General features: G+C 55.0%; 2 protein-coding genes across 9 annotated transcripts in view; one reads left to right on the forward strand and one right to left on the reverse strand.

Moving 5' to 3' along the window:
* The window catches only part of TMEM106C (transmembrane protein 106C), a 5,886-nt gene extending 2,504 nt beyond the window's left edge, over window positions 1–3,382 (forward strand). For all 6 annotated transcript variants that reach the window (XM_037061128.1, XM_037061131.1, XM_037061133.1 and 3 more), the window contains exons 4-8: window positions 142–301; window positions 400–540; window positions 1,016–1,065; window positions 1,528–1,581; window positions 2,654–3,382. In XM_037061128.1, the coding sequence (XP_036917023.1) occupies window positions 142–301; window positions 400–540; window positions 1,016–1,065; window positions 1,528–1,581; window positions 2,654–2,750 (502 nt within the window). In that variant the 3' untranslated portion in view covers window positions 2,751–3,382. The remainder of the gene's footprint in view (window positions 1–141; window positions 302–399; window positions 541–1,015; window positions 1,066–1,527; window positions 1,582–2,653) is intronic.
* A 3,579-nt stretch (window positions 3,383–6,961) lies between these two features.
* On the reverse strand, window positions 6,962–37,824 carry COL2A1 (collagen type II alpha 1 chain). Of its 3 annotated transcripts, none has more exons than XM_037061135.1 (54): window positions 37,501–37,824; window positions 33,267–33,473; window positions 31,792–31,808; window positions 31,558–31,590; window positions 31,424–31,456; window positions 31,273–31,326; window positions 31,035–31,136; window positions 30,050–30,127; window positions 29,375–29,419; window positions 29,227–29,280; window positions 28,785–28,838; window positions 27,970–28,023; window positions 27,553–27,606; window positions 27,373–27,426; window positions 27,043–27,087; window positions 26,514–26,567; window positions 23,873–23,917; window positions 23,122–23,175; window positions 21,556–21,654; window positions 21,208–21,252; window positions 21,016–21,114; window positions 20,802–20,855; window positions 20,288–20,395; window positions 19,844–19,897; window positions 19,660–19,758; window positions 19,455–19,508; window positions 18,933–19,031; window positions 18,500–18,553; window positions 18,063–18,116; window positions 17,667–17,720; window positions 17,408–17,461; window positions 17,168–17,212; window positions 16,879–16,977; window positions 16,570–16,677; window positions 16,199–16,252; window positions 15,841–15,894; window positions 15,419–15,472; window positions 14,973–15,026; window positions 14,586–14,693; window positions 14,032–14,085; window positions 13,527–13,580; window positions 12,572–12,733; window positions 12,234–12,341; window positions 11,894–12,001; window positions 11,474–11,527; window positions 11,214–11,321; window positions 11,053–11,106; window positions 10,786–10,893; window positions 10,448–10,501; window positions 9,918–10,025; window positions 9,278–9,566; window positions 8,634–8,821; window positions 8,059–8,301; window positions 6,962–7,540 (listed from the first exon to the last, which is right to left on the reverse strand). In XM_037061135.1, the coding sequence occupies exons 1-54, from the start codon at window positions 37,583–37,585 to the stop codon at window positions 7,394–7,396; spliced, it is 4,464 nt and encodes a 1,487-aa protein (XP_036917030.1). In that variant the 5' UTR covers window positions 37,586–37,824; the 3' UTR covers window positions 6,962–7,393. The 3 variants fall into 3 exon arrangements, with proteins under 3 accessions (XP_036917030.1, XP_036917029.1, XP_036917031.1); XM_037061134.1 differs by having other exon boundaries at window positions 33,264–33,473; XM_037061136.1 differs by lacking the exon at window positions 33,267–33,473.
* Window positions 37,825–56,726: the final 18,902 nt, after the last annotated feature.

Here is a 56,726-nt window from a genome sequence, read left to right on the forward strand (position 1 = left end):
CCACCCATTCCTGCCTGCCTGGCAGCTCCTAGCCCTTTGTACTCCAGCCCCTCCCCCATCTTCCTGGTTTTGCAGTTGACCTTAACTGATTGGATCTTGCAATCTGACTGCCTGAGTTGGTCACGTGCTCTGTTTTTGCAGCAAACAGTATGTCCTCCTGTCTGTCCTGCTCTGTCTCCTGGCATTTGGTTTGGTGGCTTTCTTCCTGTTTCCTCATTCAGTCCTTGTGGATGATGATGGCATCAGGGTGATGAAAGTCACGTTTAATAATCACGACTCCCTTGTAATCCTCGCCATCAAGGTAAGACTTGGGGCCTCCCTTCCTGGGTTGTGCACCTGCCAGTCTCGGGCCTGTGAGGAGACAAACTTACACTTGTTTCCTCACTCGCCCTGTTGCAGGCCACCCTCAAAATCAGGAACTCCAACTTCTACTCTGTGTCAGTGACCAGCCTGTCCAGCCAAGTTCAATACATGAACACAGTCGTTGGGTCCCATGTGACAACTAACACCTCCCTCATTCCACCTCGGAGCGAGCGATTGGTAGGCTGTTTGTCTGGGTTGTTGTTTTTTTTTAGGATTCTTGCCCCATAGGCCTACGAGTAGAGCAGGGCCTGGGGGAATGGCATAGCCTCTTTACTTTCCCTTTCCTCTAGTTTCCACTGGTAAGAGCTGGTCAATGAGAAAGACCTGATGGGCTCTGTAATTATGAGAAATTGGGGGGGGGGGTAGAATTAGCTAGCACTTAAGCATTAGGGGGGAAAAAGAACATGTAAAAAAGCAACTTGGTACAAACCAAGAAGAGGCAGAATGATGGATGGTCTGAGGTCCACTGGCCTCTCAAAAGGGAAGAGGTTAGAAGAATTAGTTACAGGCTCACAATCCATATGAGGAACAATCTAGCGGAAATGTTTTGTATGTGATAGAAGAATGCTCTCAGGTCTTTGGATGCTGGTGACAGTAATGTTCTGTGTCACTCCTGCGTGGCCACTGACTGACTCTGGTGTTTTCTTTTCAGGTCAATTTCACTGTGCAGGCGGAGATGGGAGGCCCGTTTTCCTATGTGTAGTAAGGGCGCTGTTCTCTGTGTGTGTTCTCTGCTGGCGGGGCAGGGAGGAGGGCAGTTGTACTCAGTTGATCGGGGCTGGTCCCGCTGGAAGCTCCAGCCTTGGGCCCATAGGTTCCCAGCTGTGGCTGTCTTGAGCTTTTTTGGGCGCGTGTGGTTTTTCATAATGTGACTGAAGTGCTGGGATCTCTAAAGGAGAACCTTCAGCCACTAGAAACATTTCCAAGCTCCAGCATTTATGTATGATGGGTTTGAGAGAACAAGAAATATCATGGGAGGGTGAAGGGACCCAGGGGGCTGGTGAGCCATGGCACACTGAGGTCGGGGGAGCCGTGTGGGGAGGGGGTTCCCAAACGACTGGCTGTTTGCTCCTCCGCTTGACAGTGTAACTTGGTGCTCTCCTGCTGATCCTCCTTTCTTTTTTTTTAACTAAACTGATTGTTTTCATATTTGCTGTTTGGTAGTTTCTTCTGCAGATTACCTGAAATCCAGGTGCACAACATAGTGATCTTCATGAGGTACGTCACTCTCCTCCCTGTTCCATGGCCCTGGGGTTTGAGCCTGGACTGTCAGGCTGTGTGAGTCCCCGTGGGACCCACAAGTCAGGGCACACGGCCAAAGAGGGGCGCCCGCCGCCTCCAGGCTCAGACGCAGCAAACTCTTGGTGTCTGCTGGATGCAGTGTCCAAATCCCTCCACAAGCCACCAGAGTCACAGCGAACAGTTAGGGGTGTGGTGGAACCTCAGTTCTCAAACTTAATTCGTTCCAGAAAACTGTTTCAGTTTGTTCAAACACTGAATCTCCTTTGTTTATCACCTGAGGGACATGTGACTGATCACACAGGTGTCAGTGTGGAAGGCTGTCAGGTGGCGACTCGAAAACCAAAGTTTTGTTGAACAGCCAAAATGTTTTTTCCATGAACAACTTGGTCAAGAACCAAATTGTTCCAGAACTGAGATGTTTGAGAATGTTGCCCAGGAAACAGGACTAGTGTTGTGACCCTTTAGAACCGAATGAGACTCGTAAGGCACAAAGTACTTTGTCAGGCATTTGGCCAGACTGCCTCTCTAGCCACACAAATCGCCACGTGTCAGGGACCGCTGGGGCGCTCCTGGAGCCACGGCTCTCACACCTGCAGCTGATAGGGGTCTCTGTGGACATGAGCAGTAGGAGGGTGTGGAGCAAGGTTTCCCAGCCCCGCGCCGTCCACACTCCGGCACAGACAGTTGCTTGTTGCGGGTGCTTTCCTGTGCGCTGCAGGGTCCCTAACGGCACCCTGGCCTCTGCACACCCGGTGCCAGTAACACTCACCGCCTCTTCCCCCGTGGTTGTCACAAACCAGAATGTCTCCAGACAGGGCCGGCAGTCCGTGGTGGGGAGAAATGGTCCCCAGCTGAGAACTGAGACTTATGTGGAAAGTCAGTAGGCAGCACAGCGTCTCTGTGGGCGCAGAGAGGTTCTCTTGGGTAACCATGAAGCTGGGATATTGGATGTATACGTGGGTGTTGTTGGACTGAGTGTGCAAGACACTATTTGAGCAGTTTTTCTCATTTCATCTCAAACACAGAATTCTTGGTTTCTTTTCCCTAGAACTTCAGTGAAGATTTCATACATTGGCCACATGACCGAGAGCTCCTTGGAGACACATCACTATGTGGATTGTGGAAAAAATTCCTCAGCTGTTTAAAAACTGCTTTTGGTTCTTCCATGGCAGCACCTGTCAGAAGAGACATAGCCTCTGCTTCCAAGGCCCGTACCTGCCCCGGGCGGTGGAGGTGGAGGAGAAACTGGTTCTCTTAGTCCCCGGCACACACCCTCCTGCCCCTTGGGAGGAAAACTCAACTCTAGCACGACTGATGTTTCTCCTCGACCAGCAGATCCACTGCCCAGCACCTAGTCTGTGCCCAGCAAATAGTAGGCACTCACAGCTTGAAGAATTCGATTCAGATCTTCTCGGCTGGTCCTGGAGCAGTTCCTGGAGCATTATGAATTGGAAGCCTGCCGTGGGACTCAGTTAGAAACCGGGGTGACACAGAGCCGGGACTGTCGGTGCAGCTGCTTTCGGGACCGCAGTTCCCCGGGCGGGACTGGAGCGGGGCGTTGGAATGCACGGAGAGAGCACAGGCCACGCAGTGTGTGAAATCGTTCATCTCCCAAATGCCTAGTAACTTTTTTTTAAGAAGCAGAACTTTTTTTCCTGGTAGAAAGTTCTAATTGTTTTTACTAAGAGTCTATGTGGGGCTTGATTTACCCTTCATCCATTGGCTGGAACATGGATTGGGGATTTGGTAGAAAAATAAACCCTGCTTTTGATTCCTCTTTGTCTCCTCTGCTTGCTGGGACATCTTAGACACCTCTGGGAGAATTGTGGGTGAGTTGCCAGCTAAGTAGGTCAGCCCAGGATGGGAGGGGAAGAGAAGGAACCCTCATTGTACCATGGCTGGAAGCTCCTGTCGAGAGAAACAGCCTCACCTTTCTCCTGCCTCTGGTGGTGACAGGCCGCCCTGGTGCTGTTCCCGCACAGAGCGCTCCGGCCCCCTGGAGGTTGGAAGAGGTAGGGCAGATGCCGGGGGAGTGAAGCTGCTTCCTGGGGAGGAATGACTGTCCCCACCAACTGGCTGCCACTCTGGTTAAGAGGGCCTGGGTAGAGTCTGAAAGTGTATTGAACTGTCTCCAAGCGCTCGGCCATCAAACACTGGACAACGGCAGAGGATCCCGTTGGGAAGCTCGAGTAGGAGGTGGCCTTGGGAAACTGCCAGAGGATCCGTATTAGTCCTCCTTCCTTGAGCTTGATCTTCGATGTTTGCGTAGTGATTTTGACACTCTGCGTCTTTATTTAACTAAGGCTGCATTTTGGGACTGTTTTGCTTCCATCGACTGTGATGGGGTAACCCAAATGCGGAGGGTTGAAAGTTGCGTTGCAGGGTTGCTCAGGATCGCTCAGTGGTCTGTGGACACAACGGTGGCGACTGTTCTGTGTGTCGATGATGGGCTGTGGCCTGTGTGCACGCGAGTGTCCGCCGTTTTTTGAGAACATCGTCCTGAACATCTGCAGGTGCTCTCCTGGCTACAGTGTCTCTTTAATTTTCCCATTTTCCAAACAGCTTCAAGTGTATTTTTCATGTAATTTTGGAAAAGCTACTCATATAAGTACTCATATGTTTTAATAGTTTTTGTGACTGTGCCTCAATCACATTTCTTACTTCTCAATATTACCTTTTAAAAACATACTTTTTTTGTAGAGGGGAAGGAGGGAGAAAGAGAAGGAGAGAAACATCAGTTGGTTGCCTCTCCCACGTGTGCCCTGACCTGGACTCAAACCAACGGCCCTTTGCAGACAGCCCTTTGCCTGCGGGACCACACAAACCAGCTGAGCCACACCAGCCGGGGCTCAGTATTACCTTAGAGGCAGCTATGATATTCAAATGAAAGCACTTAATTGTTTTCAACAGAGCACTAAGTCTGACCTCACAATGCTGTGGCTTCTCAAACCTATTTCTGTTCCTGGCATCCCGAGCTGCCCCCCCCGCCCCCCCAGGATGCTCTGCACAGTTGTCCACACCATCTGTCAATTCCCGAACGCGTGTATACAGTCTGCTCTCAGCAACACCGGAGCAGAAGGAGAGGTGACAGCTCAGGCATCGCCGTCATCATTGGATTTCTGACGGACTGGGATTTGGAAAGGATGTGTTTCCTGGAAATGAAGCTTCATCAGAGATCTCTTTTTCTCTGTAGCTTCTGGCGTGGCCTCTCCTGTAACCCCTCTCTTTGCTCTCCAGCCACTTACCCTGCTTACACTGTGTCACCTGGCTGAAATCCCCATTTGTTCATTTACTCATTCCAAAAAAGTATTTATTGAGCACCTGCTGTATGGTGAGGACTACATTTTCTGATGTGTTTTGTCTAGTCATAGCTAGAAGTTTAAAACGTTATCACCAGCCTTTTATACTCACCAGGCCCCATCTCTTCCTCAACCCTAGTTACCCCAAAGCAGGATCCCCGCCGTCCTTGACTCCACTGTCTATGGATTCTAAACCCAAGTGTGAGACAAATTACTAAAAGAATCTGCCTACTTACAAATGCCCTACATGAAGCCTAAGCAGTCTCAAGTATTTCCTCTGTTCAAAATAATCTATACTCTTTGCCTTTATAAGTAAGAGTCTTCACCTCAAAAGCACTCTGTTAAGGTTCCCTCTGTGCTCCTTTGGTTGTTTCAAAGGGGAAACTGTTTCAGAAGTTGTTCTGTTGTTTACCCAAGATCTAGGGAACTTGAGTTTTAGCTGGAACTCTGATTCCTAGTTAACAGCCCTCAGATATTTTCATAGAGATGAGAGAGCAGGAGAGAGGAAACATAATCGGACTGAGGCCTCAGTTAGTCTGCCAGGTATGTTCGCGCAATCCTGCTGGGGTCAGCATTTTTGTACAGCAGGTTATTCTTATTGCAGAGGTCTTTGGCCTTTCCTGGGGCATCGGGGGTCAAAGGAATTAACACAAACCTGGTCGCTCTCCCCCTCCCCTCTGGTCCAGGCCAGACGGGGGCACCAACAGTAAGTTGACACCACATTTCGATTTGACCACAGGGAGGCACGGTTGGCTTTTCCCCTGCTTCTCTTCCCTTGAGCCCCACCTCTGGTTCGTTCCTTGATTACTGTGTAACAGTAACTGTAATTTTGAGGTTTCACCAGGTGCCCAGGAAGTGAGCGGGCGGCGAGGGATCGCCTTGGTATCCTGGTGCAAACGGGACCTCTTTTACAAGGGTCTGAGCTTCTGGTCACAGTCTACTGAGCTGCTGTAGTAAAAATAAGTAGCCTGATGCCGCTGCGGGGAGCTAAGTGAACCAGGATGCAGGACGGGCTCTTGGAGTGGCGTTGACTGGTGCACACCTAACCGCCCTCTGCAGGTCTGCCGGTTGTCTAGGGAAATGTTTTCACGAGCATCTCTGCCCTTCACTGCCCTCCTCTGTCCCCCATTAGCTCTCTCAATAGATGGAAGAGTTATTTTTAAGGCTGTTTTGGTATTTTTCCCATTACCATTTGTCCCCTTATACCCCGCCTCCCTGCCACAGTCACCACCCTGTTGACCTTGTGTGGAGGGCTTGAGCTGAAAGGAAAGGGGACTCACGGACAGGGTTGTTCATTTTAAACTATGAACTGGCCCCCTCTAGTGAAGAAGGTGACCACTGCCTCGTGTCAGCCACACAATATGAAAGTCATTAGAAATCAGGGACACCTGAGGACAGGGAGAGATGGGAGGCTGCGATTCATAAGCCTGATGTTGGGAGGAAGTCCAAGGAGGCTTTAGGTACAGGAAATGTAGAAAGGGGGCTAGAGGCACAGGGGTGGGAAAGAAGAATAGGGGGTGGATTAAGCACTTAGCACTCCCACCTCTCCTTGACCTAAACGTCTTCGAAAAAGACACAAATAAGTAGGCCACCAAGACTGTCTGACTGTGTGCACTTAGCATGGGCTGCTCCCCTCCTGCCCCCCAACCCATGCCCTGCCCCGGAAGCCTCTCTAACCTCTCCCACCCAGCAGGATGCAGCCCGCAGCGTCCCACCCCCTGAGCTCGGAGCACACCGCTCCTCCTGCACTGATCCACCTGAGTCCTGTTCCAGGTTCACTCTCAAGAACAAGGCCACCCCTCTCTGGTGCCTTCCTTCCCAAATCTCGGTCTCGGGTCCCAGTTCACCCCTGGGCTCCACACAGTGCTGAGGTTTACAAGAAGGGGCAAGTTCGTGTGCGTGAGGCCACTAAACCAGGCAGTGCGGGGGCTTTGGTGCCCTCCCCTGTCGGTTGAGAAGTCAACAGAAGGAGGCCTTCGGGTGGCTTTTGGATCATGCTATAGAATCAAGGACTGACGGAAAATAAAGAACAAAACCCAAGTCAACATGTACTTTCCAACAGATTTTTTGTTTTTAATATCAATTGATGTTTTAAAAAATACAGAGGTGTTTGACACAGAATAGCACCATTGTGTGGGACACACAGTTCCTGTGCCCCGCACCCGAAGGGGTCTTCTTAGCCTGGGCTGGGGGGTAGTCACTCAGGGGGCGTTTGACTCACACCAGTTAGTTTCCTGCCTCTGCTTCGACCCAAAGGTCTTGCAGGAAGACAATAAATAAATAGAACACCGAGATTTTATTTTGCAGTCTGCCCAGTTCAGGTCTCTTAGAACGAGAGGGGAGAAAAGTCCGAACTGTGAACGGTTGGGATGAATGGACGTCAGGTCAGGTCAGCCATTCAGTGCAGAGAGTCCTAGAGTGACTGGGATTGGAAAGTACTTGGGTCCTTTAGGTTTGCAATGGATTGTGTTGTTTCTGGGTTCAGGTTTTTACAAGAAGCAGACAGGCCCTATGTCCACACCAAATTCCTGCTCGGGCCCTCCTATGTCCATGGGTGCAATATCAATGATGGGGAGGCGCGAGGTCTTCTGCGACCGGTACTCGATCATAGTCTTGCCCCACTTACCGGTGTGTTTCTGGGGGGAGAAAGAGAGGAGATGCTATTTAGCAGATGCCTTGCAATCCAATACCAGCTGCCCAGGACCCCCAAACTGAGCGTCGCGGAGCACCAAGTGCAAACACACTTGGTGCTCCTTAGACCTCTTCTTAGCTGGCCAGGACCCTCTCCACCTTTACTCCCATCCTTCTCAGCAGGCCTCCTCTACCCTGCCCTTCTCCTCTGTCCCGCTTGCCACTGTGAGCTCCCCGCCTCAGACCCCCCATCACGCCAGCTCACAGTTGGCCTGTCCACATTATGGCAATCCTCCTACAAGAGTCGCTGGACACACCAGGTGAGGCCTTATTTCCCCTGAGCCAAGGGAGCACACATACGCCTCTCCCTCACCCGTCACTCTGCACATCTTCCCTACATTAACTGCTCACACTCACACCTCTCATGAGCCCATCACTGTGTGACTACACCGCCACCCACTCTAGCCTGAGCCCTGTGCCTGAGGCAGCTCATCTCTCTGGCAGCTCCAGCCAGGCAACTCACCGTGCAGCCATCCTTCAGAACAGTGTACGTGAACCTGCTGTTGCCCTCAGCCCGGATCTCCACGTCGTTGGAACCCTGAATGAGCAGGGCCTTCTTGAGGTTGCCAGCTGCTTCGTCCAGGTAGGCGATGCTGTTCTTGCAGTGGTAGGTGATGTTCTGGGAGCCCTCTGTGGACAGCAGGCGCAGGAAGGTCATCTGGACGTTGGCAGTGTTGGGAGCCAGGTTGTCATCCCCATAGCTGAACTGTTAGGGCAGAAAACAGTGGTGTGAGGCCCGGGAGTGGCATTCAATGGGACCAACAGCTTCCGGGGCTGCCAAGTGTTCAGGGTCCAGAAAAGCTGAGGAGGGTTGGGAGTAGGTCGCTGGGAGGACATGTTTGCTTCCAGGGCGTAGAGCAAGTCCAAGGGCCTCCTCCTCCACCTCTAAATGCAGGAAAACATGATTCTTCCTCTTTAGTTCCTCACAAGCCCCAAAGGAAACTGGTGAGAATGTGGGCAAGGTGCTACAAACTTCCAGGGAGAAAGAAGAGCAAGATCCGAGAAGCCACCTCTGGCCTAGAGCAGCCAGGCACTCACGTGGAAGCCACCGTTGATGGTTTCTCCAAACCAGATATGCTTCTTGTCCTTGCTCTTGCTGCTCCACCAGTTCTTCTTGGGAACGTTCGCTGGGTTGGGGTAGACGCAGGTCTCGCCAGTCTCCATGTTGCAGAAAACCTTCATGGCGTCCAAGGTGCAGCCCTGGTTGGGGTCGATCCAGTAGTCTCCTGCAGGGGGAGGAGGCAGCGCCCCATCAGGGCTCAGACAGACACAGACACCCCCTCTAGAGAGGACCAGAGACAGAAAGGCCTGTGGGACACCAGAGGGAGAAGAGCAGGGTGTGAGGGCTGCACGTGGTTCAAGGGAGGGGAGATGGAGAGGTCAAGGGGCAAGGGGACGGGAAGAGGGAAGTTCAGTGTTAAGCAGGGGTGCAAGCAAAAGGACAGGATCAGTGCCTGCCTGGTGAATGGAACTCTACCCCGAAATCACTCGACATGTAGCCAGTAGCCATGGCAGGGCAGGAGCCAGGGCCACAGTTTACGGGCTGTGAAATGGGGACGCAGCCACCTACCAGAACCTTCCAGGCCTGCCCGTGGCCTGCCCTGGCTGCCTTCCAGAAGGGGTCATGCCCAGTGGGCTGACGTCCTACTCTCTGGGGCGGGGGTCCTGCCCTGCAGGCTCACCACTCTTCCATTCAGGGTGGCAGAGTTTCAGGTCCCGGCAGGTGCGAGCAGGGTTCTTGCGGGAGCCCTCAGGGCTGCGGATGCTCTCGATCTGGTTGTTGAGGGACTTGAGTGTGGCATCCACCTCGGCGTCGTGCTGCCTCAGGTTGCCGGCTGCCTGGTCGGCCCGCATGTACTGCATGGGGTCGGGACCTTTCTCTCTCCCGCCTAAGCCAGCAAAGGCTGACATGTCAATGCCAGGGCCAGGGGGACCTGGAGGGCCAGGGGGGCCAGGATTTCCAGGAGGACCCTGCAACAGGAAACAGAAATCAGCCAGGAATTGTGGGAAGACGTCCTTCCTCTGCCCATCCCCCCCTGCTAAGATGCACTCGAGTGTTTTCTTCCCAGACCCATGGGGGAAGGGGTACGGTAGGCCAGGACCAAAAGAACCATAGCACCTTCCCTATCTCTTCACCAGCTCCTCTCTTCTGTGTCCCAACACCAATCACGGGCCCTCCGAACCTCCAGGGAGACCTCAAAATAATGGATGCTATCACCACTAGCTGTAGGCTGATGTCCCAAGACTGTTAGCACCAGAAAGCTCAAGCCTCCAGGATGCTGAGGACATCCCAGAGAGCAGAGCAGCATCCAGGACACTTACCGCGGGGCCTGTTTCGCCTGAACGTCCACGGGGACCAGGAGGCCCAATGGGGCCAGGGATTCCATTAGCACCGTCTTTGCCGGAGGGACCGACGGGGCCAGGAGGACCCTGCAGGCCGGGAGAGAGAAAGGCGGTGAGAAAGCAGCCATCAGCAAAGGGAAGGTCGGGAGGAGCCAAGGCTGGTTAGGTGCCCATCCTGACGGCGCTAGCCACACTGCTCCCAACTCTTCACCGTTCTGGGTCACGGAACCCCAAACTGGTCTCTATCTGGCCAAGAGCCAGCAGAATGGCATCACACTCCCCTGCCCTCCTAAGGTCCTCTTCTGTAAAACCCTGTCCCTGGGAGCTCCTCTCATCCTCACTCTACCTGTGACCTCAGGGGCTTTTCTGGCCACAGCCACACTGAGACAGCCCTACTGCTGCTGCCAGTGGGGCCCTCTGAGCCCAGGGTTTCCCCAGCGGCAGCCAATCAGACGCCTGGCCAGTGCCCTGGCCCCACCCCTGAGGAAGGGATCACTCATCTCACTTACTCTAGGGCCAGAAGGACCAGCAGGACCAGAAGCACCTTGGTCTCCAGAAGGACCCTGTGCAGAAGGAATAGGCAAAGGTCAGAGGTCAGCACGAACAAGGCCCCATCATCCAGGATGGGGAGCCTACTTGAGAACACGTAGGTATGTAGAGAGAGAGAGAGAGTTGGAGGAGTAGGTACATGTCCCACCCCCATTCCCTTTCCACTTGCTCCTCCCTCCAACCCTGAAGAAGTCCTGGAAACCTCTTAGGATGATCCCAAGCTGTCTAAGCAGAGTGGGAAAGCTCAAGCTGGCCCTGAGCAGCGGGGGGAGAGCCCAGCACAGGCGGCAACACTCACAGGAGGGCCGGGAAGACCCTGCAGACCAGTGAAGCCACGGTGTCCCTTCAGCCCCCTCTCGCCAGCCTCTCCAGTTTCTCCTTTGTCACCTCGGGGGCCTTGAGGGCCCTGGAACAAGAGAGACAGACACAGGCTGGGTCAGCTTAGGCTGGGCAGGAGCCCTCTGCTGGCCTCACCTGAGCCAAGGAGTCCAGGACCCCCTGGGCACCTGCTGCCCTCCCAGCCTGCCCCTGTCAGGAGCCAAGTTCAGGACATGGGAAAACTCACTGGGATTCCGCGGGCTCCAGCTGGTCCTGCCGGTCCCATGGGCCCTTGCGCACCCTGTGAGGAGAGGGGGAGGAGCATCAGAACAAGGTCGGGCAGGGACGGCCCTGCTCTGTGTCTGCCCTTCGGCCAGGCACCAAGACTGCAGCTCCCACGATACTCACAGCTTCTCCTCGGTCTCCCTGCTTGCCAGTGGGGCCGGCGGGGCCAGGAGAGCCAGGGGGCCCAGGGGCTCCAGGTGCACCCAGGGGACCAGTCTCACCACGATCACCCTGTCAGGAGAGAGGTCTCAACTCAGAGAAGAATGTTTCAGAAGAGGCAAGGAAAGAATGTCCTTCCAAAATGACAAAACTCTGACCCCAATCTGCAGACCTACTAGGCCCAATGGAACGTCCTCCGGGCCCAACTGCCCCCAGATATTCACCTTGACTCCAGCTGCACCATCTCTGCCAGGGGGGCCGTCAGCACCAGGGCTTCCCTGGGCAAAGGGAAACAAGATGCCATTAGACCGTCCCCTGCCCATCTCCTGCTTTGCCCCCCTGTTCTCCCCTCGGAAGCCCAAGGGCTTCTCTCTGTCCACCTGAAGCGTTAGAGTCAGAGCTTTCTCACAGTGCTCCCTCTGCCTTCTGCACCCAGGTCTAAGTCCCCGTGACTCCTCTCTCCCGTCACCACCTTCCCTGTGCACCCGGGTGCCAGAGCCTCTCAGCCACGGCCTCTCAGCCACGGCCCGCCCCACCATCCCCTTCTCCGGGGCAGCAGGACTGGGCCTGCCTGGCCCGGCACAGAGATGCCCAGGGCTCCTCTCCCTGGTCAGGACCAGCCCCCAGCGGGTCCCACCACTCACCTCTCGTCCAGGTTCACCGGCAGGACCAGTTAGGCCAGGAGGACCCACGGGGCCAGGGGGACCTCTGTCTCCAGATGCACCAGGAGCTCCCTGCTTGCCAGGCTCACCCTGAAGGGACAATGACAATGATGAGAGTGGACTCTCGGTGTCCCTGCCCAGGACCCCACTGAGCCTTTCTGTGGAAAGGGCTGAACAAGGGAAAGTTCTGAGGGTGCTGTGTGGGTAGAAGCCTTGGGGTGGCATCACTCCTGCAGAGGCCAGGCCACCGCGTCAGGAGCACGGAGTGAAGAGCTCCGGGCCTGAGCCCAGCTCGTCCAGAGGAGGGGCACGCCTCACTCACCGATGGGCCGGGCAGGCCGGGGAATCCTCTCTCACCACGCTGCCCTGGGAGACCAACGATGCCTCTCTGACCAGCCAGACCCTGGGGGCCTGGAGGACCGTCGGGACCCTAGGAGAAAAGGGGAGAGACGAGAACTTAAGCGCTGACACAAAGCGGCGCACCCACCCACACCGGCCTGGCTGCCGGCTCCTCAGGAGGCAGCGCTCCGAGTACACGGCTCTGCTCTGCTCCCCACCCCGCACCCCACAGCCCCTGCTGCCTGCTCCCCCAGCTCCGGGCTCTGTGAGCCCTCTGTGAACCCTCTCACACCTTGGGCTCAGGTCTGATCAGGGACTTACAGAGGGACCATCATCTCCAGGCTCTCCCTTCTCGCCAGGGAGTCCAGCAGGACCTTGGAGGCCAGGGTCACCAGCTCGGCCAGGGGGGCCACTGTCTCCTCGAGCACCTTTAGGACCATCTTTTCCAGAAGGTCCAGGGGGACCAGGGGGTCCAGGGTTACCCTAGGAGGAGCAAATGCAAGAAGTAAGAATTCAACTCACCCTCGCCCATCTGGGTTGCCAAAGCCTCTGTGGTCCCAAGACAGCGGTTTCCCTTTGAGGAAGGGCAGCTTGACCCCCCACCCCCACCCCAGGATCCCTCTTCAATCTTCTCTCCCAAGTGAGAGCTCTGGGCAGCCAGCCCTGGCTTCTCCAACCCCGGCATGGCTTGCTTTTTCTGGTCTACTTGGAGTTCCTCTTGCCTCCTTCCCTTCGGCCTCAATTCCCCGCACCCCACTTTGGCCCATCCTCAAGGACCAGCTCAAACCCAGCTCCTCTGCCCCCTCAGCCTGTGCACCTGCTCCCCCTGTTTTTTGTCGTTGGTGGTGGTGAGCTAGGTGACTTTTCCTGATGGCTCCATCCTCCACTGCAACTTCCTAAGGGCAAGATGCATGACGTGTACAGGCCCAGGTGCAGAGCATGCTCGAGAGATGTGTGTCCATGACAAAGGCAACTACTGGCACCTCTGGCAGCCCCATCCTGCCCACCAAGCCAGAAGTCTGAGGGGTCGAGGCCCAGTCAGCCAGCTGAGAAGGGTGCCCATGGCCAACAAGAAGGTCATCGCCCTGCTCCCAGATGTCTACAAGGGGAGTGGGTCCCCGTGGCCAATTAGCTACTCCTCCCAGAAGAGGAAATGGACACAAAGGAGGTGAGCCCGAGCTCTCTGGGACCCTGGCGGGAGCACTGAGCAAGACTCTGCAGCCCTGCCTGTGCCTCAAGCGCCCAGAGGAAGGAACCAGCCAGGAGTGGCACTTACATTGGAGCCTGGGGGTCCGACACGGCCAGCAGCTCCGGGGAATCCGGTGGCTCCCTGTGTAGAGAGAGGAGAGCCCCAGAATCCCTCAGTCCTTCAGGAAGCCCGAGGACGTATTGTAGGGTCTTAGAAGCCATAGTGCAAAGTGGTAAAGGGGGCCAAGAGAGGGGAAAGGGCCTGCAGGGTGTGGCCATAGGGCCGGGCAGCTTTGGCTTCTCCACCTTGGGGTCCTGCAGGGGACACTCAGCTACGGCACCTGGCACCCAGGATTGGGTCTCCCAGGACCGCTGCGCACCAGCAGAGGGGGGCACACTCCTTCAGGATGCACTCAGGCTGGGGCAAGAGCAGGACTGAGGAAAAAGGAGGTGGGCGAACCCCAGAATGCCACAGGGGAGCCTCTGCATCCCCCTCCTTCTTGGTGAGGTCGGGTGGGGCGTGAGAGAAGGTGCTATGCCCACAGCCCCCTCCCTGCCAACCTGGGTCAGGGTGGAAACAGGGCCTCACTCACCGGGGGGCCTTGAGCACCTCGGGCTCCTTTAGGACCAGTCACACCAGTGGGACCCTGGGAAAGGAGGAGAGAGAGAGACAGTGAGGCCTGGTCACCTGAGGAAGGACCCGAGTCCCAGCGATGGACCCCTGAGGGCTAGGTTTCAAACATGCAGCTTTGTTGGCACTAAACTCCCAACTTAGAGAAGCTGTCACAGCTGGGCCTGCCACCCTGGCCGCCAGGCGTCCACAGGGCCAGCCATGTTCCCCCTGGCCACACCATGCCCCCAGGAGACCCGCCGCCCTGTCCGGGGTTATGCACGCTGGGGAGACACGGCCTGCACTCTGCCCACCCCCCAACACCCTGCCTCAAACCAAAAATAAAAGCCAATTTAGCCTTCATCTCTAAGTACAAACTCTTCTCCCTCCGGTGGCAGCAGCAGGATCCACAGTCTGCTGGGTGGAGGGTCCTGAGCGCAGGCGAGGGGACCCCCAGGCCTCCCAGCCATTCTCTGCCTGTCCACCCCTCCCTCGCCCAGTGCCCAGCAATCCCCTGGGGAGCTCACCGCCACCCACCTGCGGCCCAGGAGCTCCAGAGGGGCCCTGAGGACCTGGGGCACCAGCGTCACCTTTCTGGCCGGCCTCTCCTTGCTCACCCTTGGCACCCGGCTGGCCATCAGCACCCTGTCCCAAGAAGGAGGAAGCGAATGAATGGGGAGGGGGGAAGCCAAATACTTGAGGTTCTTCCAAAAGGGGGGGCCCAAGTCTTTGAGTGAGTGTGAGTGCGTGTGTGTCCACCCTGGGCCTGAACGTTGGGCTGAAGGGTTATTATATCAGTGTGGAGAGAAGGAAAGAGACCATTTCTCTCTTCTTTAAATTCTGTTCGTCCCTCCCCACAGGCTGCAAGGTGTGCCCTCAGGTGGGTGCCGGATGCGGAGCTGGCCTGAGTGGGGGGTTACTCACGGGAGGACCTGCGAATCCAGCGGGTCCGGGAGGCCCAGTCTCTCCACGTTCACCCTGTGAGAGAAGGGGGAGCGAGAGGGGTAAGGTCGCAGTGCCTGCCTGCCCTGTTCCCTCCTGCGAGCCCAGCGCCCCTTCGGTCCAGCTCAGCCTCTTGCATTTCAGCCCCCAGAGAGAGGGTATCCGGAAGTAGCTTCAGAAAGCTCAGCCCTAAATAGAGGGACCCAGGTCAGAAGGCCTCTCTTGGTCAAAGGATCCAGTGACTCCGAGGCCCTCCACCCTGATCACATCATGGGGGCCACGTACCTTCTCCCTTCATTTCTCATCTCTCCTCCCACCCCCTGACCCGAAGCGCAGGGAGGGAGCCAGCGCCAGGGCCTGTAGGGCCAGGCTGAGAGGCAGAGCTGGGAGCCTGGGGACAGAGACAGGCTCTGGGGGCTGATACTCACAGGGGCGCCTCGAGCACCAGCTGTTCCGGCAGGACCAGGAGGGCCAACTTCTCCCTAAGGTTGGGAGGGGGTAGGAGTCAAAGTGGGGCCCTTTGAGAGCAAAGTGCACCCAGGAAGCCAAGATGATGGATAGGGTCTCTGGGTGCCCCCGACCCATAGCCTTTCTCCTTATTGCTTCTGCCCACACGTGCACCCTCCTCAGGGCTGCTACTGAGTGCACTTTTGTCGCCCCACCCATGTTCATTTGCTCCACTCAACAGGACACACAACCAGTGACTTTGCTTCTAAGAACAGCCCCGTCCTTTACCCCTTGCAGCCCCTTGTGGGCAGAAAGATGGCAGTTCGTGAGCAAGAAGAAGAAATAAGGGTCTTGGCCAAGACATGAGGAGGGGGCTCAATGGGGGAAGGGAGCCAGGACTCACCTTCTCGCCATTGGCACCAGCAGGTCCAGGGGGTCCGATAGGGCCTGTCAGACCCTGGGGAGAGAAAAGGCAAAGGTGAGGAAGTCAGGGAAAATCAACCAGGGGCTTGGGGCCCAGCAGAGGCTCTGGGACCCCCCACCCAGTGGACTTCAGCATGCCATCCATGGCCCTCAGAACTCCCTCTCACCCTCTCGGGGGTGACAGGGAAGTCCCTGTGGTTGTCCAGCCCAGACAGCTGAACTAAAACCATAGTCTGCACATATACACAGCCCCTCAGAGTGCAGAGCTGGGAGCCTATAGGGTCCCTGCACCTGTCCCCACCCAGTCCCCAAGAAGTCAGCAACCAGCATTCACTTACTCGTCCACCGTCCTTCCCGGGGGCTCCCTCAGGGCCTTTCTCACCAACATCACCCTGCAGGAGAGAGAAAATGGGCCACCTCAGGGTGGGGTGCTCAAAGAATCCCCTGAATGGGGCTCTGGGCAGAGCTTAGCCCCCAGCCCAGAGGGAACTGGGGCCTCTAAGGGTGAGTGAGAAGGACTAACTGGAGTGAGATGAAGGGAAGGGTGGGGGAAGGAAGTCCCTAAAAGGCAGACAGAGACTTTGGAGGGAGTCTCCAAGTTCCTGAAGACAGGTAGCAGGGGCCTCACCCACAGGTGCCTGGGAGAGGGACTGCGTGTGGGGGCACAGGAAAGGGTGGCTTTGGGGAGGCACATCAGCCTGGCACTTACCCTGTCTCCCTTGGGTCCAGAAATACCAGCTGCTCCCCTCTCACCGGGCATGCCCTGCAGACCTGGAGGGCCCTGAGCCCCAGGGGGGCCGGCAGGGCCAGATGCACCCTGGGGGAGAGTGAAAGAAGAAGTCTGTGGTGGGCAGCACCTCCCCCGGCACCCCAGGGCCCATCGCCCCTTTCCTTCTCCTCCTCCGTCCAGACCACTTTTCTGTTTCATCGTTCACTCCTTCCTCTTTCCCTTCCTCCCCGGCAGCAAGCCTCCCAGACTAGCCCAGAGGACCCCAGCCAGCGGACCGGCCTCACTCACTTTGGGGCCATCAGTGCCAGGAGTGCCGGGGAGACCACGGGCCCCCTGGAGGCCCTGGGCACCAGGAGAGCCACGTTCACCTGGGAAGCCTCGTTCACCCTGTGGCAAAGACACCAAGGAGCAGTTAGGCACAAGAGATGGGGTGGAGGCCCAGGGAGAAGCAGGGAAGTGGGGAGCGGAAGGGAAGCCCCAGACCCAAGGCGGCTGCACTGCTGGGGGCACCGGCAGAGCTGTGCAGGGCAAGGCCAGGCCCAGGGACACGGGCGGGAATGGTCACCAGGACACTCACCCTAGGGCCCACGAGGCCGGGGGCACCAGCTTCACCGGGAACACCCTGGAGAACAAGAAGCACGTGTGAAACACTGAGGGCTTTTCTGTCCGAGCCCTGGCTGAGCATCCTTCTCTCTTGGAGAGCTGGGGTTCAGTGCCAGACACAGGGGGCCTCACGGAACCCCTCCTGCCCTTGCCTGGGCATCAGAAGAGGCTGCCCATTTGAACGGGTTGCAGATTCAAAGAGGCCCATACTCACCTGGTCTCCTGGTTTTCCACCTTCGCCTGGGGGACCGGGAGGGCCAGGAAGTCCCTAGAAGCCAAAGTCACAAGCATTAGGACAGAGGTGAGTTTGCTGCCCCTACCCTCCAAGGAGACCTGGCACAGGGCTGGGACTATGGGTGCAGAGACACCTCAACCCCGTGGCCCCCTTTGAGGGGGTGGGCCCTCCACCCACGGTGCCTGTTGAGCACAGGGCCAGGAAGGGACTGCAGAGAAAGCCTGGTTCAGCTGCCTACCTGGAACCCAGACGGCCCAGGAGCACCCTGCTCGCCTCGCTCACCAGCCGGTCCCTGCAGAGGAAACACAGGTGGGCTGAGCTGGCACTCCAGAGTACCAGAGAGCCTCACCAGAGGCCCTGGGGAGCGGCCACAGGAGGGCCAGACAGACACTGCCCTGCACAGCCCCAGGAAGGTGCGCTTGCCTGTACTCCCCCCAGTCATCACTGGGGCGGGGCCCACATCGCCTCCCCAGGGCGGGAGACTCCCCCCTTGGCTCAGGGCGGGTCTTGTGTCCTGGGCCAGCCCAGGTCCACATCTGTCAGTTCCATTACCCAGCAGGCCTAGGTGCCCCGGCCACCACCTGACCAGGCCCCTGCCCACAGGGCCACCTAGAGAGGCTGGGCAGGTACTTACAGCAGGTCCAGGGGGGCCTGCAGCACCTGTCTCTCCATCTTTGCCGGGAAGACCCTAGAGGGGAGAGGAAAGGGTGATGTCATGACTCACACTCCCCTCCGTTCTGCAGACCCCAGCACCGGGCAGCCACACTCTGTGGCCCAGGGTTTCCAGAGCTCCACCATCCTGCACTCGAACTCCATGTGCACCCCCCTTTCTCTGCCCTCCCTTCCCTGGCCCCTGTTTTCTCAACACAGGGGTTTTCCTTGTCTTCCTGGGCTGCTGACTGACAGCAACCAGAGTCCCCTTGTGTGGGCTCCCAAAGGGCCCAGAGCAGATGGGCTCAGCCCTGGGAAGCTGTGCCGCTAACCAGCGACCCCAGGAGCATGCTGCAGGGGGGCCCGTGCCCAGTGGACATCCAGCCAGCACCAAGGCACGGCACTGGGGCGGGAACTCACTCTTAGGCCGGGAGCACCGGGCAGTCCTTTCTCACCAGCTTTCCCAGGCTCGCCCTGGAGGAGAGGAGAGTGCAGGACCGTGAGGTGGAAAACTTCAGTGGGAGTGGTGGGTAGGGCAGGCTGGGGACACTGGGGCGTGGGGCCTGACGCACAGCAAAGGCTAACTCCGAAAATGAGCACCTCCCTCCCGCTCAGAGGTATGAACTGTGAGCACTGCCCCATGGGACAGTGTCATGGCTGAGGAGTCTCAAGGCTCTAAGGAAGCCTCCCAGACCACAGGCCCTCCTGCAGGACATGAAAGCATGGGCTCCCCGTAAGACCAGGGACCCCACTCACACCGCCCTGTGGTTAACTCGATTCAGGAACCCGCCGTCTCCCCAGGGAGGGAGGCAGTGCCAAGCGGAAGGACATGGAAGGGCAGACTGTCACTTACATTGGCACCTTTGGGGCCAGGGAAACCCATGACGCCAGGCTGCCCGCGAGCCCCCTGAGGGCCTGGAGGCCCAGGGCGACCGTCTTCACCAGGGGCTCCCTGAAAGAGAGGACACCATTCTCAGAACAGGTACTCTGATCGCATCTGTCCATCCAACACCCACTAAGTGCCTACTGTGGGGCTGGCACCAGACCAGGCACCGCCATGCACCCAGCAGCCCGCACACATGGGCCACACACCCAGATCCCGCAGTGACAAGGCACTGTGTAGCTTAATGTTGCTCCTTAAAGTGCATACCGGGCTTTGTCTTCCCCCAAGGAAAGGCCCAAATGCACATTTGTGGAGATATTTTCAGAGCTCACAGACACCACCCAGGCCACACCTGACCCCAGAACTGACCACTGGCCCCCTCCCCAGCTGTCAAAATTCACAGGCTGCGTCCGCCCAAACTCCTGTCTCTCTTCCCACCTGCTTCCCCAGGGTGCTCGCAGCCCCTCCCAACAAACCAGACGATGGACTTACAGAAGGACCAATTTTGCCTTGGGGACCAGCATCACCAGGGCGGCCAGTGAGACCCTTTGTCAGGAGAGAGGAAGATGGGTGTCAGAGCAGGTCCCGGGACCTCCCGATCCTGGCAGCACAGGGTGGAAGGGAAAAATGGGGAAGGGGAGGGCACAGGGGTCTGCTCAGAACCAGAAGCCAAGGGCAACAGCAGATCCATACTTACCCGGGCTCCAGGAAGGCCAGGTTCTCCGGGTCGGCCAGGGTCACCATTGGCTCCCTTGGGGCCAGCCAGGCCACTGGGCCCTCGCTCTCCAGGGGCTCCCTGTACAAGAGGAGGCAGGCAGTCGGCGGGAGGCCACTGGACTAAGGATGCAAGAAGGGACCCCAGCCGCTCTTCCCCAGCTCACCTTGGGACCTGCCAGACCATCCTGACCAGGGAAACCGCGGTTGCCAGGAGCGCCCTAGGAGGAAGTGGGGAGGGAAAGCAGTGCGTTGGAATGGCCCCTGATCCACTGCGGCCACAGAGAGCCTAGCCAGGCTCTAGGGGGTCCATCCCACCAACCACAGTTTCTGTGGAGCAGTAGCTACAGAACTAGCCACTGCAGGATTCTGGGAGATTAACTTCTCGGGCCTGTCTCCACCTGTCTGGGAAGGAGCTCAAACTGTGTCCTGTCGCCCTGGGGGTGGGGGCACAGATCAGGAGAAGGAAGCCCTATTCCTCAGTGGCAGGTGGAGGAAACAGGAGCCTGCTACCCAGAAGGCCACGTCACTTGGCAAGAACAGAGCCACAGGGACTTGATTTACAGCTGGAGGCCACCAGCAGTGAAAGCAGGGACGCCTAGCCCACTTACTCTTTCTCCAGGGGGACCGATGGGCCCAGCACCACCAGGCTCTCCACGGGCACCTCTCTTGCCTTCTTCACCAGCAGGACCAGGGGCTCCTTGGGGGCCTGCAGGGCCCTGAGAACCAACACAGAAACAGAGAGATGAGCCCTCGCCTGGCCCTGTGCAAGCACTGACCAGCACATGGAGGAAATGGCCTTGGCGACTACTTCGGGGCGGGGGGGGGGCCTGTGGAAGGGAGGCCGTAAAGGACCTGCCATGGAAGGGCAGAAACGGCCCAGTGGGGAGAGAGGGCATACAGTTAAAACTGTTCAGATCGGTCGAGCCAAAGGTGAGAGCCAAAGCTGCACCACCTTCTCAAGCCTGTTTTGTCTGCCTTCTCTGGGTGCAACCTGGGAGGTCCCAGATGAGGGGCTAGGGCTACAGAGGCGGTGGGCAGGGGGCGGGGTGGGGGTGGGGGCATGGCCCCTGGCCCAGAGAGCTGGGCAGTGTGGAAAGAGAGGGCTGATGGGCAGATACTCACAGGTTCTCCCTTGGGGCCTTGTTCGCCTTTGAAGCCAGCAATACCAGGCTCGCCCTTGACAAAAGACAGGCAGGTTCTCACACTGAACTCTCCCAGACACCCTGCCCCCAGCCCCAGGAACCCCAAAGGCCCCAAGTGTGAGCTCGGGAAGAAGGGAGGGTGGGGCCTGACTCCAGGACGTCAGTGGAACTTGGGGTTCACTCCAGGCTCTTACCGTCTGACCTTTCGGGCCCAAAGGACCAGTTGCACCTTGAGGGCCGGGAGGACCACGTGGCCCGGGGAAGCCGGGAGCACCCGCGATGCCAGGAGCACCCTGTCATTGTGAGCAGGAGAGAAGGGCATCAGGGGCGGGTGCAAGGGAGGCCCAACCCCACCCGGAGGAGCCGAGTCCAAAGACCACACTCACAGCAGACCCTTTGGCTCCAGGAATTCCATCCGTTCCGGGGTTACCCTGGAAAAGGTGACAAAGTCATTATAAAACAAGCAGCAAAGAATAAATCCCAGCCCTCCCAACTCTCCCAGGCCGCAAGATCCAGCGGCAGGGCCGACAGCTGCCCTCTCCAGGCACCAGCCTGCTGACTGCTCGGAGGGTAGGCTGGGGGCAGAGGGAGGCAGTGTGTAGAGATGGGGGCGGGGAGCAGGCACTGGGGCAGAATGGAAGTGTGATGACTGGGGCTCCGCCTCCCTCAGCGCTAAGCACAGGGTCAAGACTGCCAGGGGCACAGACCCTTCAGGCCAAACAGGCTGCACTTACCGAGGCACCAGCAGGCCCGGGGGACCCAGGAGTGCCAGGTTCACCGCGAGGACCTTGAGCGCCTTCGGGACCACGAGCACCAGTGGGACCAGCTTCACCCTGGAAGAGGCAGGAAGGGATGAAATGAGGAGATGAAGAGACCGAGACCTCCTGAGGACCACCAACAGTTTAGGGCCAGCTGTGTGAACGCACCAAAAAGCTGAGTCACGCGTGTACATCCTCCATGCACGTAAGCATGTGGGGCCACCTGACCAAGCTTGCTGACCCGGTGACTTCCTCCCCCTGCCTCTCTGTCTCCATCTCCCCACGATACTGTGAACCACCACAAGCAAATGAAGTTCCACACCACAGTCACAGGCATCGTATGGTGGTCTCACAGCACCCGTTGGAAAGCCTGTGTGGGGGGTCCTGCCTTCCTGGTGTGGTGGGATGACGGGTGGATGGCTGAGGTGGGCAGGTACTTCTATCTCCCTTTCTCTACCCACTTTTCTCATTTTTTGAGGACATGGAGGCCCTTGGCCACCTCAACTTGGGGCACCACTCCACTAGGACCTGGCCGAGGTGTGAACACTGCCGCCCCAGGCTCTGGGCCAGACCCATTAGGATGGAGCTAGAAAGCAGGGCAAATACAAGCTAGGACTGGTTTCCCTTCCTACTTTTGCCAGCTCTGACTCGTTGAATTCTCCTGGGCTTCTGGCAGCCCACACCCCCCTCCCAGGGGCCTCTGCTTTTCCTTTCATTTTTTCCTAAAAGTTGCAACTGGCTGAGATCTGGGCTCTCTCCATGGCAGAGTCCCTGGGGAGGACTGCTGACCCTGGGGGTAGGCAGAATCTCCTCAGGTTTCTTCTCAGAACATTCTTGCTCACTTTTGTAATTATCATTTTCTAAAAGTCAGGCCCCCTCACCTTCCACTGTCCCTCTTCACAATGGGTCTCCTTCACCGGGCTCCCAGGGCCTCAGACACTGTCTGGTTGCCATGGAAACCCCCGGGAGAGGAAAAGCAACCTGATGCCAGTGACCACACGGAGGCTCCTTATTCATCTCCTGGCGGTGACAGGAGAGAATTTCCAGGGACTTGCGCACTGGAATCCCTCCTGGGCCACGGGGCCACTCTCTGCACTGGCTGGCCTGCCACTGGCCTCTATTAATCCTGGGAAGAACTCAATTAACAGGGCCTGGAAGAGCCAAGCCCCCGGAGGAAGCAGTGGAGAGGGAAGCATGGAACCGCTCCCTGCCCCTGCCCACTTCCCTCCGACTCCTTCTGGGTCCAGAGCTGGCTGAGCTTGGTCCTCTCTCCTTCCTCCCCTGGTCTTCTGCTCCCCCTCATGTCTCCAGTGTCTCCCCATCTTTCTCAGAAGCTGTAACTGAAGTACCCTAGCGCTTTATCTTTCCATCTCCCTTTCCCTTCTTGGTGGTGACTCTGCAAAATGCCTGGCTCCTCTCCCTGGAGAGCAGCAGCAGGTGGGGGTGGGAGACACTCCTCAGAAGGGAGGGGCGTCGTCCAGGGGCTAGTCAGCAAAGGTTATGGGGGAAAGGGGTTCCTGGCTTGCCCACCAGGGCACTCACCTTGGCACCGGGAGCCCCAGGGAAGCCAGGACCGCCTGCAGGACCCACGGGACCCTGGAGGAAGCAAGGGAGCACAGAGGTGAATGCCATTCTGGGAAGAATCTCTGCAGGCCCCAGAGAGAGCCACCCACACACCTCACATTCCTCCCCACTTCTCCCAGATTTTTAATAAAGGTTTTATTCATTAGAGAGAGGGGAAGTGAGGGAGAAAGAGAGGGAGAGAAACATCAATGTGTGGTTGCCTCTCGCACGCCCCCAACTGGGGACCTGGCCTTCAACCCAGGCATGTGCCCTAACCAGGAATCGAACCAGCAACCTTTCGGTCTGCAAGCTACACTCAGTCCACTGAGCCACACCAGCCAGGGCCCTTCCCACCTCTGTACTGATTTGGCTCCACATCCACTGCAGCTAAAGTCCCTGGATGAAGACTGTCCCCACTGCCTGTGTCCTCAGGCCTGGCTCCAGAGGCAAAGCAAGACTCTGGCTACACACACGGGAACAGAAGCAGGTGCTTCTTCCGGGTCCCCCTCTACCCACCCCTCCTCAAAAACACTGCAGAAACGGTGGCCGAGAAAAGCAAACCATTGCTTTAAAGCTTGTTATCGACCAGCTCAGGCTACTGAAAAATGACTCCTCCTCCCTTCCAGTAGGAGCCTGAGTGCACTTCGCTCACACAGAACAAACACTGGCGCTGCACTGGGCTGCGGGCTGGGCCTCAGGACCAAACCTGCCGGGGATGAAACACACTTACCGGAGGCCCTGCGGGGCCTGGTTGACCATCGTTGCCCCGGGCACCCTGTGAGCAAGGAGAAAGAAGCAGTTATTGTGAGAAGTGCCCAGGCGTCCAGCCCCTCCCTACCCACAGTCGGCCTCACAGAACTGTGGGAGGCACTATGCCCAGGGCGTCCCAGGGCTGAGCGTGAGGCTGGTGCGGTGGGAGCTGGGTGGGAGCTGGGGGCAGCTCCGAGGGAGGGAGGGGCCCCAGTGCCCCTCCGTGGTGGCTGCCTACATGGGAACTCAGGGCCTTCAGAGAGCTCCTTCTCAGCTTAAATAAAGCTTGGGTAGTTCCCCAATTATTCCATCGTTCCTTAAACTTCAGTGTAGATCTCAAATATCTCCAACTTCAAGGCCAAGTTATCATTTAAAGACTCAGAGGATTGGGCCAAAGGAAAATCAAATAGCCAAGGAGCAATCATGACCAGGTCCCGCCCGCTCACAGCCGGAAGACTTCCAGGGCTTGGTCAAGGCCTCCCCTTGATAAACTCCAGGCTGCCTCTGCACGCTGCCCCTCCTGGCAACCTGCTCCTGAGAAAACAGAGATGCCACAGGATGCCTGCCACCAGCCCAGGAAGGGGCTCCAGGATGGGGGCGGGGCACCCAACGCAGCCCAAGGACCACATCTGAGCTCGTGCCCCTGAGACTCCCTGACACAGAAAGGCAGAGCTGCCAGCTCTTTCTCTATAGAACTTGCACTTCAAGGTTTTCTGCCCAGATTTGTGGTGAGCACCCCTCAGTTTCTCTCTCAAGAGCCCCAGGAGCTTGTCCCTGAACCCCAGGAACCAGGAGGCTAGGGTGAGCTGGACCTGGCAGCTGGTGCTCGGCAGGGGGCCGGAGGAGGCCAGAAGGCAACCTTTCCCGTCTGCCTGCCTGTGCCTCTCCACGGAAGCTGAGGAGGAAGGATGCTTTAGGGGGAGCTCATGTTTTAAATAACACTCAAATCTTCTTCCTGGCTCTGGTCCATTTCTCCCAACTGAGACTTTCCAGACTGGCATTAAACAGGAAAGCAAGAGGAAACTCAGCAAAAGAATGTCAGGGGGAACATAAAGCCTCAGCATTGGCCGGAACCCCTTCTGGGATGGCCTGGCTGCTTCGGGAAGCTCTGGGGTGCCCTCCCTCCAGGGCTCGGCTGGGGAGAGGCCCAGCTGGGCATGAGCAAAGGGGTGCTGCAGTGCTGCTCCGAGAGGCCAGAGCTGGGGTGGCATCTGAGCCTCTCCCTGCAGCGAGCCTGGGGAGAGGGCACAGTCTGGCCCAAGGGCAGGAGGGGGAGCGTAACACAGCAGGCAGAGGCCAAGCCAGCCTAGTCCCTGGCCCGGCCTTGACACCAGGCCTGCACTTGGAACTATGCAGCATTGCCAACCTTCCATGTTAAATCCCATGCACACCCTGCCAGCCTGACTGCCGTGGGGACTACCGTGGACCAGGAAAAGGGGCCCAGTGTGCCCAGGAAGGAGGGACACCGGGGCAGGGGATGCAGCTCATCTCTGTCCCACACGGGGGCAGCCATCGTGGCTCCGGGCCTGGCCAAAAACCCGCAAGCCAGGTCCTGCTAATCCGAAGACACAGAAGTGTTTCTTGGCAGGCTCAGTGCTCACTCTCTAATCCCCTCACAAAAACTGACCCTGGGACAAGGCACTTCAGCAGCTCTGGGTGACAAACGGGGGTCGAGGCTGCTTGTTACTTCACTGATCTGCTTTTGAGAACAATTTCTGCCAAACAGATACTTTATCTGGGAAGCAGCACAGCTGAGTGAAGCTGATGTACTGTGGCCAGCCCGGCAAGCACCCAGGAGGAGGGGCCCTGCTGCATGGGTGGCTGGGGCCTGAAACCAACAGATGCCATGATCTTCCTTCACCGCGGCTCTCATCGCTTCCCTCGCCCGATGACCGAGTGCCTCCCAGGGCTCTCTGTTGCCAGGGGACCAGAGCCCAGCACCTGCACCTGCCATCGGTTGCAGATCCTGTCGCTTTTTATTTCCCACATTAACGAGAGGCCACCAAAGGCTGAGGCTGCCAAGCATTGTTTGTCTTAAGCTATTCACTTTTCTATGCCTCAGTTTCTTCTTCTCTAAAATGGGAAGAATACAAGAATCTGAGGAAAGATGAACTGAGACAAGGCATATGAGGCATTCCTCCTAGAAAGGGCCTGTGACATGGTGGCTGCTGGTACCGTATCGTCACAACAGCAGCAGCAGGGCCATACACCAAGGCCCGGTCAGATACACTGGGCTGTTACATTTTCTAGGGCTTCAACGGAGTCAACCAAAAGAACAGAGAGTAGCACCCTACTGTAGCCAACTGAAGTCTGCCCATAAATTCAGACTGGATTGACTAGGGAGTGGGTAGGTGCTGCTGAGGGGACTACCTGAATAACCCAGACTGGGTAGGAGACGGTGGTGCCCTCACCACCCACCCGCCCCCAGCCCACCCCTCCTCCAACTGAGCAGACCCAGCCTGGGAATTTGTGGCACATTTGTGGCACAACCCCTGTTGGATGGCTGTGCTCTCTGGCCCTCACGGGGCTGTTTTGTGAGTCAAGTGAAATAACTCTATGTGAAAGTGCCTTGTACGCTCTAAAGAGTAGTGGGCAAATGGTGGGTTTTGGCCATTACTCACCACGGCTCCTGCAGGGCCAGTCCGTCCTCTCTCGCCAGGCAGACCACGGGGACCCTGGAACACACACCATGGCGGCATGAGTGTGAGTGGTCTCAAGGACGCTGCACCATCACTGTCACCTCCCGGCCCTTCCCGGACCCCATGAGGAGAGGCAGTAGTGCAGGTGTCAGAGCACGGGAGGTTTGAAAGAGCTCACAGATGCTCAGTAACTGATCAACATTCTGGTTACAGGCTCATCTTGCCTCTTGCAATAGATGAGCTCCCCGAAGTGTTGAGAATAAACATAATTTTTTAAAATTAAAACACACATAAAGTGTGTTAGGGCTATTTCCAGGAAATGTGGGCGAAGCCCTGACCAAATCATCTGATTGATACATTTTGCCTTGTGCTCCTGCTGGAGATCAGTCTACAACGCTGGAGAGCTACTTTGCACTAAGGAAGCACGGGCCTTGGTGGAGGAGCCTCCTCCCAGGCTGCAGGAGGTGTGCAAAGGCTGTCTGGAGGCCCTGCAGGGGGCGCTCGCACTCACCATCGGGCCCGGAGAGCCATTCTCACCGGGGGAACCGCTCTCTCCCTAGGAAAGAAGTGCCGGTAGTTAGTGACTAGGACCCCACTGCCAGCCCCAGAAAACTCCCACCAAAGAGCTGAAAGCTCTGGTCATCCAAGCCAGTACTGACATCCCTGAGCACCAGTTCTGTGAGGGACAACTCCCCGAGTTCTCTTCACCCATCAGGATATAGGACTGGCTCTTTCCAACCAAAGCTGTTCCGACATCCTGACTCCACCAAGCTCAACAGCATCCTCTTGACTGGGAGAAAAGACTCCCTCCCTCTGTCCCAGAGCGCATCCTGGTCCTCACCTTCACACCTGGAGCACCAGCTTCACCCTTAGCACCATCCAGGCCTGGGTAACCCTAGGGGGCAAGAGAAGAAACATCAATCACGCTTCTGAGGAACCCAGATAGGAAAAAATGCCCGTGTCTCCAACAGCTTTTCTCTCCCTGGAGAGACCTTCTAACACCCTTACCCAAGATACTTACTCTGTGACCTTTGACACCAGGAAGGCCTGGGGTTCCCGGGAAGCCACGAGCACCCTGAAACCCAAAGAGGAGATGTCAGGGCCCAGAGCAGAAGAGCCCAGCAAAGGCTGCCTGAGCTGCTAACAGCCTTTGGAGCCAGCTCCCTAACCACCAGGGAGCAGAAGAGAAGCCCAGCCCTTGGACAGTTCTTTTACTACATCCCAGAACCCCCCTCACCCTGCCTCACCCCACTTTACGCAAACTGGGTGGACGCAAGAGCTGCCCGGCCTCCCCCGGGGACCTGTGTTAGGATTACAACGCGATCATCAGATGCCGTTGTGGTGCATGTGGGTCTGCTGGGGTTTTGTCTTAGAAGTGAGCTAACTGAACTGGAGGAGCGAAAAGGGACATTTGAGGCTGGGAAAGGTGGGGCTTTACCTGAGGGCCTGGGGGGCCTCTCTCACCAGGTTTTCCAGGCTTTCCAGCTTCGCCCTGTGGGAGAGAGCTGGCCTCAGCTTCCTCGGCAGACTCAGCGCATGACTGGCACCCTCCAGACTGCCCTCGGTCCTCCATGCCTTTGCCCACTACTCACTTCTCTCCCTCACCTCCTTCGCACTCCAGACTTCCCTAAATGCCTTTCCTGGGTCACAGAGTATCTTTGAGACAGACACACGTGGGGCGGGCCAGCTCCCCCGTCCCCACCAGCCCCCACTTCTCCTGGTGGCGACCTCTGCTCTCCGGAGCTCTGCTGACAGGGCTCACGCTCCCTCACCCCGGAGACTCGACTGTCCAATGCCTTCCCTAGGAATAGCCTGAGTGCCCCCTCTTGTCCCTTGGCTTCGTTTGCATCCTTTGCAGACACCCTGACTCAGGCCGAGCTTTTCCTAACTCATTTACAATTAAGATAGTGTTTGATTGTTGAATGTTTCTGTCTTTGTTTTTTCTTCTCTGTATCTTTTCCCCTGGTGTTCTCCCTCTCCCTTCTCTCATTTCTCAACCTCCCTTCTTGGAGCTAATGGTGTTTTAATTACTTCCCTCCCCAGTGAGTCTACTGCAGTCCCCAGGGCACGTACAAGCTAAGCTGCAAGGGGGAAGATGGACAGCACAGCAGGTCCACGTCTCAGATCGCGGTCTCGCCCTGTCGGACACCGCCACCCGGGGGGAGGGGGGCCAGCCAATCAGCGCCCCTGCGCGACTCCCCTCAAGCCCGGTCACAGAGGCAGCCACTCCTGTGACTACTTGTGTATACTCACATCGTCACCAGGTTTTCCAGGGGGGCCTGGAGGGCCACGGGGACCCATGGGACCCTACAAAGGAAAACAGTTTAAGAGATGGTTGAAGGGGGAAGACACCAGATCGATAGACAGCTTTAAGACTGTAGTTTCGTTTTGGGGGTTTCTTTGGAAGGTAGTTCCCCTCTAAGGAAGAAAGGTGGAGCAGCCCCATTTTGTGCTAAGAGACAGTCCAGGTCCAGAGCAGAGCACAGTGGGAAGCAGCAGACAGCACACGCTAGGGATGGACCGGAAAAGGGGCCTGGTGGTCCCTGGCACACTTGGTTCTCTGTCAGAGCTCCCCCAAGGCTATGAAACGGCATCTGGATCTCCTTTGGGCCCTCCCCCATGGGGACAGGACCAGGGTCTGGGTGGCATGTCCTGGAGGCTCCCCAGGAGGGGCAGGGCCCACGCTGGTACTCACAGACACACCCGGTTCCCCAGGTTCACCAGGGTTGCCTTGAAATCCTTGAGGGCCCTAAAAAGTAAGAATACAAGGTTGACCCCCACAAACTGACAGACAGCTTGAAAGCAGCTGCACTGCTGCTGAGAAGAAAAGACCTGGTACTTACGGGAGCACCAGCAGGGCCTGGCGGTCCTCGCGGTCCCATGGGGCCCTGCACAGGGACAGAAGATGAGGAAGTTCACTGGGTGTGCTTCCTCAGCGGCCTCCAGAGCGCCACCATCTCCCAGCAGCCACCGAGACAAAGGACAAGGAGCCACTCTGTGGGTAGGGGGCCTGCAGCGGCTGCTCCTTCTCATTTCCCACTCCCCACGCAAAAACCTATTTATATTTATAGGCACCATTGGGACAGAGAAGCTGGCCTTGCTTTCTCCTGGACAGCAGCCATGTTTACTAAAGTCTGAGTTTCATTTAGCCTGTGCCAAGTCGGAGCTGCAGGGCTGAGATTTCCTGCTGGAAGGCTTGTGGATACTGGAGAGCGGTGGCTGCTGTCTGCATTCTTCAGTTCTCACTCCAAAAGCAACAGCAACTGGCCTTCTAACAGATCAGCCTATATGCACCTCTCCATCCTCATTCTTCTTAGTCGCTCCAGCGCATCATTAAAACTGGCATCCATGGCCATTAAGAACCAAATGCTTTGGGCTAGTAAATGGGAAGGTTACATAACTAATGGAGAAGAGCTGCCCTAAGCAATTATCTGTGACGTGAGGTTGTCAGAGTCTCTGCCTCTGTGGAGGGCCCCTCCCTGCCACTCTGGCTGCAAAGAACTGGTGTCTCGTCTTACCATCGGTCCCTGCATGACGCCCATCTGGGCGCCACCAGCCTTCTCATCAAACCCTCCAGCCATCTGGGCAGCGAAGTTCTGCAAAAAAACCCCAACAATATTAGGTGCTTTCTCAAGCCCTAGGTTTTTCCTGCTTGGCTGGGCAAGCTCCATCCATACAGAAAGAATTCTATTAGTTAAACTCTAATTGTTGAAGCTTAACCTCGCATGGATCAGAATTACCAATGATTCCTGAAAATACAGTTTTGGAAATGTGTTATTAGATGACAGTGGCATAATAATTTCCCTAGAAAACTAAGTGTTATTTGGAAGAGTATTGGTTACCTGCATTTCACTTTTAAAGGTGGGGGTTCCCCCCCTCAAAGACTTTAATGCTCAGCAACAGACTAAACTCAACAGTCTTGACATATTTTAGCAAGGGATGTAGTAGGCACCTGAGAGCTTAAAGTTCAAAAATTTAAAAAACATAGCAGCCATCAAAATGGCAAACCTGACAAAACTGGGCAATAATAGAATTTGTTGATTGGATTCCCAAAACGCCTTTAGCTACACACCTTCACTCAGTGGGGCTCTTTCATGAGAATGAATAGTTGCTTGGAATGTACTTGGCAAGGTCCAAGAATAAATGTCTTCCAAGGACAGTGGTCACTCTTCTTCCAGGGAACTACAAGTGCCCAGTCATCCTCTCCCCCAACCCCCACTCCCACTCCCAAGGACTGACCACACAGTACAGATGCCAGGGTGCCAGGTAACTGAAGACTTTCTTTGCAGAAACCCAGTGACTGAAAAAAGTCAACCCTCAGTGCCACAGTCTCATGCCTAATATGTGGTCCCACTAAATGACAGGCCTGGGGGAGAGGCCCACGGACAGGCTGTGTGCACACTGCTGGCGGCCCTGGGAGCCAGCCAGGTCAGCGTGAGCAGCAATTTGGAAGCCACATTTCTGGAGGGACGTCCTGAAGAAAGGGGACATAAGGATACTTACTCCACCAAGGCCAGGGGGGCCAGGGGGGCCAGGAGGGCCAGGGGGGCCAGGATTTCCAGGGGTCCCAGGCTCTCCATCTCTGCCACGAGGGCCGGGGGCGCCCTTGCAAGGAAGAGAACAAGGTGCCAATGTGAAGCAGTGTTAATGCTAGAACCACCTGTCCACTGGTGGCCCTTGCGGTGGTGGTGAGGCAAGCAGGGGGCCTTAGGGGGTCAGGCAGCGTTGTTTCTCTACTCACCTTTTCACCTTTGTCACCACGATCACCTCTGGGTCCTTGTTCACCTGCAGGTCCCTGAAGGTGAGGAAATGTTGAGATGGAAGCGAGGCCAGGGGCCTGCCAATCAGTAAGCAGAGGAAGCGGGAGAGGAAAGATTTCCTTCCTTTCTTACCTGAGGCCCAGGGGGTCCTTTGGGTCCTACAATCTGAGAGACAGACCCACAGAAGACAGCACGTTAGAGGGGCCACAGGAAAACGACCCACTTAGCAATAGAAGCAACAAGGTGTGAGAATGATTTTTACTTACATCCTTGATGTCTCCAGGTTCTCCTTTCTGTCCCTGAAACATGACACAGTCTCAGGATGGAGCAGAGCAAGCCCACCAAGCCCCAAACACAAAATCCTGCCCAGCAGCCCCTGCATTGAGGGGCCCCTGAAACAGACCTCTGCTGACATCTAAAAAAGGACCGGCTGCACACGAGTAGCATTGCTTCTTTAGAAGGAACTATCAAGGCAAAAGTAAAAGAAAAAAATCCCTCACCTTTGGTCCTGGTTGCCCTGCAAGTAGATAAAACAGAGAAGGAGAATGTAAGATTTGTGAGCGGGAGAAGTGCAAGTTCTCCTCCCTTAAAGGGATCACACCCGGGGACAGAGACAGCCCCCTGTTGTTACTCCATTGAGCCCTCTGTTGGGGTGTTAGAGTCACTGGGGCTCTGGGGTTGCCGAGACCCCTTGAGGGACACAGACAGCCCAGATTTTGTTACTCAAAAAGCAGCCAGCGTGCAAAGGAAGGAGCAGAGCCAGCGGGAAGAGAAAACGAAGAGCCCGTGGTCTAATCAGCCACCAAGAAAGCACCAAAAGCTGGCAGAAGGTTCTGCCTCTTCTTTCCCCCACAGGGTAGGAAGCTCTTCCTGCAGCCCCTCCCCTCCCAGAAAAGGAGTTAGGTAGTTAAAAAGGTCTTACATTCAAGCTGGGTCTCCTTGAAGCAAGCACAGAAGAAAAAAAAAAGCAGAGCATAGGAGTTATAAAGGGCATTGCAGCCAGTGCCACCCCAAATCAGTGACCCCTTGCCCTTTGTAGCAGCAACAGTAAAAGCAACCAACACTGCATTCAGAGGCCCCCTCAGAATCGATCTGGGAACTGGACCCTAAAAGCAGCTTCCCCAAGCAGCTTCCCAGTGGTGATGAAGTGTTAAGGAAAGGCAACCTCTCACTCCCCTTTCAACTTCTTCTCTACTTGAACAGGAAGGAACAGTGAGGCCACCCAGGCGGCCTAGACATGGGTCCCCATTCACCCTGCAGGGAGACAGGGCAAGGGTTTGAGTGCCGGGGAGGTCACCAGCATGCATGTCATCTGCCAGCACTGATTCTCGCTGGGTGTTGATAACTGCCCATCGGCGTGCAGGCGCGGACACTGTCCCAGCTCCATCTCCACCCTCCACAGCTAGGACTCCCGGAGCCCGGCTCCTCTTATTGATGTTCTTAACCGGCAGTCAATTCCAAGAGAGAGTGAAACAAAAGAAAACTGCCATCCACGTTCCCATCTCAAAGAGGGAGCCTGTCCTCTCTCTCACTAGCTAGCAGAGGCTTCTCCTCACTGAAGACCACTACCATTGGAGGTCTTCTAAGGAGAAGACAAGGTGTGGGTCACAGAGGAGAAATTATCTGTGGTTTGGCCAGACAGAGTATTCTGTCTGCACTGTGGCTCTAACAATTTGCAGGGATGGTTTCAAGGAGGGCCCTTTGTGGAAGCACGGCCATGCGTCCCTGTGTCAGGGACCCCCTGTGTCAGGGACGTCTCGGCGGTGTCAGGTGAGGAAGGGGCCCTCTAGTGTTTCAGGCTCACTCAGTTTCAACCTGCAAGTGAGAGGTGGCCTTTCCTTTCAGCCTCAGCTGCTGGGGTCCCATGAATAGCCAGCGCCTCTGCTCAGCAGAGGTGACCAGCATCCATGGGAGGGCATTTGCTGCACCTGCAAGTAATTTATTTATGTGGAACAGGAAATAAATAAATTACAACCACTGGCAGTGGCGAGGTCAGTTGAGCAGACGGGGCAGCACTCTCCGAAGGGGGTCTCAGGGCTGAGGCAGTCTTTCATGTCTTCACAGATTATGTCGTCGCAGAGGACAGTCCCAGTGTCACAGACACAGATCCGGCAGGGCTCGGGCTTCCACACATCCTTATCATTATACCTCTGCCCGTCCTGCACACAGCTGCCAGCCTTCTCTGCACCAAGGGTGGAGCAGGAGAAGCGGAGAGTGGAGGGGACGAGGGGGTGGGAGTCAGAAGAGAAAAAGAGAAAGAGGTTGCAGTCAACTTGACATCATTCAAACGCTGAAGAATGTGGACTCGGGCCACCCAAACATAAAGAACTTGAAAGTTATTCTAAGACATCATTCATTCTTCCTTGTATTCAAAACATAGTCATTGCACTGTACTGTCTAGTCACCAGTGAAAATCCTGACCCAGCAATGAACAGGGGTGGGGGGGCACTGTACTAACTGTACAGTATTTTCTTCCTGGGTCTACCTTCAGGGAAACTTGATGACGTGGGGCCAGGAGCAAGTCCAGTGGCAGCAGGAAGAGCTGAGACCCTGAGTGGGAACACAGGACAGGAGAAAAGGGAGACACTGCCCCTCCCCCCACCCTGCCCAAGCTCAGGAACAGAGTGCTCTGAGCCTGGGCAATGCCTTCCTCTAAGAATTGCCGGATTTGCTAAATACCGCTGATAGCTAAAATCCAGAAAGCATGTAGAAAATTCCACCCACAAAAATTAGAATCTGTGCACAGCCAGGTTCCATCCCTGGCTATGGAGTGAGACAGCTGGAAGAAGGTGCTCTCAGAATCGGGTCTCCTCCCATTCTTCAACCTGCATTAGGATCAAGGCCAACTGGGACAGGAGGACAGGCCCAGTCAAACAACACACTTGGGACAGGCGCAGGCTAATAAGACGCCTTGGGCGGCAAGCAGGGCCAAAGCGCCCCCAGCGCGGACTTCCAGTTACAGTCTTCCCCGGAGAGGGCCTGCCTCCTTCTGAAGACAACACCCCGGTTCCGCAGGCCAGGGGGCTTTGAATGCTGGGCCTGGGACCGGGCCCGGATTAGCCAGTGCAGCGGCCTGGCCTCCAGCGAGAATGCAGACCAAGAATGGCAGGGACTCGTCCCTTCCACGGCAGGACGCCGACTGGAATCCACCCTGCAAATGAAACCTGTGCTGACAGGAGAGCTCAGGGCGCGCCAAGGGCTGAAGAGCCCGCACCACGTGCTAGGGAGCGCCCGGCGCTGTTTTTCTCATCAAAATCCCCAAAGCAATGGCAACTGCAAGGGATGAATAATGATAGGAAAGAGCCACAGGCCGGTGGGCGGAGACAGAACCGGGCCTGCCCCCCGGCTCCTGAAGCAGACTCTGAAAAATCTAAAGATAAACCTTCCTCTCTTTTTCTTTTCCACTAGAAGAAAGCCACTCAGCCCTTACGCAAGGCCATCCCGGGGAGGGGAGGGAATCCCACGGGATCTACCGAAGTCTCCGTGACACACCCACCGCTAAAAACTGCTGGAAGGGCAGAAAGCCCGCCAAGGGGAAGGGGACGGAGGAGAGGTTAACGGTCTCAGGCCCGGACTAAGGAAGAGCCCACTCTCTCCCGAAGGGCCCACGGGTGGAGAGAGGGAAATGCTGCGAGAAGGAGGTGCCCCCCAATGCAGATCGGATTTCTCCCGGGGGGGGGGGGCGGGGGCGGGGCCCGGCGGCGCTGGGTGTGAGCGGCTGGGTGACCCAGGCGACGGCTCCGGACTGGGCTCGCCCACAGACACTGGGAGGGCGCAAAGTGGGATTAAATGACTGCCCCAGAAAGGAGCCAGCTCCGTAACTGGATCCCCGAGGTGTGGACGGAGGAGTCCAGCACCACCATAATTGCCGTTCCAAACGGCTGCCGATAGCATCCCGGCGCGCCCGATCGGGTTCCGCTTATTACCGCAGCGCCGTATAAGTGGTTCTTTGTAGCAGGCCAATTAAAAAGTCACCTCTTTCGGGGAACTGCTACGCTCCGCCGCGGAACTGCGCGAGGCTGGAGCCCGGGAGGTGGCGGCGGGCGGGCACAGGGGGGCATTGTGGGGGAGGGCGTCGGGGACTCCGGGGGAACCCACCGGACCCGCCTCTCATGAATGGGGCTTTTCTCGAGCGCACACAGAGCCCGATTCACAGGTCTCCGCGAGAAACCAGCTTAAATAAATACGGGCAGCGTTTCAGCCCCATCTGGAAGCCATCGCTGCCAATCTCCCAACGCAAACAAGCCTCACAAAGGAGGATTGAGGTCTCTCCCCGAGCCGAGGGGCACTTTCGGAGAGGAGGGCTGTGAAATACAGATGTGGGTCAGAGATGCCACGGCCAGTAAGTTTCTCGAACTCGTGGAAAGATGGGGAGGAGGGGCCCTCGCGCCCAAGCCCCGGAGTTCCGACATTCCTGGGGGCTACGAAGACTGCGCCTTTCCCCGCGTCCCGTTTTAGGTCAGCCGCCCCGAGGGATGGGGTTGTGGGCTGAGGCGTCCCAGGGCGCAAAATCTGCGACTCGGACGCACTCCCCCTGGGGAGGAGGAGCCACGGCTGGAAGAGCTGGGCCCGAGAAACTCTGGAATTCACCCTCTCCCGGGAAAGCGGAGGCGGTGAGAGAGCTCTGCCACTTAAGCAAGCGCCTCAGATGCAGGGGGAGAATTTGGGAATTATTTTACAGTCACCTAGCTAATTCCATTGTGCACTTAAGCAAAGGTCAGTCAAAAAAAAACCAGCTTCGTGGGTGTGTTCGTGTACATTTAGGACAAAAATACAGTCAGTCTGAGCCGAAGCCACTATTAGACACAAGCAGGTGCCCCGGACAGCACCGCCAACTTAGCGCAGCGCGCGGCATCGGGGCCAGGATCTCCTGCCCCGGACTCCCTGCGGCTGCGTCGCGGGCTCCAATCTTGCCCCCGCCCGGGTCAGCGGCTCTAAGGACTGGAAAGTACCCCCGGGCCTTCGGCCTTCCAAACCGCCTCCCGAGACAGCCTAGTGGCTCTACACGGTCTGTGTAGAGCCTGGTCCGCGGTGGACTTTGATTCCCCCCTCCCGCGCAAAACAGTTTGCCCTGCGATTGATTTACAATCTGTAACATACAAAGACGGGGCTGGAATCCCAGCCGTCGGAAACGTGCCCAAACACGTGGAAAAAAAAATCTTTCTACCTAATACACTTTCCAGGCTTCATTTGTCCTGAATATAATCCCAGACAGCGAGACTTTACCGAAGGAGGCGATGGCACGGGGTGGTCCGAACCGCTTTTGGACCGGATTGTAAAACTGCCATCTCTAACTATATTCGTATGAAATAGTTGCAGCAATCGACCAAACACACACACGCACACACACACAGCCCGAAGCCTCGCTCAGTGAGTTTCACAAACAGAAAAATAACTATCAGGTGGTATCTCCGGAGGGTTGGGGGGAAGACCGCAGGGAGGGGGCGCTATTTTCCGGGGCGTTCGAAAAGCCGGGTCTGGGTGGAACGTTATCGCCTTTCAGACGGCCTGGCCTCGGGAAGTTTCAGGGGGAAAGCCGAGACGCGAACGAGGGCTGCACCTTGCTGCAGGGCCAGCCGGGAGGGGGAGGGAACCTCGAGAGAAGCTGAGGTCTCAGAGCGCCTCTCCGAAGCCGTTCTTTGTGGCCTCGGATTTCAGCCCACCAGTGCCAGAGCATCTCCTTTGTCTGCCTCCTCTCTGACCCCCCCTCCCCTGCAGCAACCAACCCCTGGACACGACTGTGAAGTCCACCCCTTGGCGCGGGCTCGCCCCTTCGCCAGTACTCTTTCTCTCCTGCTTCTAAGAACGATGGGCCACGACCTGTTTTGCTGACTTCAGAATGCTTCCGCGAGGCGAGATGTGCGTGAGCGTGTGCGCCTAATCATCAAAGCTGGTGATAAAGAGCGCGCTTACATCTGTGCGCAAACCTCTCCGATCCGACACTTTGCAGGCTTAATATTTCTACTCACTGAAGGGACCTGCAAATGCCTCCAACCGTGACCCGCCCGGAGGACTCTTGGACAGAGCCCCTGCCCTGAAGAACTCCGCTCGGTGAGCTCCGGCTCATCCTGCGCCCCAGTCTTGGTGCCCTCTGACCTCAGAAGCCGCGGGAACCCTGACCCGCGGGCTCCAGAGCTGCTGGGAGCCGGGTAAGAGGATGCGGAGGGACGGCACGGAAGGGTGGCAGGCAGGGACTGTGGGCGACTTACGGACATCCTGCCCGTGACACCGAAGGACAGCGGCGACGAGCAGCGTCAGCAGCACCAGCATCTGGGGAGCCCCGAGGCGGATCATGGCTCACCGCGGGGCCTGGCAGAGCCGGGCGGGAGCGGAGCGCAGCGAGGCGGCAGGAGCACGGCGTGGGTCCGGGTCTCTACCGCGCCCTCATACAGGAGGCCCTTGGAGCAGGAGGAGGAGGCAGGAGACCCGGCAGCCCAGCAGCGCTCTGCGTCTTCCCCCTGCCGCGGCGCCCGTTATATGCGCCCGGCCCCACTCGAGGCTGGTAAACTGGCCCAAACCGCGGGCCGCCCCCGGCCCCCCGCGGGGCTGTAACCTGAGACCCCGCCCCCGGAGCCCGCCCAGGCCCAGCCGGAGCCCGCACCTGCAGGGGCCGAACCCCCCTCTCTGCTAGCTCGCCTTCCCGCCCCCCACCCCTAGTGAGCCGAGTGGCCTGATCGGGCGGGGCGCAGAGTCGCCCCCGGTCCTTCCCCCCTACCGGGGGCTGCGGCGCTGCCCCCTCTGACCACAGTCGGAGAGGGGGGCCTCCGGCCCCTCCTCTCGGAGTTCTGCCCGGATCGGAGGGGCGGGGGGGTGTTTGCAGAGGCACAGGCCGCGAGCCCTAGACTGGGACGGAAAAGACTTAGGAAGGAGGAGGGAAAAGTAGTAGACAGGAGCAGCGGGGGAGGGGGGACACTGCGTTGGGACCTTGGGGGGCAAAGGGTGGGGGTAAAACGCAAGGGGGGCCCGCAAAGGAGTCCTCAATCTTGGAGACTGGCAAGCAAGGCCAGGTTTGGGGGGCGCTTTCCGGGGTACCTGGCCCCCGGGCTCCCACCTGGAAGTTCAGAACGACAGCCTCCCAACCCCTCCCCCACCCAGCTATGCGATGAAAGCGCCTCCTCTGGAGCCTGGACAGACGCTGGCCGGAGCGGATCGCCAGGAAAGGGGCCGGCGAGTCACACAGCACAGAGGGAGACCTGTGCGAAGGGGGAGGGCGGGGGGGCGGGGCCGGTCCGGGGGAAGGGGACGCGGGGAGTCAGAGAGGACGCGAGACTGCACCGTGCGCGCTCCGGGGCGGGAGACCGTCTAGTTCCAGGCTCAGACGTGGTGTCTGCTCGTCCTGGCCCGGCTCCGGGAGTCCCGGGGGGGAGTGGGCGCTGCCGCCCTGGTTGAGCTGCTCTGGCCAGAGACAGTCGGTCACCGCGGCAGCTCTGTCCAGGGAGGCGGGAGGCCGCTCCAGCTGGACGGAGTTCCGGGAGCCAAGGAAGAAGCCAGAATTTCCTAGTGGGCCCCCTGGCCCTCCCCGTCCCACCTCACCTCACCTTCTCCGGCGAGGGCCCTCTGGCACCTCCGCCCAAGCTCGGCCTTCTCCCCAGGGTTCAGCTGTGCTCTCCGCCTGGCTCCTGGCAAAGACACCAGGGAAGAAAAGCCCTCGAGCGAGGCTTCTTCTTGAGGACATAGTTTTATGTCCCTGAGGATTATATCGTTCCCCCAAAGAACCTCAGGCAAATGCAAACTTTCGTGAAACTCAGAACTGGCTCTGACTTACCCAGAACTCCCTCCCCAGAAGTGGGGTTTCTGCAGCACTTCTCTCCCAGAAGTGGAGAGCGCTCGGAAGAATCTCCTCTCACCCTCCTCCGTCCCCGGGTGCAGGCGTCCGCAGGGGCGCCCGCTTCTCCCACACCGCCCCACGATTAGAAGCTTCTGAGCTCCAAGTGCGTGGAGCTCGACTTCTGTGCAGGTGTGCTGGCCGGGAAGGAAACGCAGTCCCATTGTCTCAAGGGACGAGGCCACATTCTGTCCAGGCTGGAAGGAGGCAGTTAAAACATTAACCTGCCGGTTCCGGGTTCTCCTCTCGGGCCATGCGCCATGCGTGGCTCCTGCCCACCCTCCTGTTCAGGTCCTTGCGCTGAGCTCTGAGCCACCCCCCAGGCCCAGCCTCTGCCCAAAGAAAGCTGGCCTCGCAGGCACAGTGTCCCGTGCCCTCCTTGGGGCCAGGGTTCTATCTTCTCCTCCTGGAAGGTAGAATGGTCGAGTCTCACCCATTTCTCAAGACGTTCTAGGTTAAAATACCCGACAACCCTTCCCAGATACCTCTAGAGGGCCACGTCTCTCTGCCTCTCTGCACCCCTGGAGCACGTGTGCCCTGCGTCTACAGTTACACTCCAAGCTGTCTGTTTTGTGTGTAGCTCCCATTTCCCACTTTGTATTCTCTGGTCTTGTCTTATCAATGATCCTGGAAGCTCCTGGAGGACCAGAACTGTGCCGGGCACAATTTTAACACAAGATGCAGTAGGTGGACTAGGTGCATTTCGATGCAACTGTGACTTATGACACAAGCAATACACCAGCAGCTATAAAGCTAAGCATTCATACAACTGACCTCAAATATAAGTAGTCATAAAAATTTAACGGAAAAATAAAGGTTTTGGTGAAAACATTAAGATACATGACAAATTGAAGCACATTTTAAAGCGATCTTGTTCAACGGGCAGCAAAGAGATACATAGTCTGATCACCAAGTTGCTCTTGATGCCCTTCTCTAACTCCGTGATGCTTCGCCTCCACCAGGGAACTGTGTGGATAGGTAACCGGGCTCTGGGTGTCTTCCGGTCATCGTGGTTCATCCGTGAACACAAAGTTCAGTTCTCCACTCCCTGTGGAAAAGAGTGTTCTCATCAGAGATGAGGATTGGCAAAAGCAAAGCAAAACTTAAATTGACAAAGCCAAACTAAACTATAGAAATTAGTTAAATTCTACAGTGAACGAAACACTACTATTAATATTTTACCAATCCATGAATCCAAGCAGCTGCAACTTAAAAACTTCTAATTCGTGGCTCTGACTGGAATTGAACCTATACATGGCACCTATGAGTGTGTGTGTGTGTGTGTGTGTGTGTGTATGCGGCATAGTAGAGTCTTACTCTGTGTTTATTAATTCATAGTATCAGTATTGTATTAACATGTAATGTCATCTGACTTCACCATTGAGATGTGGAAAAAGAGAGGTAATATAGGAGAGCATTTGTTGGATAAAAGCACAATAGGAACAGCAAGGAGGGACAATAAGAGAGAGATAGAAGCAAGCTGGGTTGACACAATGAATAAAAAGCAGGGTCACCTAGGGCCACCAGGTGGGCCAACGGCTCTGGGGTCAACGGCTCTCCATAGTCCCCAGTGGTTTGTAGCTTCTGCTATTGTCCCTGCGGTTTATGATGATGAACTTAAATATGCAACAAAATGCTAATTTAAGTGTATTACGGTCTCCTCTAGTAGACAGTGAAATATGCATTCTATTTTAGAAAGATCTCCATTAATGAGATCTCCGTAATGAAAATAGATGTTCATTTACTCAGTGTGAAAAATCTTATATTGTAGCACAGTTAGATAGACGAGGAAGTGCTGTGATTTCTCGAACTGCAGACCTGGAACCAGAGCTGCTGGCTTCCCCATTGGTGGGAGAAGGACGTGCATGGTGGAAACCGTTGGTCCCGCCTCCAACACTCACTCACTCACACCTTTAAGTACCACCTGCCTCACAGTGGGAGAACAGTTAGAAATAACAGACAGAATGAGTGTATCTACCCCAGATCAGACCAACTCAGTGGCACAGATGGATTGAACCAGCCATTTGTGTTCTGCAAACAAAATAGTGTTTCACTATTCTCCCTTTTATGGGGGTATTAAATTTAGACTTATATAAACACAGCCTTATTGGGAAAGATGTTTGTAGGGAGACCGTAAAGAAAAGATCTCTTTCTCTCCCTCCACACAAATCCCACTTTTAAAACGGTGATAAAAGTGAAGAAGGATTCACATTCCAAAGAGGTAAGCCCACCCCAAATATGGCAGGTGGTGAATGTACACCCTCCACTCGACCTCTGGCCACACTTCACCCAGGCGGCCGGCTGGGGGGAGGAGTGGGTCCAGCTCACTCAGCGACGTTCCACTTCCACTCTGTGGGTCGGGCTCAGCTCAGACATCCTTTCAAGACGTGTTTATGTTTTGCTTTGGCATTGTGGGAGCAGAAGAACAGGATCGGGACTGTCCAGGATAGGGCTTCCAGATTTACAGCTTACATTACGTTCCATAGGAACATAAATGTGTTTCTCTGTCTTCTCAGACATGAACAGTACTGCCAGCCCCAGCCAGTCTCCTTAGCCCTGCTGCAGCCCCCCATGAACTCAGCTTAGCACTCTGACTGAACACCCACTCCCGTCTGAAGTGGGGAGACAGAGAATACTAAGTGATTATCTTTGAATCTGTAGAGGGCACAAGAAAAAAAGACTGTGAAAAATGCTCCAAGAAAGGTACTCTTCTACTTCCTAAAAAGGAACAAACGAACAACAACAACAAAACAGAAAGAATGGCATTCTGGAAGCCACAGCCACGGAAGGTTCCCAGGAGACGGAAGTCTCTGACAGCGGGTGGGATTTTGGAAGGCAGTGGTGTAGTCAGAGGGGAGAATGGTCCCTATAAGAAAGCAACGAAGGCAGATGAACCAAAAGGCATGGCAGGGGACCCAGAACATTGTGGAGTCAGCCACAGGGGCCACTAGGATTAAAACACGTGACCAGGGCTGCAGTTGAGGTTGGACGCAGAGGACTCTGAGAATGCCGCCAGTTGTCACTGAGTCAGGCTCAGACCTTCCTATTCCTCTTCTCATTTCCCCTCTTCTATCTGGCTCCTGCTAGATAATCCTTTAGGTGAAAAGAAAACAACGTCTGTTTTTTTAAGGCTTACTTTTTGTAGAAATGGCTGTACTTTTGTATAGAAGTGATCTTCCCATTTCACTTTTTTAAAAAACAAAACTCTTCCAGGCTAAACCTTGCAATTTTTTGAAGCACATGGCTTTCTGGCTTTAAGGAGGATCTGTGTCCCCCGCCAGCTCTTGATGGCTCCGGGAAGACAGAAAGGCCTCGATGCAGAGATGCCGGAGCAGAGGGCGCATGTGAAGCACTCGGTTCCACAGCAGACGGCTGTCCAGCCACAGCCGCCTCCGAGAGCCAGAGAGCACTTGCTCGGGGCACTCGTCAAACCACGGCGCAGGGTGGGCTCCAGGGGACACCCTTTGAGGGGCCAGCAACCTGCCAGACATGCACAAGAGGGCGGCAGCCATGTCCCACCTCTCTCCTCCCTCCTTCCTACGAACTCTTTGTACTTGCGTATGGCCAGTACCATGGTGTTGTACCCTCATCAGTCCACCCATTCGTTCATTTGTTCATTCATTCATTTATTCATCTATTCCCCAAACATAAAGAGAAATCCTACGTGAGTCTATTCACACGCCTTCTTGAGAACAAGGGCTGTAACTTACACATTTAAAGTGTTTTCCACTGAGTCTGCCTAGCACTGTGCTGTCACCTAGTCAGTGTCCTAAATTCTTGCTGCTACTAGAGGTGTGGTCCACTGACCAGCAGCATTAATCCACCCGGGAGCTTGTTAGCCACACAGAATCTACAAAATCAGGATGGCATTTTACCAAGATCTCTGATTATCTTATGTCCCGTTAAGGGTGGGAAGTGTTGGTCTGACTGTTGGCTGACAGTGACGTGTGGCCCTGGCTAATGGAGCAACGTGGTCTGTCAGTGGCTGGGGTTGCACTCGAAATGCAGCTATGGCGGCAGCAAGGAGGGGCCGAGTTAAGGGTGGCAGAAAGGAGATGTGAGTTGAGGGAGAGGAATGGACAAGGGCTGCAGAGCAGATGACAGATGCATGACTTTGAAAAGCCTGCCGTCGGGGTGTGCGTGCGTAACTCTCAAAGGTCGTCTCCTTCTGAAGTAGATGTGAGGTCACCTTTTCCCATGTTCCGTTTCTCTAGCAGGAGACGGGAGTGGTGCGAGGAAGAGACTGACCCATTCTAAAACTCAGTCCTGAGTTCCAGGGAGAGCATGTGAGCATGCAGCCGGGTGCAGAGCGAAGGCTGATGCAGACCTCTTTCCAGTAAGCCCTCAGCCTTGCCCACCGAGGACTCCTGACCCATGAACCCTTTCTGGGTGGGAAGTATCTTGGAAGCAAGGAGCCTGACGAGGATGCCTCTGGGCCTCACGGGATATGTCTCTCCTCGGAGAAGGCCAGGTACCTGGAATCCAAGTTTATCCCACTCCACTGGGTGGGGTGGGTCTGCCCTCCAGGAAGTTGCTGAAAAGCTCCTCATGGTCAGCTCATAGTGGGCTCCTGTGCCAAGAACAACCTTGGGAGGGAGCAGAGGGACAGTGCGTGCCACCCTTGCCGGTGCCACAATGCAAGTGAGAGCGTCTGGTCTGCCCTGCCGGAGGCACCTGTCCAGGGACAGCCAGAGCACTGCCCTGCTCCGCACCTCCACACCCCACTCCAGCCAAAGGCCCGCCCCTCCACGGACACTACCCACTGCCCTCGACACCCCTCCCTCAACACCCAGACTCCTGAGCTCAGACCCTAGGAGTCCTCTGTGATGGTCTCTCCTCACTCCGTCTTCCTGTCCCCTTCCCCTTCCCGTTCCCCAGCCAGCATTCCTTCAGCTCCACTTTGCTGAGCCAGGCGCTTGCTAGGTGGGAGACATGAAGAAAGATCTATTTGACGTGGGTCCTGTCCTCAGGAGACAGCCACCTCAGGGGAGACTTTCACATAATATGATACTGGGTCTGGCACAAATAACACCCCTTTTTATTACAAAATCATAAGCATGTAATTCTGTAGCATAACAACATCACACTCAAGCACACCCTATGACATTTTAGGTGAAATGTTCAAATTAAAACTATAAATTAGCACACCCGTGTTGTTCCCCTACCAACCACACTCAAGCCGGCGCTCCTCCTGCTGGACCCTCTAAGCTGTAGTGTGGTGTGACGCAGCACCGTGCCATGCCATGAGTCAAAGCACTCTGTTATGGCCTTGAACTGAGAATTGCTCGTCTTGCCGCAGCCGTGGGCCGTGAAGGCAGCTGGGTCAGATCTGTCCTACCGTGTTACTAATTGTGAGGACTGCAGCAGTCTGCCTTCTTGCACACCCCTTCACCCCCAGTTAGAAGTCTCTCCCTCTGGCAGCTTAACTGAGATGCCGGCCCGGCCCCCACAGTGGTTTTCGTCCCTTGGCGTGTAGGGATCCTGGAACCCTCCACTGGCTGCAAAGGCTCCATCCTCACGGGGACAGAGTAGAGAATACTGCCTGCTCCCAGTTCCCTCCTACGCCAGCCTGTCGAGAGACCTGTCTAGTTTCACCCTGAAAGTATCTAGAAATGCACCATATGCTTAATGTTTTCCTGGATAAATATAAAAAGGAACAGTTTTGACCTTCACCTTGCAGGGTGAGACATGACAACTGCACTTTCCAGCTCCCTCCTCTCGGGTGAGTCACGCCGCTTCCCCAACCTCACCCACAGAGCAGGGAACTCTGCAGTGCGCTCACAGCGAGGATGAAGGAACAGAGGCAAATCTCCTCAGAGAGCTCCACAGAGGGCACTGGTGTGTCCTCAGCACTGCCTTCCTGGGTCTCCGCCCCAGGTGTTCGCTCTCGCCCCCACGCCACCGTGCCAGAAGGAAACAATCTCGTTTCTTGGTTTTTAATTTAGCTGAGTCCTCTTAACATTTTTATCTTACCAGTTATGTTTGCATGTGTTGGATTACGATTGACAGGATCTAGGCTGGTTAAGGAATAGCCTGGAATTTGAGGAATAGAGTTGAAAATGGTTTCATGTGTTTGAGTCGGTGACACACACTCGGCATTCACAGGTGCTCAGCATTAGCTGAGGAGGAAGCTTGGCACTGGGTCCCATGGGACCAATACTCGGGCACAGCTTTTCCCTAAAAAGGAGGAAAGGAACTTCCAAGGTTATCGGGACAGCTAGGAAGACCAGAATCAGGACTGACCTTCTCAACAGCTATCAGCTTCAACCCAAGACAAGTTCGATTAACCGTGAAAAGATCAAGATTTGAGGGGAAATGGCCTGAAAGGCTTCTTGGCCTGGTTTGATGAGAATCCCCAGAGGATCTGACTCAGACTCGAGAGGGAGAAGCTGATCTTTCTCAGGTCAGGAAAACACCGACATGGTATTGTCGGGCGGAACAGTTCAACATGAGTGAAAACGCTGCCTGACTATATCTGTGTTTCTGTTGCTTGCTTGGAATTGTGTAACTTTATTTATAAATTACTTATCCACATCCTCTGTGATTTTTATACTTAATCGTAGTAATAAAGGGATCTAGTTTGTCAGGAAAGAGATATTTAGATAGAAAACTGATGTGCCAGGTTATTCAGATTGTCCTCAAACAATACAGAGGGTCACAACTGCAGGCAAAGTACCCAGGAGCCAATGGCCTGAGCAATGCTCACTTGGCACATGCAACCTAACCTGCAACCTGTGATGTAACAGCGAACATCACACCCTCTCCTCTTCTAGAAGGGTTGTAAATACCTGACATTCAACTTATGAATTTAGTTAATATGTCACTCTTGGTGAGATTATACCCACTAATATTTATTAAATGCGAGCACTGAGTGAATGTTAGCTTCCCCAATATTAGTGCCTTGTGAATGTCCATTTTGGTTTGTGGGTCCTTTACATTAAACCAAAGGGCAGTGATTATTTTGTGTAACACTGATTCTCAATGGAGATTACACTGGCTGGTGATAACTATCAGATAGTTTTCTACACTGAGGAATGGTGAGTAACATGCTCAGGGTTGGGTGGGGAAGAGGGACGGAGATTGAGGGAAATGTTGGCTATTGGAAGTTTATGCATCTGTGAAGAGCAGGCTGATGGCCACTCTGGTGTGCTGGGCTGCACGGTTTGCAAATGTGCAGGGTGGTGTGTGTGGAGACTCACAAAAGGAGCTAGTGTTTCTTCTTTACAAGCTTGGAAACATTCCCTGTGGTTACAAGTATTCGTCACTTCACCTTTCTCTACTCATAGTGAGTTACTCATTAAAGATGTCGCTTTACTGCTGAGATACGTGTATGTGCTGGGGGAGGTCGAGTTATCCCAGAAGGATGCAAGGTGAATCCAGCAGTAGGATGTGCTGGGTAGAAGTGAGAAGCCAGGAAGAAAAGCAATTTCATTACATTCCTTCCCAACAAGCAGTTAGAGGATGCCTATATTGTGTATTGTACTGCAAATGTATGTACTGTTCTATTTCTTTCCTTGAATAGCTTACACATTCTTGCAAGTCTCTGGGCCTGAAGCAGTGGAAAAACACTGGCCCTGAAGTCAAGAAACTAAATTTTACACCCACCTCTGTGTCTAACTTGCCTTGTGATCCTGACAAAATTGCTGTACTCCGTGGGCCCCAGATGCTTCTCCTGCGAAGCGAGGTAGCTGCGTGTGGCTTTGTGATGAGAGGCACCAGCTCCAGTTTGCTTTCCTCTACCCCTTTACCCTAATCCCAGCCGAATTCAGTTTCACTCTCAATGACCCATCTGGAAAGTTGAATCTGAAAATCAAGCACTGCGGAGCTAAAACAAGAGGTCAGCTGGCTGAAGGTCTAACGCTCCCACCATCTAAGTCAGATGGAGCCTCCTCTGCCCCCGGGACTCAGCACCCGCTCCCAGCTCTGCCTGTCTCCGGGGCCCATGCCAGTTGCCAAGGAAAGGCAGAGCAGGAACCCATGACTAGGAGGCAGGTCGTCTCCAGGCCCCTTCCCCCAAGACCTGGGGGAAATGCCTTGGGAAGAGAGAACGTGTCCGGATCTGTATCTCTGAACTGGGCTTGGAAGATGAACCGCCCCCATCAGTGGATCCCGTGCATCTCGGCCCATCTTTGGAGCTAAATGACTAACGATGACAGATGCTCTGACAAGAGAGGCCACCTGCAGCCCTGCATTTTCTTGCCTGAATCAGGGCCAGCCAAGGGTGAGGAAGGAATTCCCAGTAAAACCTGGTCTCACTGCTGCTGAACTGGCATTCCTATTGAGCTGTCCTGGATGAGAGTGTCAGAGGACGCCGATCTGTGCCCAGGGAGACGCCAGTCCATCAGCCAGTGTTTAATAGGGGGTCGGTCTGCGGACAAAAGCGTGAGCAGGAAGTGCTCACCTGCTACAGGCACTCTGTGAAGAAAACAAAAGAAAGGTTTCGTCATCTCTGCCACCAGGAGAGCGTCAGCCGCAGTTGAAGAGATGGCCACCTGAACAAGGTTTCAGAGACGATGGGACATTCTAGGTCTGTGTTGTCCCACGCGGGAGCCACTAGCCCAAGTGGTGATGGGGCACTTGGAATGCGGTTAATGCAACAGAGAGGCTGAATTTTAAAGTTTATTTCATTTTAATTGGTTTTACTTCTAATTAAAGAGCCATTCGTGGCTAATAGCTGCCATACTGGGTTATATAGCACATTCTTGCTACTCAGAGTGTGTTCTGAGGACCAGAAGCCTCTCATCAGCCGGGAGACTGTTAGAAATACAGAATTTCAGATCTCACCCCAGACCTACTGGATCAGAACCTTCATTTTGACAAGATCCTGAGGTCATCTGTTTGCTCTTGAAAGTTGAGAAGCACTCGTCTGGGGCAGTACTTCCCAACTTGGCTACACATTAGAATCACCGGCATGTTGGGAGCTTGTGAAACTCGAGATGCTATGACTGCACCCCAGACAGATTAAGCCAGAGTCCCTGGGAGGGTGGGACCCAGGCATCTATGCTGTTTAAGCCCCCAGGTGGTTCCCGTGTGCACCCAAGCTTGGGAACAGCTGCTCTCAGGCCACGAAGCCAGCCTGGGTCAGCAACTCACTTCACAGCCTTGCATTCACTTCTTGGGACCGGCTGGGAAGCCAAAGGGAGTTATTCATCTTCAGCAAGTGTGAGAACTGGCTGGGTCCTATGTTTGTTTCCAGTGTCTAAGCGAGATGTTCATTAGTCTTTGACAAAACCTATCCAAATGCCACACCACCAAAGAATATTGAACCAGCCTGATGCCTGCAGGGCGGGAAGGGCTGATTCACTCCCCCTCCCACCCCCTCCCGGGACCCGGGTCACCCTGCCATCCCAGAGCAGCCCCATGAAGGGAGCTATTCTTCCCATCCAGGGTGGAGGTGGCTGGTTTTTCCAAAGCCACTTGTTTTTGGCTACCCCACCCTGCAGCGCAGCAGGAGTCTGCGGGCCACTGGGGCCAACCAGAAAAGGTGGGTTTTCCTGAAGAGCCGGACTCTCTCATCCTGTTGATCCGAACAGGACCTGAGAGGCCCCAGCCACTTTCTAGTGATGAAGGACACTTGCAGAGATGAGTCCTCGTCTCCCAGTTGGAGAGGGTTCAGGGTAAGCATGTCTGAAACCGGGCTGGGAGGAAATCAGGTCTCAGGAGCAGCAAGGCTGTCCCAGGGCAAGGAGCTGCAGCCAACGTGGGGCCCGATTTCCAGAGTCTCCCTGAGGAGCATCATCCTCGACTTGGGTGACGTGCACATGCAGGTGGCTCACTTCAGAGGTGAGACGCCCAGCTATGTGACTGTCAGCTCATCTGTCTTGCTATGTTCGTAGGATCCTTAAACTCTGCACTCATAGTTCTTCTTAGGCATCCCATGACAACTTTGGAAGACTCTGGGAAGACAAGGGTGCCCCCCAGGAAGGTTATAAGAGAGCGAGCCATGCTGCTTTGCCCACCAGGGGCAAAGGGGGTGTGAGGGCCAGCACCGTGAGTGTCCTGGGACAGCAAGAGCAGGCGCCCCTGTCACTCTCCCCTCCGTGCTCACCTCCACAGCAGGTCGCCCATCGTCCTGTGGGTAGCCGGATGGCCTTGGAAAGCTTTGTCAGCCGTCAGGCCCCTGGGCCACGAGCCACATCTGAATGAGGCTCCCTGTGCTCCAGCTGGACACGAGCCCATTTCCAGGGAAGAATCAGGAAAGAGGCTGTCTCTCATCCACGGCTGTGTGGGGGAAGTCGTGCCCAGTGGAAACAGAGGACGCTGGCCAGTGTCACCTCCTCCAGCTGTCTCGGTTCTGCTGCTATCCCATTGTCTCAGTGAAGACTCCCCGTCCCCCGCCTGCACTGTTGTCTGGGCTGTACAATTAGCACTTTGCAAAATGCTCCCTAATTCTTCAGGGGCACTTATTAGCACACTGTAAGGCATCAGGACCCAGCAGGCCTCCTGAAGGTCCAATGGCCCAACGCTCTTGACTTAGAGATGGGGAATGAGGCCTAGGGAACCGTACTGGAGCCTAAAGCTAAAGGAAGCACTGCCAATGCTGTATGTAAAAGGTTGATATTTTGTTCATGATTTTTACATTAATTTTCATTTTAAAATATTGCTTTAAAATGCTTTTTATCTGGATTACTGCATTTTTTGGTGCCCCTGAAAGCTTGCATCCAAGGCCAGTGCCTCACTCACCCCACTCTAGGCCTGGCTCTGGCAGGAAGGCTAGAGACTCGCCCAAGAGGACACTGGTGTTGACCAACTATGTCCATCGCCTTATTCCCTGTCGGCTTCAACTGCAGGTCCTGTTTCTCCAACTGAGGGAGAACTTGTAGAATAACAACATCCTTACAGGGTTATATCCCAGCCAGAGCAGCGATATTCGAAAATTCAAGAAAAATGCATAATTATTCCCTAAATAAGGGATTGTTGTTGCTGGTAGTATCAAAACATTGATACCATAATGAGATAACAATAGACATGGAAACACATGCGAAAGTGTGGACCAGTCCCCCAGCCCTTTCTCACCTGCCCCACTGTGGACAGGAGGAAGCCCCTTCCAACCCTCCTCAACCCAGGCTGACGTTCTTCCGGAGAGTTCTGCTTCTTCGATCAAGCTTCACTACAGTTTCCTCCCTTCACTGAGCACCGGTGGAAACGTGCCCCACACAGTGGTTCACACAAGACTTCGGGCTTTGTATCTTGAAGATGATGACCCCACATCAACACATTAAAACTATCCTCAATTGTGTCATGCCGTTTGGTATTCTATTGTTTGGATATACCACAATTTCCTGCTGGCTAACTAGTCCCCTTTGATAGGCATTTGGTTTATTTCTAGTCTTTTGCTGAACTATTATTGATATATACACATTATTTGTACGTGCATTTTCTGGAAGCAGCATTACTGGGTCAAAATTAATGCACATTAACATTTTTGACAGATACTACTAAATTCCTTTCCACACTGTGCATGCCGTCCTCACCAGGATGAGAATGGCCCTGTTGCCAAGCCTTTGCCAACCACCGCGGTGGTTGGAATCTCTGCACCACAGCCACTCCCTGGACGTGATTAGCCCTTCTGGTCTTTGTCAGTCTGAAAAGTGAAAAATGGTGCTCGGTGTGGTTTTGATTTGTATTTCTCTTAAGACTGAGTTTTGGCCTGGCTGGTGTGGCTCAGTGGACTGAGAGCCAGCCTGCGAACCAGAGGTTGAAAGTTGGATTCCCAGTCAGGTCACATGCCTGGGTTGCAGGCTGCGCCCCCAGTAGGGGGCATGCAAGAGGCAACCACACATTGATGTTTCCTTTCCTCTCTTTCCCCCTCCCTTCCCCTCGCTCTAAAAATAAATGAATAAAATAATTTAAAAAGAAGACTGAGTTTTGTTTTGTTTTCTAGGAACTCTTTGTTCATATTCTGTATCCGCTTTTCTATTGTATTTTATACTGTATGTGCTCTTTGTACAGAACATTAGATCTCGTTTATGGTAAGAGTTGCAAGCACTTTGTGGTTCGACATTTTTTGTCTTTTGACTTAGCCTATTAGTTTGCCATGCAAAATATTTTATTTTTTATGGTTAAATTTATCATTATTTTGTGGTTTTTGGTTTCATTCATAGACTTTAAACTATTCTCATGGCCCTGGCTGATGTGGCTCAGTGAATTGAGCGCTGGCCCGCACATCAAGGAATCACCGGTTTGATTCCCAGTCAGGGCACATGCCTGGGATGTTGTCCAGGTCCGTGGTAGGGGGTGGTGAGAGGCAACCACACGTTGATGTTTCTCTCCCTCTCTTTCCCCTTCTCTTAAAAATAAATAAATAAAATATTTAAAATATATTCTCATGGTTCCTCTGAGCTCCTTCAGGGTTTGTTTAATTTTCACATTTAAACTTTTGATCCATGTGCAATGTATTTTATGTTAAGGTGTGAGGTATGAATCTGAGAATCTGACTTTACGTCCCCTCCCCCCTGCCCAGAGTGTCTACTCATTGCTCCAAGACATCCATTGAGAAGTCTGTGTTTCCTCACTGGTTGACACGCCATCTTTACTGTGCTGTTGATTTCAGCACAGCTGGTTTGGTTTGTGCCTATCTCAGCTCTTGGTGCCGCCCTGGCCCACAGACCTGGGCACCAGCACCTCACTCTCTCTTTTCCCTTAGGCGCTACTGGGACCTGACTACAGACACGGGGCTGGGACAAGGCAGGGGAAGAAGAACAGTAAAAGGGCCAGATCCTAACATCAGAAAACATTAAGCTCTCTCAAAAGACCCCCACATCTAAAACGGCTTTGCTCCCATAACTCCTCAAAAGAAAAGCAAAAGGCAAGCAAAGAAGTTTGTTTACTCATTTAAAAATCTGACTGTTTGTCCAGCCCGAAGGGGACCCCGCTCCTCTGTGCCCTCCCCTGATTCTCCCGTGGTGCCTCCCCGGCCAGTTTCAGGATGTAGTGGCCAGAGGCTTTGATCTCAGAGTTGCGTCAATCCTAGGCTCCCTGCCCCCAAGCCAGTACTTAATGGTAGAGTGTAAATGGAGCTGGTCCTTGTTTTAAAGACATTTCTACAGACTCTAAACCAGCACGTTAACACAGCCATTAAGAGACCTAACGGAAGTACAAGCAGAAGAATCCTCCTTCCTTCAGGCCTGCACCTGGCTCCTCCCACCGCACCTCCCACCAGACTGGAAACACCCGGAAGGCAGCCGCAGGGACTTGGCTTCACTCTCCTTCCAATAACCCAGCGTGGCCCCCACGCACTAAGTAGCTATTGCCAATAGAATATAAATCTCTTAGGATGAAACAGCTAATAGCTCCTGCTATCAAAAGGTATTTTCCTTTGAAGGCAGAGACTACACTACGTTCCACAGGTTTTAAATATAAAGTCTTTGAATGCTCTTCAGAGATCTCCTGAACCTCCGCGGTGATTTGCAAAATTGGCACGCGGATTTGGGGTGAGCATTTGTTTCTAAGGAGTAGAGAGGAGGGTCCTTGATGTTCGTCAGAGTCCAGTACTAATTTATAATAATAATAATAATAATAAATTTAAAATTCTATGGATAAAATAATTAGATGTCTGAAATTTGCTTCAAAATATTCTAGTTGGAGGGCAGGGAATAGGTGTAATTAGAGACAAAAGAAGAGTGGGCAGGAGTTGATCATTGTTAAAGCTAGTGGATGCTTGGAGTTTATTAAATTATTCTCTCATGAAGGGAAGGAAGGAAGGAAGGAAGGAAGGAAGGAAGGAAGGAAGGAAGGGGAAGGAGGGAAGGAGGGAAGGAGGGAGGAAAGAGGAAAGGAGGAAGGGAGGGAGGAGGAAACCCGAGCTACAGACCACAATGAGAGATGCAGAGGCCCCCAGTGCGCCGTTGTCCTCAAGAAGTTCTAGCTCTACAGGAACAACTTCTGCCCAGTGCTTTCCTCAATTGGAAGCCTGAGAAATTTTGTGGGTGCAGAAACATGTCCGCCACCCTCTATCCTCAACATCACCCAGAGAGAGGGACCAGAGTCCTGGAAGCCATCTTTGCTCATCAGCATCTTTTTGCTGAGCTTCCTGCACCCCACCATGGGCTTGGGGCTTCATGGGGTCAGGGAGCTGGTCATCTGAGGCCCCCAGCTGTCCACCCCCACCCCAGGCAGATGGAGCCCTGGTGGCCCGAGTGAGCTTGTGCAGAAGGGCGTTGTGGCTGCCCTTTCTGGATGTGCTTGGAGTAGAAAATTCACAAATTCCAAGCTCTGCTCCCAAAGCAAACCTCCTCAGCCCAGGTGGCTGCAGCCCTGTGCTCCCCTCTAAGGAGCTCCTTGGGCTGCCAGGCGGAAGGCTTTGAAAACCAGCTTGTGTTTGGGTTGTGAAAGCCCCAATGTTTGCAATGTTTGCCCAGCAGAAAAGGAGCATATTTTCTCCCTTCCAAACACAAACTCAAAAGATGCTCCACAAGTTTTTCTTCAGACTTTCCACGGGAAACATAAATAAGGAAGAAAAATGACATTAGGTGCTGAGACCTGGGCTGCCTGGAACAAGCGCTCTCTGTCCGACGAAGCCACCGGGGCCTGGGTCCTCGTGGCTTTCCTCTGAGCAGCCTTCACAGATGAAGCAAAAGCATCACCTGGACCAGGTCTCAAGCCTGACTCCCAGCCTCGGCCTCCCACCCATCCGATGGACAGCCAGTGCTTCTTTCTGCTTGTCCACTGTTGAGATTTTATCTTTCTACCTTTATCTTTCTTAATTCTGTTAGAGTAGAACAAATTTGGGTGTTCCCACCCCAGGGGTCCACAGCACTGCAAGCCAGGTGCTAAATCAGAGCGTGGAGTGTGAACGTGGCGCCCTGGGACTCCCGAGGCCTGCAGTTTGCCAGCCTCTCTGCCTGCGACTCCGTCTTGAAGGAAGGACATCCCTGACCTGAGGTCTCTGCCCTCAGGGGCTTTATCATCTGCCTGCACACACAAACTAAGAGAGGCTGTGGGCAGCGTTTGAGGGTGCCTTGGGCAGCCCAGGGCTCTGAATAACCTTAAGGGACTTTCTCTGCACAGACGATCAGAGCACCTCCAGTTCACCGGTCGTAACTGCCAACTGGCTTCCATGTTGGGAGTTTTTAAAAACTGTATATTTACAGCCCTGTCCAATGTGGTTCAGTTTTGTGGAGTATCATCTCGTAAACTAAAAGGGCATAGGTTTAATTCCAGGGCAGAGCACATATCTAGGTTGCAGGTTAGGTCCCCGGTTGGGGACCGTACAGGGGACAATTTATCCAGCTTTCTCTCATGCATTGATGTTTCTCTCCCTCTCCCTCCCTTCATCCTCTCTAAAATTGATAATCATGTCCTCAGATGAGGATTTTTAAAAAAAGAAAATGATATATTTACAGATCAAATGGGTCCTACAAAAGCTCCAGACCCAAGACAGAAGGCAGTGGAGTCCATCACCCAGTGCTGGTGGGGCCTACGCAGCACACAGGTTGAGCCATTGTAAATGGGGCGGGGGTGTTTGCCAGGGGGCAGGTGGGATGCTTGCCAGCCACTGCTCTGTCTCTTGACACCTGAGAACTTTTCTTCTTGGGGTGTTCTCCTGTCCTATAACATTCTACCTTTGGGTAGACCCAGGAAGGCCACTGAGCATCTATGATATTTTTTAAAAAGCATTATCAATTCATATAGCCAGCTAAACAAAGCAAGGGACACCACTGGAAGGTGCTTGTGAGAAGTTTATGCCTCCAACTGGAAACTGACTTTGATGTGCAAAATTCAGAGAAAGACCCCAGAAGCCATTTCCTTTGCTGCTGAAGTTTATTTATCCTGTTTATCTGAAGCTGGAGCCAATAATCCAAACGGCTTTGGGTGCCTAAAAAGATTTCTCAGCATTAATCGGTCCCTTCACAGGAAGGTCAGTGGAGCTGCGGACAGGCCTGCTGAGTCCCTGAGCGGTGCCAGCTCTGACAGGGGACCGGAGGAGGAGGTATTTCCGTCGCGATGTTTGAGGAGAGGCACTGGCTGAGGTTGGCTCTGAGAGGAGACGTGGAGGAGGAAAGAGGCGGCAGCATGCTGGCCGGGGTGAGGAAGAGTGATGTACAAGTTATCTCGGTGTTGGTGGCTCGGGGTTCAGGCTTTGGGGGTCGCAGACATCTGGGCCCGAAGGACTAGCCAGACACTGCCACATAGCAGCTGTGCAACCTGACATGCTTATGTGTGTCCTGACCTGTGAAAGTGGCACGATTAGCACCTGTCTTATAAAGTGACTGTGAGGACTGAATGACAGAAAATATAGAAAAGAACATAGTGCAATCCCAACTCCCAGTCAGTGCTCAGCAAATGGAAGCTACTCTAATCACAGCAAAAAGGAAGGACACGGGGCAAATCTAGGTTGGGGAGAGGGGTCACTGTGGGAGGGGTGCAGAGGCCCAATGGGGCAGACAGAAGCCCTTCACTCCGCCCAGCCCCACCCCCAGTTGCCAGGGACAACACATCTCCCAGTGCAGAGGGACGGCTTAGCGTTTTGTTAAGAAACCACTGGTGAAAGGTACGGGGAACTTCTCATCTGCAGCACCGTCTCTGGCACTGCCTAGTTGCCCGGCTCCCAACAAGGCCTCATTCACTTCCCTGGGCAGCTCCCTCGGATGTCCCCAGTCCCTCAGCTCCACGCTCACGAGCTGCCCCCTCTGGGCCTGGTTTACAGAGGCCCCCCAGTGCCTGACCTCCTCTGCTCTCCTGGCTCTGGGTGATTTCTGACTTGCTTTTTCCAAATGTGAAATCTTCGAATGAGGTCACTTCAACTGCAGGAGCCCCGGGAGGGTCACAGGTATTTCCTAAGTCCAGACACCCCTAGGCTGATTTTCAGTGGAACATCGGCAAACGTGTTTCAGTGTAATAGTTACATGTTTATTTTTGTAATGTATCTATTTTAATGTGGATTGCAGGTAAAGGTACACCATGAATCTCATGATGTAGAGTTTTAAGTTCAAGTAAACTTGAGTAAAGCCAAAGAGAATGAGTTGGTTTAAGGAAAGTGTTAAACCAGCACTTGTCTCGGTGACCCTCGAGTCCGACCAGAGGATCTGAGACCCCTGCGTGCTTGATCCCAGCGCTCGGCTGAAGTCTCCTGGACGTGGCAGTTGGATGGACACGGCTTTGATCTAAACAGGACGGTGCTGCCCTGGGCTGGTCAGAGAGAGGGGCTGCTCTGTGTCCAGGGAGCTCCAGTGACAGGATACCGCTCCCTGACTGTCCCCCGCAGTCGGCACCTGGCCCGACTTGCAGTCAGCAAATCCCACTCTCATCACGCCTCACTCAGACTGCACACAAGCCCTCTGTAACTCCCCCCTGCCACCAGATTAGAGGCTGGCTTCCCAGCCCAGCACTCAAGGCCCTGGTCAGTCTGTCTTTCCTGTCTCTGCCCCAGACCCACTGTGCTCACCGCCCGGACCTCTGGCCTCCCCTCAGCTCACACCGCTCTGCACACCCCCTCCAACCTGCTCTGCTCCTCCTCAACCTCCTCCGAGGGCCCAAAACCTCCTCCTGCTGGCAGGGGGGACAGCTCGTAGAGCACAATGCTCAAGGTCAGGGTTTGCGTTCTGATTCTAGCACTACTGCTTGCCTGCTGTGCATTCTTGTGCCAATGACATACCCTCTCTGGTACCC

The sequence above is a fragment of the Sturnira hondurensis genome, unplaced genomic scaffold (assembly GCF_014824575.4).
Source record: "Sturnira hondurensis isolate 20B ecotype Veracruz unplaced genomic scaffold, ASM1482457v3 Scaffold0013190, whole genome shotgun sequence".
NCBI classification, from domain to species: domain Eukaryota; kingdom Metazoa; phylum Chordata; class Mammalia; order Chiroptera; family Phyllostomidae; genus Sturnira; species Sturnira hondurensis.

What these genes read in the sequence shown, in the direction of transcription:
- COL2A1 (XM_037061134.1), bottom strand. Translation starts at nt 37,585, where the DNA reads ATGATCCGCCTCGGGGCTCCCCAGATGCTGGTGCTGCTGACGCTGCTC. An exon ending in ATGGCTCTCCGGGCCCGATG is followed by an intron (nt 26,568 to 27,042) that starts GTGAGTGCGAGC and finishes TGTGTGTTCCAG; the next exon opens with GGTCCCCGTGGTCTGCCTGG. An exon ending in CTGGCCTTCCTGGAGCCCGG is followed by an intron (nt 19,509 to 19,659) that starts GTAAGTATGGAT and finishes CTCCTGACAAAG; the next exon opens with GGTCTCACTGGCCGCCCTGG.